The 72089-nt window shown below is 39.3% G+C and overlaps 2 protein-coding genes and 2 long non-coding RNA genes across 7 annotated transcripts; 2 read left to right on the forward strand and 2 right to left on the reverse strand.

Annotated features, from left to right (window-relative positions):
* The first annotated feature begins 19870 nt into the window (after positions 1-19870).
* On the forward strand, positions 19871-23581 carry mc2r (melanocortin 2 receptor). Of its 3 annotated transcripts, none has more exons than XM_026184356.2 (3): positions 20137-20585; positions 21506-21893; positions 22578-23581. In XM_026184356.2, the coding sequence occupies exons 2-3, from the start codon at positions 21541-21543 to the stop codon at positions 23131-23133; spliced, it is 909 nt and encodes a 302-aa protein (XP_026040141.1). In that variant the 5' UTR covers positions 20137-20585; positions 21506-21540; the 3' UTR covers positions 23134-23581. The 3 variants fall into 3 exon arrangements, with proteins under 3 accessions (XP_080163888.1, XP_026040141.1, XP_080163889.1); XM_080307763.1 differs by having other exon boundaries at positions 20137-20486; XM_080307762.1 differs by having other exon boundaries at positions 19871-21893.
* LOC113031870 (melanocortin receptor 5-like) lies at positions 23579-39371 on the reverse strand. Its single transcript, XM_026184355.2, has 4 exons — positions 39173-39371; positions 38962-39068; positions 34285-34473; positions 23579-29251 (listed from the first exon to the last, which is right to left on the reverse strand). The coding sequence occupies exons 1-4, from the start codon at positions 39362-39364 to the stop codon at positions 28681-28683; spliced, it is 1059 nt and encodes a 352-aa protein (XP_026040140.1). The 5' UTR covers positions 39365-39371; the 3' UTR covers positions 23579-28680.
* Positions 39372-45376: 6005 nt separating this feature from the next.
* LOC145431740 (uncharacterized) lies at positions 45377-47175 on the forward strand. The gene is made up of 2 exons (XR_013912021.1): positions 45377-45787; positions 46581-47175. It is a non-coding gene; the product is annotated as an uncharacterized LOC145431740 (long non-coding RNA).
* On the reverse strand, positions 46863-49309 carry LOC145431739 (uncharacterized). 2 transcript variants are annotated; one of them, XR_013912019.1, is made up of 4 exons: positions 48880-49309; positions 48316-48494; positions 48013-48094; positions 46863-47484 (listed from the first exon to the last, which is right to left on the reverse strand). It is a non-coding gene; the product is annotated as an uncharacterized LOC145431739 (long non-coding RNA). The 2 variants fall into 2 exon arrangements; XR_013912020.1 differs by having other exon boundaries at positions 48316-48456; positions 48880-49302.
* Positions 49310-72089: the final 22780 nt, after the last annotated feature.

Below are 72089 nucleotides of genomic sequence, written 5' to 3' on the forward strand. Positions count from 1 at the left end.
TCAATGTCCATGTGAGTAGAGTTTAGGTAGCTGCTCTAGATAACAGTGGAGGAGACATCTGCTATAATGAAAATTATTTCTCACTGCTGTTTAATCTGTTGTGAATTAAATGTGATTAAGAAATAATCTGACAAAAGAGGGTTTTCAGGAAATACTGTTAAATGTTCAGTTTCTCTGCCATATGTTAGAACAAGATCCAGAGTGTGATTAATGTGGTGGGTGGGCTCTTTTACATTTGGAGAGAAGCAAATTGAGTCTAGTAACAGACTAAATGCAGTGTTAAGGCTGTCATTTTCAGCATTACCCACTCTAATTATTTTATCTGAAATGAGACCTAAATCACATAAAATGCCTGAAAATCAGATATAACACCAGACATAGACTTTATTGCTGGGAATTATAATACGTTACACTCAACCCATAAATTATAGCTTAATTCTAATGCTCAAGAGAGGGTGCTTTGTCTGTAAGCTTTTTTTTCCTTTCGTGTAGAAACAACATGGAAGACGAGGACTCATATTTTAATGCTTAGATTTCAAAGCTGTTTTGATACATTTTGATAGACAAGAAAGAACAAAGGAACTAATCAGATAAGGTATGACACAATTCAAAGCACACTTCAGTTATTAAAGTTTAAAATATTAACAGGCACTTATGACAGACAAAATACAAACAGTAAATTTTAGAGCAGGCCTTTTCATTAATTTCATTGTTTTGAAGTGGAAAGTGCTGACTTGGAACAATAATGGTAGCATGATGGAAATGTCTGAGCCAAGATCTGGATCAAACCTGTCTGAATATTTTCTCATTTATCAGATGCCTATAAGACTGTGATAACTGGACTCATGCAGCAGTATTCAACAGAGTATGTGCCATTGATGGCATCATTATAGACATTAGTGGTTGCCACATTAAGATTCAAAGCCCCCCCTCCATTCAAGGGGAGAGGACTCTTTCAGCAGAAAGTCCTCTCACTCAGTACTAGTACAAGGCTCATTTGATTACCAGGGGAAGTTTATCTGTATTCATACTGACTCTTCAGGGAAGGTCCATGATTATTGAAAGCTGAGGGCATTGCCATTCCTTGAAAACTGAAGAGAGTCCACAGGTCAGTACAAGGTCCTCTGAGAGATGACCCCTTCATTGTCATGTGTAGGTAAGATGAAAAACTGACAATTGACAGCCAGCAGCTGAATGCTAAAACCCACCTTGAAAAATGTCACTTAAGCAGGCATTGGGATGTCTGAAGGATTAGGTGGTTGGATAAGGAATGCGGACAATATTACTTTACTGGGTATATTATCTATTTTTAATATCAATACACAGTAAGGATTGTTTAGGATTCCTAACATTTCTATTTTAAATACCAATGACTGTTCAAAAGATGGGTTTCATTTCCTCTCACTGTGCAAAAGCGAAGCCAGAATTTCCTGCTTATGGGGGCTAAAACCTTGAATTTTCAATATTGGTAACATTCTATTATAATGGATTGACACCTGGTGGCACCTTTTAGGTCTTCCTTCTAAAAAAGCTACATTCAGGGCCCTTTTAGTTTTGCTAATAAACAAATGATTCAGAGACTGCTTGGGAGAAAGTGCTGTGGTTACATTAAACTAAAATCAAGCTCTTTGGCATTAACTTGACCCGCTGCTGAGCAGAACCCAAAGATCACCATCTCCACAAAGCCACCTTCTTTCAGCCAAAACACCAAAAGCTGGTTTTGGTTTGATCCTCCAGCATGAAAATGACCCAAAACATACCATCAGGGTAACAAACAAATGGTTAAAGAAGAAGCATATTAGCATCATGGGGTGTCCAATCCAGTCTCCAATTCCCAGTCCTGTAGGAAATCTGTGGAGGGAGCTAAAGCTTTGAGTTGCCAAGTTGCAGCCAAGAAACCTAAATGATTTAAAGAGTTTCTGTAAAGAGAAGTGGGACAAAACTCCTCCAGAGATGTGTGCAAATGTGTTGAGCAGCTACAAGAAAGTCTTATTGCTGTGTTTGCCAATAAGGATTTCCACCAAGTACTAAGTCCTGTTTATATAAGTGAAGTGGTTATTTCACTCAGTGACGTGCAAATCGATTTATTTCCATTAAAATGAAACAACCTTGAAAAAAAGGCAATTTCTTTGTAAGTGAGCAAACTTACAAACAGATTTACAAAATTTACACATTTTTCCTCCACTGTATATCTAAGCGGTTCCTGCCATGATTCTGGGTCTTTGACCCAGTGTTTTGTGTTTGTGGACTTTTGAATCTTGGTTAATTAGTATTGTTGTGTTCTTAGAATGACTTATGTTTCCTAGTTTATTTTCTTGCACTTGTGAGTTTTCGGATTATTGTGATGATCTCTTCTGGTTCCGGTTTAGTTCCCTTTAGTGTTTCCTTTTCCCCGTGTTTTATCCTCAGTGTCTCTTGTATGTCAGTCTTGCTGTCATGTCCCATCTGTCATAGGGGGTGTCAAAAATCATGGGCTGCATCCTCCTTACGTCACAGCGACGCAACAAAGGCTGTCCAAATTCGTAGACTCCTCCGAATGCAGCCGACAAATGCCTCCTCCTTTACCCGAATTTGAAGGATGGGTCGGGTGTATCCTTTGTGGCCCACCATATCCCAGAATTCATAGTGCACCCCAGCCAGTTCCAGTTTCCAACAATGGCTGCCGCTATTAAGTTTTAATATTACTCTTATTATTCTTTCTGGGTCAGAAAATAAACTTTTAAGATATTTTCAGGTTAGAATGTAGCTGCGTAAACTTCAAATATCTGCTCGGTTTATTAAGACATCACATATTTGCAAAAGTGCTCTGAAGTTTTTGGAGACGTCTGTGACCCACCAGCTTGATGGTGGGTCACACCCACCTGGGAGCTGGGAGCTCGAGGGTCACTAGAGCCGGCGAGAACGTCAAACTCCCGGCGCATCATTTTCAGATCACCGCGGTCTTTCTCTACTCAGGTTAAACGTGATATAAAAGTCACTTAAATAACCTAAAAATGTTATTGTTTGGCTTTTTTCAGTGTTTTATTTGTTCGTGAGTAAATCAGTTTGGCTGAGATTAAAGTTATTAGATTAGATTAGATAAAATCAAACTTTATTAATCCCTCGGGTGGGTTCCTCCTTGGTTTTCACACAACTGAATAAACGTCACACAGACAAACTGATTAAACAGAATTGTGAGATCTTCGAGAATTTACACCAGTGTCCTGTTATATTTTAGATTGCAAGGACCAGACGGCCGGGTTTATTAAACTCCACCGAGACAGCGGAGATGCAAGTTTGAAGGCTAGACCGTCCAATTTCACAGCTGTTTACTACCTGACCTTCTGAGGACCCGGCCCATGTAGACCTCGAAGGATGGGTCCTCAGGAGGATGCAGCCTATGAATTTGGACACCCCTATAGTCTTCTTTTCTGTCCTGCCTTCAGTGTCCTCTTATTCTCCCAAGCCCGTCTTGTCTCTCCCCCTCGCTGTCTTGCTCCCTCTCCCTTAGTGTCTCTCGCTCTCCCTCTCTGTGTCTTAGTCATGCCTCCTGTATCTGTTTCCCATGCTTGTTTATCCCCATCTTAGTGTCAAACTCATGTGTCTTTGTTTGAGTCTCGGCGTGTGTCCCACTTCCTGTTTTATTTTGACAGTCCCTGATCTCATGTGCATATATTTTCTCTGTTTTCCTCTGCGCTTTGTTTAAGTGTCTGTTTGCCTACCCTTGTGTTTCCATGTTCCTAGTGGTCCAGGTTTTGGTTTTCATGATTAGTTCCTTGGTTGTTTTGGTTTTCTTATCCGTTCTGTTTTGACAACGGCTCTCCTTTTGTTAAAATTTGTTCTTGCCTACTTTGTCTGCATTTGGGTCCTCATTATCGACTCCACATGATCTGCTGCCTGCAGATCCTGGCAGGTTCCCTCCAATAATCTCACTCATTTCACATTAGGAGTGAAATTTCGTTGTACTTCTTGTGATCAATTTTCACTTTCATAAAACTGTTTAATATTTTACCCACTTATGTAAACAATTTCAGGGTGAAATATTTCATGGAACTGTCAAAATAGTTTGACTGTCTGTTACGTCTCACCTTTGCTAACTTCAGTCACTTACCTAGACCGCTCTACTGTCATTGTACTTGTACTTAACTGACGAGTAAAATGGCCTCTTAAGGTACAGCTTACACGAGAAACTCTGCTCCAGTTTTGGTGAGTGACATTATAGTATTTTCTGTTACTTGGCACTAATCCCAGATAGCAAGTCTACATTGAAAAAATGTTGACTTTTCATCTGAATCATCATTGCGGTTGAGAATGAAATCTCCATGCTACGTAAATGCTGGACCAACTTAAAAATACTGATGAAATAACATTGTTATAATTTATTGATCATCTGTTTATAGTTCACTAGGTGAAAACGGTGAGTTTATTTATAGTTGACCAGTTCAGTTCAAGTCAAGGTAAATATCCTACGCAAGACATTTGTAGACAACATCATAAGTGGGATGACAATAACAGTACGGTGTACAGGGAGGCCATAACAGCCTGTAAGGTTAGACAGCATGCCATTACATTGGGAATAACCTTAGAACCCAAGGAGAAGGCAAAAAACAGTTTTAATACAAAGTAGTGGTGCAACGGATCACGGTTGATCCGTAATCCGAACCGATCTCACTCCATGGTTCGGTACGCACGTGATCCGAAGATTTGAAAAAGAAGAAAAAAGTATCTGTATGATGCACGTGGTCAGTCTGTCAAGCGATAGCTATGGTCAGCGCTAGCGGTCCAAGTGGAGGAGCAGAGGAGTTTGCAGTATTTAAGCAGCCCTTTGCTGCCCAATCCGACCGGGCTAAAGCTATTACAGAAGCTACTGGGGAGTTTAGCTACAGACAGGAGGCCGTATTCCGTTGTGCAAAACAAGGGGTTTAAACCAGTCAACGCGTTAGTTGACGCATTGACGCCGTGCAGCCCCATGCACGGGGCGATCCGCGGTAACTAGTTAACGGACATTTGCCGCGTTAATGCAGTTATGGCATTAACGTCATTTTAACAAGAGTTACGCTGGCAGCACTAGTTTAAACTATGATGAACATGCTAGAGCCACGCTATGATATCCCGTCGCGCGTCCACTTCAGTGACAAGATCGTTCCAAGCATGTATGAGCAGGAGAAGTTCAAAGTTATGGCTGAACTGTCCCAGGCATCTTCTGTTGCCCTAACTACACATGGGTGGACCTCCAGGGCAACGGAAAGCTACGTGACTGTGACCGCTCATTATATCACAGCGGAGTGGTAGATAGAAAGCGCTGTACTGCCCTATATTGCATCTTAATTTGTTTTTATATAATTGCGTGGAATGAGTCTTGAGTTGAATGTTTTTTAATAGGCAAAAAATACTTAAATAAGTAAATGGCGAGTTAAATTTTTGTCTTCTTTTTTTTCTGCTGTTTCGAAAATTGATCCGATCCGAGACGAAAAAAACTTGATCCGATCCGAACCGTGAGACTTTTGATCCGTTGCTTCACTAATAGAAAGCATATATAACGATAAATGAGAGAAAATGTAACCTTAGAGTGTATTTTTGCTCCCTGCCTGTTGCCCAGTGAATTTATTGTGATCTCATGTATAGTCCAGGAACCAGATTAATGTTAACTGAAGGCGTAAAAGTAGTAAAAACTTGATGGAGTTGAGCCATATTTTCATCCCCAGTCAGCTCACACACACACACACACACACACACACACACACACACACACACACACACACACACACACACACACACACACACACACACACACACACACACCACAGGTCACAGGTATTTACTGTTCTTACTGTATTCTGTAACCATGGCAGATATATAAATGATTCTATGTTGTAGTTCTTATTTGTCAAACAGCATTCGGAAAGTCACTCGTCATGCTGTTGTTGTTGACCTCTTTTCCAAGGCAACACTTCTCATAAAGGCAGCCTGGTTGTGTGCACCTTGATTTATTTCAGATTTCCATAACTATGGTAGCTTAGTAGTGGTGTCCACTGATACTAGACCACTGATGTCACTAACATCTGCAGAGGTCTGGCTAAACACAGACTTAAACCAGTTTGTTCCAGTTAGCAGGCAAGCTAAGCTAAGGCAAGCCAGTTTTATCTGTAGACAGTATTTAAAACATGGAAATAGCAACTGTAACGTCACCCACTGGTCAGTTTTAAAGCCCTGAGCTAAACATTAGCACCATCACCATTTTGGTGAGTTAAGGTGGAAAATCATGGAAAATCAAGGAATACAACACTCTCATTAGATAACAACTTCTAATGAATTGTCTCTTCAAATAAGAATTTTTGGTGTCATATATATGGTGTCATTGGGCATTTCATTTATGGAGAGGTTTGTTCGATTACCGAATTTTTTTTTTCTTCTTCTTTTGGCGATTGCCACAGCAGATCATCTGCCTCCAACTCATCCTACCCCTGGTATCCTCCTCTGTCACATCAATCCTCTGCATGTCCTCCTTCACTTCATCCATGAACCTCCTCTGAGGCCTTGCTTTTCATCCTGTCTGGCAGCTTTATATACAACCTTTGTCCAGTATATCAGCTATCCCTTCTCTGTGCATGTCCATATCATTTCAGCCCTGCCTTTCTCAATTTGTTTCCAGGCCTTTCAACCTGAGCTGTCCCTCTCATGTTATGACAAATTGACTCCTATTCTGGCGACTTTCAATTAAATTTATTTTAATGTTATATTTTAACCTCTGCCTCCTGTCTTTTTTTTTTTCAAAAGCACTGAACTCAAATACATCACAATAGATCTCACTACCATCATGCAAACATTTCCTTTCACTATCCTTCATCGCAAATGATCCCTGACACTCATTTACACCAGTGTTGAGTTTAATGCATTCTAAGGTAATCTGTAATCACTGTAATCACATTACATTTTTCTGTTACGTGTTAATGTAACCTGTTAATGTAACCTGTTACTGTAACGTGTTACTGTACTAAATACAGCAATTGCATTACAGTTACAATTATCTTATTACATTAGTTACAAAAGTTCTTCAGTTATCATTGCAACAGGTGGATAGAAAGGCTGAAAAAAAACCGCACACTTTTTTCTTCCTTCACACTTGCTTCAATCAGCTGAGTTAAGTTTTAATGCAGGAAGATGAAAATGATGGAGCAGTCATAGCTTTATAGGAGTGAAGATGTTGACATTAGTTTTATTTTTATTGCTCAAAAGCATGATGGTGAACGGCAAACTGCAACCAGAACAGAAACTGTTTTGTTGCTAACACAACACCGGGTCTTTGGTAAGTGGACTGGTTCTTATATAGCACGTTTCTACGTGCTATACAGCGCTTTATACAACTAATTCATTCACCCAATCACACCAGCACTTCCTCTAAGCTCTTAGTGCTCTAACTATCATTCATACACATTCACACTCCGACATATGCATCGGAGAGCAACATGGGGTTAGTATCTTGCCCATCTTGGATCTTTGGCATACAGACTGGAACAACCTAGGATCAAACCACCGACCTTCTGGTTAGTGAAATCCATGTCACAGCATTTTATGAGTGAAGTACACCATATATCTTTGTTATTGAAATAAAATCAAAAGATTAAAACTGAGGCTATTTTTGTTTTGTCCCACGTTGAGAACAAAATGAACTGCCACTCAATTTCAGAATAACCTGCCCATCTGTGGTCTCCCACATAGTCCACTCAGACATGCAGTGAGCTGAGATATACATGCTTTTTCTCTTTTTTTGCATTTAACATTGATATATCATACATACACTCAATTCTGTAGGTTATAATGAAAACTGTAGACTGTGCACATGCAGGAATTCAAGGTGAGGGAAGCGATGGAGCACCCTAACCAGGCCTCACGAATGAAGATCCTGAGGGTGACTCACCAAAGCCCACACTATGTCACCTTCTGATCCTGTCTGCCTCAGAGCTCACACTTTATGAGTGTCACTTTATATCTGGCATTATCTCTCTCTGTCTGGCTCCACTTTTTCCCCCGTTGCTCTATCTTTCAGCCTGTCTATAGAATCACCCAAATTCAATTCAATTCAATTTTATTTATATAGCGCCAAATCACAACAAAAGTCGCCTCAAGGCGCTTCATAGATACAGAGAAAAACCCAACAATCATATGACCCCCTATGAGCAGCACTTTGGTGACAGTGGGAAGGAAAAACTCCCTTTTAACAGGAAGAAACCTCCGGCAGAACCAGGCTCAGGGAGGGGCGAGGCCATCTGCTGCGACCGGTTGGGGTGAGAGAAGGAAGACAGGATAAAAGACGTGCTGTGGAAGAGAGACAGAGGTTAATAACAGATATGATTGAATGCAGAGAGGTCTATTAACACATAGTGAGTGAGAAAGGTGACTGGAAAGGAAAAACTCAATGCATCATGGAAATCCCCCGGCAGCCTATGTCTATCGCAGCATAACTAAGGGAGGATTCAGGGTCACCTGGTCCAGCCCTAACTATATGCTTTAGCAAAAAGGAAAGTTTTAAGCCTAATCTTGAAAGTAGAGATAGTGTCTGTCTCCCGAATCCAAACTGGAAGCTGGTTCCACAGAAGAGGGGCCTGAAAACTGAAGGCTCTGCCTCCCATTCTACTTTTAAATACTCTAGGAACAACAAGTAGGCCTGCAGAGCGAGAGCGGAGCGCTCTAATAGGGTGATATGGTACTACAAGGTCATTAAGATAAGATGGGGCCTGATTATTTAAGACCTTGTATGTGAGGAGCAGGATTTTGAATTCAATTCTGGATTTAACAGGAAGCCAATGAAGGGGACGGATTCTGGACTTGAGGTTTTGCTAGCACTGATGTACCGTAATGGTTTTCTCTAATTGTCAGAAGGTCAGCAATCTGTTATCAAAAAGACTCTGATAGGGGGCAAAGGCTTGGGTTTGATTACTTTTCAGAAGAAGAAATCCTTGCACTCCGTTCGATGACCCAATATGTCATGACTCATTGGCATTCATTATGGGAATTCTTAAAGCTTAAACGTTAGTCTTCCATCCAATATCAACTCTTTTGCTTTATTGCAGATGCAAAACATTTTAATTATAGAGCAAAAATCACAGTATTACATAGAAGAGAAGGCCATTTCTCTGCTTGATAGTAATAGTCTTTAATTATAGCAGGCAAAGGTGGAGTGGAAAATGTTTCTTCCACCTGCCAAATTTCTGATCTCTCTTGATTGCAGCAGTTATCTGACCTTTCACAGCAATCAGCCACCATATTACGAACTAACAGGTGAGGTGAACAGCATTCATGATCTCTTTGTAATGCACCATCCTGCAAAACCTAGCATTTATTGAGATATTAGTTGAAATGTACCACACACATAACCACCAGTGCAGACCAGCAAATTATCTGGACTGGGCCTTGGACACACATGTATTATTGACCGAAAGAAATACAATTTCGGTGCCCTGCAAAAGTCTTCTTAAAATAATGAACCACCAAAGGCAGGACCCTGGGAGTGAGAGCAGGGGCGGAAAGAAAAAAAGGTCATACCCAAGGAAGGAGAATTCACAAGAGAAAACAAAAAAAACCCACTGACTTCGGTTCTCACACAGACAGTCATTTCCTTGTCTTACACACTGATCTTATAAGGTTCTTAATTTGTAGGTGTCTGCACCCTGTATATACACTCAGTGGATGCTTTATCGAGTAGACTCGCTTTTGCCTTCTCAACTGCCTTAATTCTTTGCTGTACAGATTCATCAGGGTGCTGGAAATATTCCCCAGAGATTTTGGACCACATTGCATAAAGCATCATGCATCTATGCTGCACGTGCATGATGTGAATCCCCCACTGGTGCGCTATCCTGGAAGCAAGAAATGACTACACTATGGTTATAAAGGGATACTTATTGTCAGCAAGAAGTTACCCCTTAGAGGTTTATCAATGCTCAGTTGGCTCAAAGTGTGCCAAGAAAAAATCTCTCATAGCAGCACACCACCAGAAGCCTGAACCACTGATACACGGCAGGATAAATCCATGCGTTCATGCTGTTTATTCCCAATTCTGATCCTACCATCTGATCGTTACAGCAGAAATCAAGCCTCATCCTAAAATGCAAATTTTGTCAAACCTTTATTGTCCAATTTTGAATTAAGAATGAATAAAGAGCAGTACTTGCTGTGGTCTTCTGCTGCTTTCCCCATCTACTTCAAGATTTAGCATGTTGTGCTTTAAAGATGCTCTTCTGCATACATTAGTTGTAATGAGTGATTATTTGAGTTATTGCTGCCTTATGTACATTGCATGTAGTTGAATGAGTGTACCTAACAAAGTGGGAAAGTGATTAACTGACCGAATTACAAGAAATTACAAAATAAACTGGAAAAATCTTGAAATAAACAAAATCTAGCAGTGTGATGATTTTGCATTTATCAGAACATAAACATTAGGTTAGAGTAGAATTACTTGAATTTTGATTCTGCTAACATTACTGCTACTACTGTTATTATAGTTTAGGTAGATTTATTACATTTGCCAGACTAATTTTGCTGCATAAAAAGTCGCCATCCTCACTAGATCCCTTTTAGTCATCTTAGTGACAACTGACGGTGGTGTGCTTGTTGTCTAGACATGCAAATGATTGCAGCTGCAATAATAGTTTAATTAAGAAAAAATGTAAAAGTGTTGCCATTCTTTAAAACTGTTACGTCTAGGAAAGGAATGAACAAAAACTGAAATTTCAGTGAAACACTGATGGAGAGCCATTTCTAATATATACTCTTCAACCTCAGATTGTTTGAATCCCACTTTTAGGCTACCAATAGAAAAATAAAGTATTTTTTTCCTGAGAGACAAAGAGAGAAGCGGAGGAGAGCGAGGGCAGTATACCAGCTGCCCTTATACTGCTCTCACAAATAGAGATGCTGACGCAAAAGAAAAACAAAATAACATGCAGCACACGCAGAACAGCCTTGGTGAGGAAGCCTTTCAAGGGTGCAATAACAGTGGCCACTATCTATTGCACAACGTCCTCTTGAACACGGGTTCATTTGGTGGCTTTTATAAAGATGCTCTACAAAGGCAATGACCAAAAAAAAGATCATCTAAAAGGCTGGCCGTGGACTGAGAAACAAGTAAGGCTTTTATTTGATATTTCGCTTGATTGAAAGTTCTACATTTTACACTCTGACCAAGGACTCAGCAAGACTACTCAAGTTAAATCTTCATCTATGTCTTGTCTTCAGATGAAGAATAAAGAAGTGCATTACCTTAAGTGCATGCTCACTCAGCTGTAAGTAGCAGAAATAACTTTTTTCTGAGTTATTGGAACCTGCAAAATTCTTTGTTCAGGTTAATATATCTAAAGTGGCAGCAGACCTGAAAGAAGGAAACAAGCCTATCACAAATATATTTTGGTGAAAGACATTTTAGCCTAAAGTATAAGCAAAAACTCCAGCTAATATCTGGACAACTGTGAAATGAAAGCACAGCAGGCAGAGGTGGATAGGGCTGGCATTATGTGGAGATATAACTAAAGCTCTACCCATTACCATTGTTGCTCCCACTTTGTGCCCTTCTGGCTGATTCATAGGGCTTTGATCATCTTTCAATGGAAAGCCTCTTTTGACGGTCGAATTTTCCATCATCACAACACACTTGAGCAACTGTTCTAATAGGAATTGCGATCATTTTTAGAGGAAAAAGCAGAAAATTCAACAAACCCCTTTTATACTTCAGCTCACTTACGAAAACTTTACAAAATCTGCAAAAAAACCGAACATCGCTATCCTGTCTGTGGCGTCACTGGTCTTTGTGCCATGCAAACTATGCGCACGCCTTTTCCAGCTAATGACGCTAAATGATCCAATCAAACCAGCTGCAGTACCCTAAAGATGTCATTAAAGTCTTGCTGCTTTAGCTGTGGGGGTTTTGTGTGGCTTGATATGCAGAGTGGGAGGATAAATCATATAGTCAGGCCCTGTAAAGCTAGCTGTTTGATCTTTGGCACAGGAAAAAAGATCCTGTGCAGAAACTAGTGATGTAGTGCATTGGAATAAATCCACAAATGTGTAAGACACAAGAATGCTTGTGCAGATAAGAGGTCTGGGACATTAGGAAGGGATGGAGACAAAAGATAATGAGTGGCTTTGTTTTGATTGAGAGTTTTATGTCATGCTTGTGCCTAAACAGCAGCTTAATGCATTATAAAGCACGAAAACACAGATACCAGTCTTGAAGCCCAGCCTGGTAGGATCATAGTAGACTTGAGTTGATTCAATTGACTAAAATATAAAGTGTGAAAGTTTATTGTGTTTCTTCGGCAAGAGTTGCTCCACACGGTATATAAAGCATCTTATTTTCCTTGACGTCAAATGTGAAAAGTGTCCATATGTCTGCTCTTCTCTTCGTCCCAGGCATTTTCATGAAACATGGAACATGGGAGCGAGCTGTACCGTTTCCTGGGGGCAGATCAAATGTGCATTTCTAACCTTAATGCAAAAAGAGATCACTTCTAAACTTGTCCCACTTTTCTACACAATCATCTTGTTTTTATCCGTTGACAAAAGTGACAATGCATTTCATCGTCGTTTTTGTCCTTGTGCATTAGTTTTGTTTTTGTCAGAAAAAAGAAGGTTATTGATGAAGTATCGGTCACTGAAATTAACCCTGCACTGTGCTGCTGGTGTACAAGACATATCCTGAAGGAAACCTGTCACAATGTGGTAACTGCTTTTTGTTTAAACAAATTAATAAGCAATATTTTACCCAATTTCTTTTCATATTTAACCAAACACAGTTTCTATATTCATAAAATCTAATGATTTATATTGTAGGTCATAAAAATATAAAATCCATTATCTCAATTGTTTTTAGAATACTTGTCTGTATTTTGGGGTTGGATGTCTTCCATCCATCCTCCTCCTCCTCATAATCAGGACAGGAGAATTGTCTGACCAATCAAGCACAAAAATAACATAGTTAGCAAACCATCTGATAGTGGTTGGTGCTGTGGGCGGGTGCTAAGTTCTGCTGGAAAAGTGAGCAGACGGAAACATGAAGTGGTCTAATTTGGTCTTGATTTTGGACTTAATAAAAGGATAGATACAGCACCCCAAATCATCACAGACTGTAGAAACTTCACAGTGGACGTAAAACACATTGGGTTGTGCGCCTCTCCTCTTTTCCTCAAAACTCCAGGTCTTTACTTTCCAGATGAAATGCAAAGTTTACTTTCATCTGAAAAGAGGACTTTAAATCTCTGAGATACAATTATTTAGTCCATTTAGGAAACTGACGACAAGTTTGGTTTAGGAGTTGTTTGCTATAAGAAATACCAAATTGTATTCCCAATTCCTGAAGATATCTGTGCATGGTGCCTCTAATGCATTCACACCAGCTCTTGAGTTAACTTTTGCTGCCAGTGGTCTCAGGATTGTGGTCACCCTCGCTCCTTGTCCATCTTTTCCTATCACACTTTTCCCTTCTAATTAACTTTCCATTAATGGACTTGGATACAGTACTCTGTGAAGAGCCATCTTTTTCAGCAGTGACCTTCTGTGGCTTACACTCTTTGTGGCAGGTAAACTGTCAAAGTTACCAGTGACTGTGACTGCGATTGCTGAACTAGACTACACCATTAGATGGTACCTTTGTTGGTACGTTGGGTGGCACTACTGAAATTGTCTTCAACTGTGGTCAAACAAGAGATTATACAAACAAAATTGTACTTAGTTTACCCCAATGCATATCTCAAATAACACTAATGTTGCTGAATCAACCATGTATATTTTCCCTTGCCATTTTGAATATGTCTCAGTACACAAAATCATTAAAGAAAGTATTTTCTAGTTTTGCACAGAAGACACCTATAGCTCAAACTTTACACCCATTAAAAACAACAAGTCCTTTGAATTAATCCACCATGTATAGCAGTGACCTGACTTTGGGAAAGGGGCAGGGTAAACCCTGGACAGGTCACCAGTCTGTAGCAGGGCTTACACATGGAAACAGACAACCATTTACACTCACATTCACACCTATACGCAATTCAGAATTACCAATTAACCCCACTGAACAAGTAACTCTTGATTTTTCAGGTCAGAATACAGAGATAATATTTTTACATCAAGGCCATACTTCTGTACAAAGTAATTTGCCAATGTCAAGTGCCTTATACCAGAGGAATCATGAGCACCCTTTATTAATGCTTAACCCTCTCAAGGCAGGCGTTGCAGATTTGCAACAAGTAAAAGCTAACAACCTGATTACCCCACATACATATTTTATGAGGTTTTTTTTACTCAGAAGTACCACTGCAGGTATTCTTTTGTGCATTAGCAACAAAAACATAATTTGAGTCTGAGAGGGTTAACTCCAGGCATGGCATAAGTGACACAGGAAATCAGCAGGGAGATCTCTCCATAGTGTTAAATCAATTTCATGTTGCTATTTAATCAATAACTGCCCCCTGCACATTGCCCTCCAAGGCTTGTCTGACCTTAAGTTTAATGGCATCTGAATATTGACCATGTGCCAAAGATACACATAGTTGTGCATCTGTGTCTTCTGAGCACATTACATTGATTTAGATTTATTTCAGTGAGACTCACTTTAACCTTAACCATAACCGTTACTTGCAATAACATTAGGATAACCTTCAAACAGATCTTCACCTTTAAATTTAATAATTAACCTTTTGTCCCACATGACTCTCTAACTCTGTAACCATTGATTCCTGTAACACTAATTCATAGTTCCAATTGTTATTAACAGTTAGTAATAACTGGACATCACACTCAGACACACATACAAATATAAAATACTATGATATCATTCCTTAAACTATTTAGAGCAGCAGCTAAAGTAACTTTAACTACTTTAAACAAATGCAAAATAAAACTGAGGTAACATCCTGTCTGAAGCATACAGGACACACTCTGACAAGTTGGCAGTTAAACATTGTTTTTTTTATTTTATTTCCGTTGTTGTTGTTTTTTAAAATTAATATCCACTTAAGAACGCTTAACAAATAATCCATCGATGACAATTTGGCAACATGGCAGTCGGCCACATCTGCTGGCAGTTGACATAACAAGGATGGAGCTATGCCAACAGCGCGTCTCCAAAAACATTTTAAACTTATTTTAGCCACCTAACATAAACTGTGAAATTCTAATAATAACAGGAGAAAAACGGAGTGCCTTTTTTAAATGGCGAGAACTAATCGGGAATGGGTGAGTCACCACTTTGGTCAAGGCTGAAACAGCTTGGACAAATATCTCTGTGCATCAGCCAGCTAAAGCTCAAACCAGTGACTCAGCCAATATGTGGAGCCCACAGTAATAATACTAAAGTGTTTTCTCATGAGAGTGAGAAAGCTCATACACTGATGAAGCGTAATACTAGGACTGTATATAACCGTGATTACTTTGATCAACCGGGAGACCGTGACTACCTGCCATGAATCATTTAAGTGACAAAAAGGTTTTGTTGCACTGTCATGTAAACAGAACACGGCTTTCACATCCTTACATCTGTAGAAATCTTAGCTTCAAAATATTCACCTAGCTTCCTTATTCACCTAAATTCAGCATCTCTCTTAGAAGGAAAACAAAAGAATATTTAAAAAATGCATCAAAGTTTAACACAAGATTCAATAATCGCTACAGATTCTTCTTTTCACTGCAATTATTGTGCCTGCATTTGAATAAAACGTGTAGCAAAGTACTGGACAGCGGTAAGATAACTTTGTTTTCCCTCTGTGGGATTTTGTACACAGCATGGATAGTATCATTGTAGCAAAATATGAAATAATCTTTCACCCAGTAGGACGATCATTTTCCTGGAGCCTTTGTTACTCACTGAGTCCAGTGAACAGATTTCGTTGACCAAATGGAATTTGCTTGTGTTCAGTGTGAGCTGGTTGGCTGTGGAGACTGTTCAGACTCACTTTTGTTGATGTTACAGACTCAACTCGCTTGTTACATTTCTTCTCGGTTAACATCACATGTGGCAAATCTGATGATCTGCAAGGGACAAGAGCTTCATCTTCTGCTGTGCCAAGATGTTAGAATTTTGTTGTATATCTGTCTTTAAATACAGTTGTGACTGGGGCATGCAGGCCTGTGATCAGGCACTGATTTAGGGAGCACTGGCAAAGCACACATTTTATGTATTGTGATCACGTTCACTGGAAGCCAAAATCATGACTGAGGCTGAATTTAATGAATTGTGCAGCCCTACTTAATAACATGTGGACTGTTATGAAACTTTACTCAAATACTGCTACAGACAGCAGGATTGCCTCTAGTAGGTTTTGTGGGCTTTTAGCATGTCCATCAAATAAATTAAGTGTAAAAATGAAGCTTATGACACTGAATAAATATAAAGTAATGACAAAGTGCTAATTTGCAATTATTAGAATCCTTATGCACGAAACAAAGACTATGAGCATGACAATTATCAGTGTTGCCATTGTGTTATTAGCTCTGATGCAGTCTCTAAGTAGACTTTTTAAGCAATGCAAGGGTTAGTTTTGAAGTTTGCTCAAGAGTGGAGCATAGAATGGGATTGATAGATGAATTGGTGTGTAGATGCTGTACTGGTCTGTTGTGGTGAACGGAGAGCTGTCTGTAAAAGCAAACCTCTCAATTTACCAAACCATCTATATTACGGGATTGTGACCGAAAGATTGAGGCATGCCTTGGTGTCCACATAGATGAGCTGGAGGAAGTGTTTAGGAAGAGGGTGGTCTGGGCTTCTCTCTTTACCCTGGTGCCACCACAAGCTAGAGCCAAACAAGTGGCAGAAAAATGCATGAATAGATGGAATTCACTAGTGGTGCAACGGATCAAAAATCTCACGGTTTGGATCGGATCACGGTTTTAAGTCACGGATCGGATCAATTTTTGGATCAGCAAAAAAAGAAAAAAGACAAAAATTGAACATTTACTTATTTACTTATTGAAGTATTTTTTGCCTGTTAAAAACATTCAACTCAAGACTCATTCCACGCAATTATTAAAAAAAAAGTTATGATACAATATAGGGCAGTGTAGGGCTTTGTATCTACCACTCAATTCAATTTTATTTATAAAGCGCCAAATCACAACAACAGTCGCCTCAAGGCGCTTTATATTGTAAGGTAGACCCTACAATAATACACACCGCTCATTATATCGCACTCCTCTGTGATATAATGAGCTGTCACAGTCACGTAGCTTTCCGTTGCCCTGGAGCTCCACCCATTTGTAGTAGTTAGGGCAACAGAAGATGCCTGGGACAGTTCAGCCATAACTTAAATCTTTTCCTGCTCATACATGCTTGGAACGATCTTGCCTCTAAAGTGGACGCGCGACGGGATATCATAGCGTGGCTCAAGCACGTTCATCATAGTTTAAACCCCTTGTTTTGCACAACGGAATACGGCCTCCCGTCTGCAGCTAAACTCCCCAGTAGCTTCTGTAATAGCTTTAGCCCGGTCGGATTGGGCAGCAAAGGGCTGCTTAAATACCGCAAACTCCTCTGCTCCTCCACTTGGGCCGCTAGCACTGGCCATAACTATCGCTTGACAGACTGACCACGCGCACCATACACATACTTTTTTTTCTTCTTTTTCGAATTTTCGTATCACGTGCGTACCGAACCGTGGAGTGGGATCGGTTCGGATTACCGATCAACCGTGATCCGTTGCACCACTAGAATTCACCCAAATGAATGTCAGCAAATGCTCATTAACATTTACTAAAATGCTCCAAGCCAACTCTTGACACCATTTCAAAGCTTAGTTGGCTGGATGTTGTAAAAAGTGTTAACCTAAAGCAGAAGTTTGCATACAGGTCAACAGCCAAGATGAAATAGTTTTGCATGGAAACATATGAGAACTTACATTTAGAATTTCAGTAGTATAATGGCTGAAGCAAGCAGTGAACGTTTGTTATTTTTTCATTTACTTGGGGAAGTTTTCCAAGTGACTTCTCGCTTCTGGCATCAACTGCTGGCAGGACTGACTCACCGAGAAACTGGGTTTCCCTGGAGCAGGATTTAACTGGGAAGTACACCTAAGGCAAGTTTGGGGAGGACAAACAGCTCCCGCTGAACATTCACTGCTCAGTATGAATACAGACCATGAAAGCATGACTTTACAATACTTTTCATAACACGTCCTACAGGGATACCTGCCTTGTGGCGTCCAAATGTTTGTAGTGACATTTGTTAGCTTGCACTTCCTAAAAAATTGGAAATGACTTGTAAGACAGGTCTGCTTTACCCAGCTGATCATGTGTTGCTGCAGCAGTAACAAATGACAGGTTCAGGCATTGAAGAATCGTGCAAAGCCACAGTGGATATTCCAGTGCCATGGACCCTTGGTTGGTCTCAGATAGATAGCTTTAGCTGATGTAGCTGATATTATAATAATAATTTGTGACTGACTATAAATCATATTAGCTTCATATTAGCTTTAAGACAGCACTGATTTGTGTTCATGGACATTCATTTTATTTTGTTTGCTACCAGACAGCCTGGGGGCAGTTGTAAAGTACTCATGAAAGTACATTCATCCTATCTTTATTGATACAAATTGTTTGTTTGTAGTGGGATTAACACTTGACCAGTTTGGCCCCGATTGCTCAGTAGGAAGCAGCTAGACCCAGAACAAGCTAGGTGTTAAAGTCAAAGTTCAAAATGATGTCACAATGAGAATTCTGACACCATTCCTCAGTAGCTCCGATGTGCTGCATTACAACTTGAATTCTTTCTATTATAGAAAATCTTTCATTTCAGAATAAAATACATAGCTTAAAATGAGATAAAAGTGACATTTTATTTATTATTACATTAGGACACATTGACCTGCAGCAAATGTTAGGCTTTTCCTCAAGACCATCCATCCATTCGCTTCTTTATCCTTTTCAGGGTCGCGGGGGGCGCTGGAGCCTATCCCAGCTGTCATAGGGCGAGAGGCGGGGTACACCCTGGACAGGTCGACAGTCTGTCACAGGGCCAACACACAGGGACAGACAACCATTCACACCTAGTGGCAATTTGGATTAATCAATTAACCTATCCCCACAAGCTGCATGTCTTTGGACGGTGGGAGGAAGCCGGAGTACCCAGAGGGAACCCACACAAACACGGGGAGAACATGCAAACTCCACACAGAAAGACCCCGGCCTGATGTTGGAATTGAACTCAGGACCTTCTTGCTGTGCGGCAACAGTGCTAACCACCGTGCCACCGTGCTTCCTCGAGACCAATCAGTTGTTAATTTGAGAACGGGCTGTAATTTAAGAGTAGATATAATTTCTTTTCTTGGCTTGGCAGCATGCCTAGTTAGCATGTTGACATGTAGCTCAAACAGTCAGCTGATTATGATACTGCTGGAAGCAGCTGGCATGTATTTAGAAAAATATAGTCATCTTCAAATGTGTGCACTATCAAAAACACTTGCTTCACTGGTATACACAGCACAGTTTACCATGTCAGACATTGACATATAAGGCAGGCTTGTCCTTATATTATCAGAATATATACCATATAATTTGTTTTTCAAAGTTAAGCAAGTGTTTGTTACCTAAGCTTAATAAAATGATAACTGAAAGATAAAAATTAAAAGAAAGCGAATAGTGGCAAATGTGGCAATTTGGAAACATGACATGAGTTTGCCGTGGAAATGCCAATAGTCTCATTGAAAGGCTATTTAAAAACTATTATGCTTATATGGTAAAATAAACTAGAAAACATGCTTTAACTGGATTTAATGTGGCATCTTTGCGAGGACTGAAGCTGCTCTGAGAATGTCATAATAAAAAGGGATCAGAGGCTTTTGGATATAATTATTATAATAATCTTCAGACTGCAGCCTGACAGGAATTCTGAGTCACAGCCAAGATCACAGAGTGCTTTCTTTATATAAAAGGACAGTGTTCAATTACAAAGGTGGGACTAAATGCATTCGAATGGAATGGCAGAATACACAGACATCGGGCGAGCTTTAAATTAAAGGTCACACAACTCGTCACAGACAAAGCACAAGATAAATGTTGTACGCTATATGATTCACACAGAATTGAACAGTCAAACAATGCACGTAGAATCTCTAACAGAAGAAGAATTTTAATAACATGCTTGTTTTTTACAGGTGAAAGCATCACGTAAACATCTGCACCAGACTCAAAGACAAGAAGACCACCAAACACAGCACTGCAATCACACGTAAACCAGTTTGGAAATAACATCTGTGAGCTCTGAACAAACAGAATGAAAAAATCGATTGGCTGCCCCTCATGTGAACAGCAGAGAGGCTGATGTGGCCACAGCTGACTGAGGTGTACCGGAGCCAGCACTCCTCGATTTAAACCTGGACATATATGAGAAAGACACTTTGTTCCACGGGAGCTGCAGCGAGCTGCCTGTTTTCAGCGGCCCTGTGCGTGTTTTCTTAAACGTGACCTTCGCTCTTGCGATTACCCAGTGGAGGACAGCTGAAAACAACCCACGGCCTCCACCTGAGGTCAGACTCTTGCTGTAACACGTGGAGTAATTTTTGTTTCTTGGTCTTTTATATTTTTATTTTTTTGTTTCACTCAACAAAAATCAATTATGTTTTAAGGTAACAATAGATGAACTTTTGTAATTATTTTGAAACTCAGAACCACTTTGCTTCTATCGTTTCTCATCTAGCATTAATGTTTCTTTACTGCAAACAAGCTGCATACTACTATTTTACTTTCTCACTAAAACATGATATATTGTCTAAGCTTAGCTTAAAAGGAAAACCTCAAATCTGACCTAACATGGTTATATTTCTTTTGTGAAAACTACTGCAACTAGTTATTATTCCAATTTTTAAAATGTATTTTTAATCTTTATAGCACTTCTACAAACCCAGTTACAAAGTCTTTCACCTCTTGGATAAATAGGTTATAGGTCAAAGCTTGTGACAGTCCTGATCTAGTTAACCATAAACTAATGTTCATTCTTTGTAATAGCAACACAAAAGAAAGCCTGTTAAAAACAACATTAATATTATGTCATTATGTAGCATGTGACATTATTATTTTATTTTTTATATATGTAAACCTGCTGCCTGTATTTTTGTAGTTTAGCTCCATTGTTTTGTTTGGCAGCTGTCCATAAATTTAGTCAGTAAGTCTCTTACCATTAATTTGTGTTTTAAATTCAAATTTGTATCTATAAAAACAATTGTTACTTTTTGTTGACTTTTTTTAGGTTTTCAGCAAATATTTTTGTCGTGATTTCATGAAATTATTGATGACAAGAAAGTTGAAGGATATTGCAAAGTGTGTAAATCTAAATTTTGAGACCTTTATAGGACTCATTAAGTCACAGGTATCAGTTTAAACTTGATCTCTATGTTAAAAACAGGTCAGCAGGTAAAATGTTTTTGTAAATGTAAGAATGAAGGCAGTTTAAAATGTCATATTTAAACCAATTCGTGAAACAATATTATTAAACTTAATAAACTTTCAATGCAAAATAGCCCCAAAGTAAACATCTGCCTTTAATCAGCATTTAATCCTGGACGACCACTGTCTTGACCAACAATGAACAGCTCTATATTGAACCAATCGCACTGTCCTGAGGTGGTGGTTCCCAACCCCGTCTTCTTCACCATCGGAGCGGTGAGCTTTGCAGAGAACTTCCTTGTTGTGGTAGCTGTCATACGGAACAGAAACCTCCACTCGCCAATGTACTGCTTCATCTGCAGCCTGGCAGCCTTCCACGCCATCGCCAGCCTGACCAAAACCTTGGAAAACCTCATGATTGTGTTTGCTGATGTGGGACACTTGAATAAGAAAGGCTCTTCTGAGACCACGCTGGACGATGCAATCGACTCCCTGCTGTGCATGTCTTTCTTGGGGTCCTTTTTCAGTATCCTGGCCATTGCCGTGGACCGGTATGTATGGAGCTCTTGGATATGGAAACATAAATATTTTATCTTAAAATGGTTTATTTTATAGTGTGGAGAATGGTTTTCATGGCGAGATGAAAATATTCCACTCTAGGCTACTCATCCCCCAAAATCTCATTTTTTTTTGTTGTTATGCCTTAGAAAATCTCATTTTCTAAGGCATAACAATGCTTAGGGCTATTTGAAAACCCTTTTAAAGAAAGAACTGACTGTTACTTACAAGAACCCACAACCATGTTATATTTGCCACACAACGAATGATTTATTCTATTTGCTGCTAATCTAGATGTTCTAAATGGTTTCTCTATGGATCTGTGGCCCCGTAATGATTTATCCTCTGCTGATATTTATATAAGGAGAATTTAAAAAGCTTTCCACTGGGCTCTGACTCTTTGATGTACAGTTAAAGGCTTACTGCAGTGGCTTCCATCATGTCTACCCAAAAATCATGAATACTTTATTACTGCAATGATACTGTTTCTCCACGTTTTAGGCAGCTATCCAAATTTTAAAATCAGTCAAAGAAAAAGAGAATGCAACATATGCACATTTATTTATAGGTTTGTTTTTTTTAAAAGGGAACTCTGCTTACTTTCACTTATTTTTCAGTTATACCTTGACAGCCTGTGATAAGTTATGAGATAATGAAATGATTTGTTTCTCTTCCAGTTACATCACCATCTTCCATGCACTCCGATACCACAACATCATGACAATGCAGCGCACTGGGGCCATCTTGGGCATCATCTGGACTGTGTGCGGGGGCTTGGGCGTGCTGATGATATTGTTCTTTGACTTCAAGCTCATCATGATCTGCTTCGTCATATTGTTTTTCATCTCCTTGGTGATTATCTGCTCCCTGTATGTCTTCATGTTCATGCTGGCGCGCATCCATGCCAGAAAGATTGCAGCGTTACCGGTTGGTGGCAGGAACAATCATCACCAGCAGCGGTGGGGGAGCAACATGAGAGGGGCCCAGACCGTCACCATCCTGTTTGGGACGCTGGTGGTTTGCTGGTCGCCATTTTTTTTCCACCTTGTCATCATCATGGTGTGCCCCATGAACCCCTACTGCGAGTGTTACCGATCGCTGTTCCAGCTGCATGTGGCGCTGCTGACGAGCCACGCCCTCTTCGATCCGGCCATATATGCCTTCCGCATCGCCGAGCTCAGGCACACCTTGAGGAAGATGCTGCTTTGTTCTGACTGGAAGCTCTGCTCGTAGAGACACCTGCTTGCTTATTTTATTTTAGTCTGTTTATCCAGTCAAATGTTAGCTTTTCATCAAAGTGTCCTTCGCTCAGTTGAATATTCAAATTTTAGCGTGAACTGTGAACTTGGTTGCCGCTAAGCAGCTGTTTCTCCAAAGGGAATTCTTTAGAGACATTCTAACATCCCGTGTATTTGAGTAGGCACTGTGGCACTGACTACTGTCCGTCAATCTCCTCTCTGTTTTGCTTGAATCCACTGTCTCCTCCTTTCTCCCAACACTTGGATGTTACCTACTTTCAGAAGTGTCAATGCATTCATGTTTGAAATGAACCTCCTGTGCTAACATCCCAACGCATCCATTTTAGAGAGCCTGTTACCAATGAACATGCATTTTTTTTCTCAAACCTGAGTGACACGATGTCCACATTTACAAATGTGAAAATAAATTGACAACGCTCTCATTTCACTATCTGCTTTTATTCAGACACAATAAAAAATAAGTCATCTTAAGCCAACAAAACATCACTTATTTGAACTGAAGCTCACGTTTACATTTCTTCATGCCATCACCGAACATGAAACATGATCCCACAGCTGTTTGCATTGTGTCACTGCACATATACACAGAACTAAGCATACAACGAGCAATCAAAACACAAGCTAAACCTTGATCCAGGAACATATAATGTTCAGTGTTCTTGCTGCTGCCTTTTGTGGGAACGAAAACAGAGCACTTCACAATAATCAGCAACAATGAATCATTCTGCAAAACTGCACAAATGCTGCACTGGAAGTGGATGTACACTTAGCAAAATATTTGTTTTCTTTACTAATTAAACTTACAATGGAGACAAAACAATGTACAGTTTTACATCAATATTCAAAGCACTTTTCATTGTGTTATACTTTTTTGATCTTACATTTTCAAAGTACTTGCAATAAACATTAAAGGAAATAACAGTAAGGCAATTACAAGACTGAACGAAGAAAAACATCCTCTTAGCGCTGTTGTTTTCTCTTAAAACAACTCTTATATTACTTTCCATCCACAAACCAAAATGCATCAGCCTGAAAACATGAACAATATAAACAACTTTCTGTTTTTGCAATAAATACTGATACGTAACAGCAAATAACTCGTTTCTTTTAGTATCTACCGCACAGCAACATTCTGTATGAAAGAGCAGTTTCAGCAGATGGCTGCATTTCCGGTAAAAATCTGTCAAGCTTCTCAGTTTGGAGGTAGACACCACCAACACACACTTACAGAAGGTATAGTGAAGCTATTTGTACATTCATTTTTACATTTCAAGCAGCTTTACATAGCTTTATACATGCCCAGTAGAGTGGCATTGAGAAGTGATCACTGGGGGTCACAGTGACTCAACAGAGCAGTGACTTTACATTCAGATCATAGCAGAAATTGCTGTGCTACCGGGCGGATTTGAGACGTTTGCTTGTTAAGTGTAGCACTAATGCAGCACAGGGCGAACAGCAGCAGGCAGAAAACTGGCTGATGACAAGTGATGTCATTCAAAAGTTCAGCTTAGCAGGGCAGACAACTTCTCCAGTGTACAGATAACAAGCAAGGTGTTTGCAGTGAGGCCATTTACAAATAATGTGCAACTGGTGGGTTTGGTTGCATTGGGTGTAAACACATAATCCTCCAAAGGAACACTGAGTCCATTAGGTGTATGAGAAAAAAAAGAATCAGCTCAATATGCAATTCCTGTTTGTCGAAGAGTGCTCATATACCTCCTTTAGAACATGTGCATGCAATCTGAGCGGCATTAGTTCAAAATATGTTTTCCTCCTAAAATGACAAACTATTATAAAAAACCTGAAGATGTGCTAAAACCTATAAGAATCAGAATTGGTCAGATAGTCACCGCTCTGTAACCACCTGAATTTTGGAGGTAGATAACCTCTCAAATCTGTCAGTATTCTTGCATTAGAGCAGTGCACTGGCCTTTTTGGGGCTTTCATGGTGTGTTAGGCAACATTTTACCTCCATCACACTGCCATCATTGCACACTAGTATTATGAAATCACTTTTACAGCTGCAGGTGGTGCTTCTGTTTAGCCGTATGTGCCTTCTGCATCACTAGACCTTTGTTTTAAAAATGTCTTTATAAATCGACTATATTTATTTAGCTTTTATTTATTCTAAATATGAAAACAGTTGTTTTCTAATGGCACTGATTTACATTCATTCGCTGGCACTTTTTAAGTCAACCCAAATGTTAGACCTGTACTACCACTGATCAGGGTCTTTACTATGAAATGAGTTAGGCATACTCAAGATATCTAATTGTTATCTGGTTTCACAAAGCCTCCCGTCAGCAGTCATGTTAAGTGGCTATGCCAGTTGTCATCAGCTCAGTAAGTCAACCCAGAATCCCCCAATTCTAGATGTAAGAATTCCATATAAAAGGAGCGGTAACATGGATCATTCTAGTGCTGCCTGTTTGTCTTCTATTACAACCTGTTTTCTTAAGAATGAAGAAATTAAAAACACAATACAGGCTAAAAGGAACAAATGATTAATACATTAATAAAGTAAATTACTTGTATTCTTACTAGTAAATGATTTGTGAGCAAGTAAAGAACAAAGTCAACAATTGAAAGGATTTACTGCTTTAATCAGCTTCTTTTGAAGATTTTGCCACGACACAAAAGGCTATAGATAAATTAAATTGCTTTGCAGTCACCAGGAAAAAAAGTTAGAAAGTTTTCCTCTCAAACCACATCCCGCTTTGTAGTTAAGGGCCTATGCTATCTCTTGAATCTTAAAAGCAAATGCTTCCCTTTCTTCCTTCAGTTTTTCCAGCTTGGCGTCAGAAGCAGACTAAAGATTTCTCAAGACAAAATTTCTAATCGACAAAATGACGCTATTTGACATTAAAGCCGTTCCATATAATGGCAGCTGGCTCATTTGACCATTACCCTCTCCAGCAACAGCTTCATTCAGGCAGAAAAATCCAGGAGTAAAAGAAGAATTACAGACATGCTAGTAAGAAAACCAATAAACTGGATCTTCCATGCTAAAGTCAGTTGTTTCTGTGAAATCAATACATAGGGCTACTTTGATGGCTGCATGGTCCTACAGGATCTAATGAAAAAACATTTAGTTTTTGTTCATAAAGTCACAAAGTAAAAAAGAACTGTTAAGCTTTGAAAAATAGAAATTTTCTTTCTGTGGTAAAAAGTAATCTATGTGATCTATGACGTATTTGTTTGACCTTGTCATTACTTACCTACAGTGCAACGTATTCAATATGTTCACGTTAAGGCTTGTTTTCTTCTTGTTATTTTCAATGTAAATATATGGCTGCGTCACCATTTTTCAAGCCTATAATCCTTAAAACCATGTGATGTTGATGGAAAAGCCCTTGATCACCTAAGCAGCCATCCAGGCTGTGCAGATCCATAAAAAGACCATAAGAGGGTCTGATTTTAACCATAAGAGATCTTACATTTATAAATTATGCTGAAACTGGTGGGAAATGAGAGGATTTGACTTTCTTGAAATATAAAATAAGCTGCCAGTTTTCCGCTTCATTTCATAACCTTTGACCAATTTTCTGGAAACCTCCACTTTCCTCTGTTTAATACACCTAAATTATTTCTTTTATGTTTTTACATATGCTGACAGCCTTGTGCATCTTCCTATTCTTTAATGTACTCTGGCATTACAATTCAATTTTATTTATAGAGCACCAATTCATAACAAAGGCCATCTCAAGGCACTCAATATTGTAAGCTAAAGATCCTACAATGTTTGAAAGACACGCCAACGATCACACGGCCCTCTATGAGCAAGCAATTAATGACAATGGAAGAAAAAACTCCCATTTGACAGGAAGAACCCTCCAGCAGAACCAGGCTCATCTACAATGATTGATTGGGGGTTAGGAGAATGAGAAGAGAACAGAGCGAGACAGGACAAAAGCAAAACTATAGCAGAGACAGCCAGAGTTTAATAATGGTTAATGATTAAATTCAGTAGTGGTGCACAAGAAGCGCTCTGTGCATCATAGGAACTTTGTAGTGTGGCTGCCTGTGAGGATCATTAATCTCCATTAAATACTCAACATTGATTTCTTGCAAGTGGTGAAACCATCCAGACTATCCAGGTGGCACCAAGGGGAACTGCCGTTTTTGCCATCTTAAAATTGTCTTTGTTTTTGTTCTAAGTTTGCCTTTGTTAACAGGACATGTACACACCAAAGAAAATAAGTGAAACTGTAGATTCCAGTACCTAATAGACAAACAGAGTATAGGCAACTGCAGCTACAAAGAGCATTTTACAGGGTTAGTTCAGCCAACATGAAATCCTTTATTACATGAATGATGTCTGAGAAATCACTTTCACTTTAGTAATGTTTTAATTGATGTCTGGTTTTAGATTTAACTGGACAACCATTGCTGGCCCTGATGGAACACCCAGTGAATGACAGAGAGTCTTCTATGCAGAGGACGTGCTACTCTTTTTCTCTGACCCTCCTGAAATTCAAAATAATTATTTAGCATCTCAAACAGATTTGGTAGAGGACTCTGTGAAAGATGTGGAAAAGATTTTTGATTATTATATTCAAAATCTGAATAAATATAAGTGTTGTTTCACTTGCGCTTGTTTTGTGTGTGACTCTGCATTCAATATTGGAAAATATTCAGTTCATAACTGACAGTGAACTAAAACATAATTCACTGCCCTGATATGCTCATGCTGTTCTAGGTAGACTGTTACATTTTCACAATTTAAAGCTTAAGGGTCTTTAAAAAAAAACTAGATACTACTTACTAACCGAAGCACTACTCTCCATAACTGGGAAACAGACTTTGATGTGTAAAATTGCTGTTTTAATTTGTAGTCACAGCTTGAAAGAAAAGCGAGAAAAAAAAAAACTAAACAAAACTCACTAACATATGGATGTGGATAATTCTTACCACACCTTCCCCAACTTTTGCTGACTTCATTGCCTTTGTTAATTTATGCATGTGAGGTTAATGTTCAAGGAAGTACATCCAGCCGTCTAAATTAACAAAGGGTACATTCGGGTACATTTGGCAGCAGTTCTGTAATTTAAAGCCAGTATATGAGCACTCTTGCAGCACTGAAAGAAAAATATCCTGTCTATCCATTTGGCTACTGCATCAGACATATTCTGGGAACAGAGAATAAAAATCTTGCCAATTAAAAAAGAAAGGCCAAAGGAAAAAAGATAAAAGAAATGTCAGGGAGAATGAAAAGCAGGCCACAAACAGTTTTGTGTGACGCACGTTAATATGAATCATGGGCTTGGACTTTAGATGATCCTAACTAAGCCTTAAAATAATGCATCTAGTAAACTTTTTGTGTACATGGTGGACGCATTAGGAGATAACTCAATGTTCCAGTCTCCTTTCCAGCTTATACTTTTCAATAGTTGCTTGTGTGACGGTACACTGTACTGTCTGAAAAGTGCAGTGAACCAGTCCTTGGGTAGTAGTATTTCTATTCCAGCGTCATATTCGGTCAGTTCACTTTACCCATCCTTTCACTGGTCTTTTCTATTTCTCAGTACTTACCAGTCAAAGCACAGATGTTCGTGCAGACGTTTCTCAGACTGTAACAGCAGATGATCTCCTTAAACGTCTTCCTCATCTCCTGACTCCTGAAGGCATAGATCAGTGGGTCAATCACTGAGTTGCACATGATGAGGATGAGGTACATGTTGAAGTGGGACATGAAGCACACGCAGTAGAGATTCCGTGGGCAAGAGATCATCAGGATGAGGTGGAGAAAGAAAGGAGCCCAGCAGACGATAAAGATCCCCAGAAGGATGGTCAGTGTGATAGCCCCCTTCATGCTGGTGCGCTGATGGATGGAGTTGTAGCCGGGCAGGGCAGCAATGCGCTTCACGTGCGAGCGAGCGAGCATGAACATGTGACTATAGAGGGAGGCCATGATGAGCAGCATGGCAAAAAACATAGAGATCAGGCAGATGATCACAGGAGTGGAGTCTGAGTAGATAATGAAGACAATTCCGCAGCCAGTGCAGAAGGTCCAGATTCCCCCGATGATACAGCCAGCTCTCCTCACCGTCATGATGTTGTGGTACCTCAGTGCATAGAAGATGGTGACGTACCTGTGGATAATAACATAGTATCCACCTCAGTAACCTCTAATTTTATGTCAACATTTATTGCTCACTGATGAATTACAAAATCGTTTCAAGTCAGAAAACTTGACATTTAAACATAACGGGGACTGTGTGTGTGCTGAATACAATAACTCACAGAGAGGGAACCAGACTACAGGTCACATGAAGTGAGACATTTATTCTTGAGACATTCAATATTCAATGAGGATAACGTTAGGCAACCTTGGGTTGTTGATCACGCATAACGTACATTTATACATAAAAGGTGCAATTTTGTTATTTGGTGGCTCTGTTGTAACCTCTGGTATGAATGTAATTTATATGTCTTTGAGACAATCTCGTAAATATTAAATGTCACTGAGAAACCAAATTAATATCATATTGTCAAGTTTCCTGATTCTTGCACACCATGTATTTATACCTGATTCATATACTGAATCAGAGTCAGCCTAATATGGACCCGAGTCCACCTCTTTCAAACAGCCTCTGGGGATGGTACAGTATCATCCAGTATGATGATCTATGCAATGTTTGCAGTTTTATACATGCTCCAGTACATGAAGGAATAGCAAGCATGGAAAAGGGAACAAAAGGAATGCCAATATGTTAGAAAGAGTAAGATTTAACTCAGTTAAATGTATATGGATCAAATATCAACATGTCTGACAAACATTTAAAAAAGAACAGTTTTTCCAGTTATTCTACATTCATTATTAAGCAGACAATTGATTAAATGGTAATCAATGGTAACAAAGACACACTTTTAAAATAGTGATCACATGCTAAATGTAGCTGTGAATGGTTGTGTGCAATCAGGACGAACTAATAAAGAACAGGCACTGAATAGTTTGAAGGCCTTATTGCAATTCTTCCAATTATTGTCATTTGTTAGGTTCTAGAACTAAGAAGTTACAAAATTACTGTTTAGAGCGGCATACTGGTGCTCCGTAAACCTGCGTGGGTTCTTTGGCTTCCACCCACAGTCCAAAGACTTGCATGGTAGGTTAACCCACCGAATTAGGAGATTTGAGGCAGACCTTTTTGAAATAGAATGGTCAAAATGAAAGCACAAGATCAAGAAAGTGTGCCATCGGTGCTTATGAAATATTCATCTCTTAATAATACAGCTTTGCTGTTAAATATTCAGGCTCCAAGTTGAGCTCAAGCTCAGATGAAATTAAAAGATCCATTTTTTTCAATGTGAAAAGCCCATAAAAAGACACGAATGGTGAAGATGAAAAAAACCTGCACATTTCAAGGGTTTAAAATCTACTTCACAAGCATACAAAAAAGGAAAAGAATGAAAAGGGAAATCAGAGAAAGATGGACATTTTCTGAGTTTTCTGTCTTGCCAGATAATTTATTGCAAAGTAAAAAGTAGAAAAAACTAAAATTTTCTGCCTGTCTTAACATTTGCACAGATGCATTAGAGTAAGCAGCGATCCCCATGATGAATGAACCAAATTTGTTGTGTGTATCAGAGAAAGAAGGTGGAAATTAAGACATAAAATGTCAATTTAAAACAAAAAATTAAACTGCATCAAGGCTGGTTTACTCATCTGCTTAAAATTTAATTCATTCACACAGTGAGACAACAAAAACACTTTGATCTGTTCAGCACTGACAACTAAGATTTAGTGCAAGCAGTATTTTTCTCTCCTCTTTACCCCACACTGTTCCAAAAAATAGTAATGTCAAATGATTTTACTGTGTATTTTACAGATGTGTACTGTTTTTCTAGAATATCATTACATTTACATAAGTAGACTGTGATCTGACAAGTCAAATGTAAAATAACATAACATCACTGTAAATGTAATAAAACACAATTTACTTGTTTGTTAAATATATTTTGTTGTACATATGCATATTTAGATCGTAAAAATACGTCCAGGAATGTCTCCCATCATGCCTTGGGACATGTTCTTGTTCTATTGTTTATGGTTACGTTACTTTTAACTGTTATCTTGAATGTTGTGTTTACGCCGTGGTGTAGCGTCACTGACAGTTGTTGTTTTGTAGAGAGAGTGCTGTACCATGAGTGACTTCTGCAGGGCCGGCCCGTGGCATAGGCCGTATAGGCAAATGCTAAGGGCGCCGTCCATCAGGGGGCGCCACGCCAGTGCCACAAATGTTGAAAAAAAAAAAAAGTTGGTACTATTATTTCTAAATACAAAAAATAATCCCACGTTAATTAAAATGCAAAGTAAAGCTTATTTAATAGAAATATTATTTGTTACAACATTACGCCCCCCCTCCCCGCACGGTGCGCCCCCTCCCTTCCCGTATCATGGTTCCTTTTGGACGTCGCCACATCAAAAAATCAACACAAGATGTCAAAACGGTCAAAACTGTTTTAACGTCAGTTAATATTGTGGAGGGGGCTAAATTGTTATGGAAAATAATAATGTAACGTTAGGTAATTACAGTACTCCCACCTTTCCCACCATTCCTCATTTGTATTCATCTTTTAAGCAGGTGTTTTTTGTTTACATTGTTATTGCCTTCTGGTTAGCTAATGTTTACCCTGCAGGTAATAGTCACTTTTCCACCCCTGTATATATTATAGTTGTAAGCCTAGTTATTAAAGTGCACATCATTAGTGTTAATTAAGCAATATCACATGAGAGGGAATGCTGTTTTTTAATATGAGCACTGCTGTGATTCGGTCAAAGATAATCATAACATAACATTCTCATATGATATTATACTGTTACTTTGCATTCTGCTATTCAGCATTTCACTGTAATGATGACAATAAATTGAATCTAATCTAATTTGCATATCAGTTAACATCATACATATATCTCTTTGGTTTTTCATTTATATTATATCATTTCATTTTATTCCTGGAATCATCTGTTTTTATTATTAGACTCAGTGGTGTCACATACTCCTCTCTTCAGATGCACTGTTGAAGTTTCTAAATCCCACCCCTGGGCCATCTACCACATCTACCGCTGCTGCCTCCACTTCAGCAGCACAACCCACCAGTGATGCAGCATCAGCAGCACAACCCAGCCATGATGCAGCAGCATCAAGCGGTCTTCCTGTTGCCTCCACCTCAGCAGCACAACCCACCAGTTTTGCAGCAGCATCAAGCGGTGTTCCTGTTGCCTTATTTATATTATATTTTTAATTTATTTTATCCAACTTGTTGACACGTTTTATTGTGTTTATGTATGTAAAAGTTTATTGTATTTCATATATTCATTTTTTATTTTTTGTATTCATTTATTTATTCATATATTTTTTTATCTTGTTAATTATTCTGATTGTGAATTTGCTTTCTTTAAGTAAAAAAAAAAGGTCAAAGACAAAGCTATTCGGTTTCTTGTGAGTACATACACTGCACTGCAGATGTAGGGGGGCGCCACCTAAAATCTTGCCTAGGGCGCCAGATTGGTTAGGGCCGGGCCTGGACTTCTGTTGTGCTGTTGTTGAACCTTGAGGCATATTGTAGCACCGAAAGTGTTTTAATAAAGAGCTCCTACCAGCTTGGGGTTAAATAACAAGCTCAATCTCTCTCTGTGAGCTTCTTTGTTAAGATTTCTCTGCATGCCACAATGTAAAACATTGCACGGACACGCTGTGCTAATTATATATTTTGAAAAAGAAATGTAGAGGTAGGAATTGCAATTAATATAAATAACATGACGCTAAGCATCGGCCAATGAATGTGAACTAACAACAAGGTCGCGGGTAACGCTGCGACCAGAGGAAAAAAACCCTAATATGAAGGTATTTTACTGCATTTCACGGTAATGTTCTGTTCTTCTAGAATATCATTAAAGTTACGTAAATAGACTTTGACTTCACATTTTGAATGTAAATTAATGTTAAATCACTGTAATGTAATACAACATAATTGTCATGATTATCAAATGTATCTGTCTGTACATATGCATATTTAGATTGTTAAAATACATTCACAAATGTATCATGATCTCACAAATATCTGTCTGTTATTTGAAAGATTGAACTGTTGAATTCAAATGTAATGCTATGGAAAAGTATATAACATGATCCCTATAAGCTTGTGTTACATCACATAAGTATTATTATCGCTGCTAGTTAGGCCGTTCGTGGCTCAAAAGTTGGCAGTTCTCCTTGTGAGCAGAAGATTGCCGGTTCGCGCCCCGGCTCGGACGCTCTCCGCCGTTGTGTCCGTGGTCAGGACTCTTCACCTACTAGTGATGGCCAAAGGGGCCGATGGTGCGATATGGCAGCCTCGTCTCTGTCCCAGGGCATGCAATCAATTATTACGTAAACCAACTGTTAATTGTATATTTCTGTACATTTACGTATTATGATTCATATTTCCACATTCAGTGACCTTGTTTATAGGTAATTTCATCGTTTGATCGCGTAAAAATGTTCCTAATTTAATGTCTAAAAGCACTTGGAAAAGGCAGAATCCCATGTCAAATTAGCTCAACAAACTCTATTTTCATTACTGAAAATAACCGTATTTTTATGGGACAGTTATTTTCTGTTATTTTACGGTCGTATTTTTGGCGCCCCAGCTGCCGGAATATTACCGTTGTTTTAGGATGTTTTTTTTAACAGTGCATATGTGTATTTGTACAGGTATATAATGACTTTAATATATTCCCTTTGGGTTTTTTTTCTTTTCTTTTCTTTCTTTCTTTCTTTTTTGTTTGCTTTGTTATGTTTCATGCTTTTCTTGATAATGAATAAAAACTGTTTAAAGAGAGAGAGAAAAAAGGAAATGTCAGAGGGAACACATGACAGGAATTAACTGAACGAGTGCCAAATAAGCACTGCCTCAATTTTCCTTAAAATTAATCATAAAATTACAGGGTCCTTTTTTGTTGTTATAAATTGTAACACGTCAGTTATGTTCAAGAACATTATTAGGAAACTGGGGGCTGTGGTGTTGGGCTGATGGATGAGGATTCATTGTGACTAGAGCCTTCAATTAAAATATATATATATATATATATATATAAATATATATAAAATATATTTGTGCTTATACTCCCTTCCATCATTACCTGTCCACAGCAATGGCCAGCAGGCTACACATGGATGCAACGACAGAGATGCAGATCATGGAGTCCACCATGTTGTCCATCTGCCTGATAAAGTGATCCTCCACCACCAGCTGCCTGTTGTTGAGAAGATAAATGATGATGGTCTCCCAGGCGTTGGACACACTCACCAGCATGTCTGCTACTGCCAAACTGCAAAAAACCAAAATACTTTATACAACCTTTATTCTGCAAACAGATGTTCAAATAAATGTTTCTATATGCACTTCCTTCTGTGTATTCAGGAGCTGACAGAATAGCTGCATTCGCTCTCCTGTTGCGTAAACACTTTCTTCTCACAGTCATACTGGGAAAACCAATTAATTGATTTAATGCCTGAGTACAGTCTTTCACATTCTCCGGAGGTGCAGTTGAGGCAATGCTTTGACAGTCACATGCACTCACAGCCTTTGCACAAGCAACAAAGCCAGCAAAGATGGTGGAAAAATGGATCCTATCTCCCCAGTTAAAAGTGGTCACAAAAAAAACCCTGCACTGCAGGCAGACAGACAGACGCTTGATGCTGTTTCCAAACACTGTTTCTAAATAATACTAATATTTTAAGAGCTTCTTAAAAATAAACAACACGTCTATGCTATTTATGTATATTTACATGTAAAATTTGATGTTTTTCCACAGCAAAAATGGTTAAAACAGTGATCCTATAACTGCTGGTGGCTGATGGTCAGAGTATACATATATAGTGTGCATAGTGTGAACAGAGGCAGGGGCGGATCTAGGCAAATTTTCTTTGGGTGGCATGGAAATCAAATGGGGTGGCAAAATCAAAGCAATTTATTTTTTACACATATGCATGTGTTACATTCTGTAATATGTATTATATACAGTTAAAATACATCAAAAGCAGTAAGTATACAGATGTTTCATATAAACACGTACTCTATAATTTTCTTTTTCTTTAGCCCACATAATTAAACATTTCAGTTACATAAAACATGTGAATTTTGATTTTATGTACTAGCCTGTATGATGAATAACTTTGTAGCCCAATAAGCATAAAATCAATAAAGCTACACAACATGAGGTGATTCATTTACAAACACAAGTCTAACTAAAGTTTCACAATCTTTTTTAATTAGAAATAATCAAATTGCTTAAATTTACACAAAATGCCACAAATGAACCCATTTTTTCACAAATTTTTCATGTTTTATTTGGTTAACGCTCTGGGGTCCAGGGAATAATTGGCCATTTCGGACTATTTTTTTATTTTATTTTTGTGATTCACCTTTAAATTTATTTATTTATTTTTGCCTTGCCTTGTTCTTTTCAGCACAATCTCATCTGTCTGAATTTACAGTTATTTTTTCCTTCACTGTACTAACACAATTGAACTGAAATCACACACAAACATATGAGCCAAGTAAGGAAAAGGTTCTTTCACTGTAAAAACCACAAACATGTTTACAGCTCTCTAGATACACCACTCAGAACCTGATTAGTCCCAATTTTAACTCTGAATTGTTTGCCCTGGACTAAATTTAGAGTCAGGAAAAGTCTAGTTTTAGTTGACACATTATTTCAGAGGTGTCGCAGAGCAAGGTTAACAATCTGGCTGTTGTTAGTTTTCTAGATTTTCCACAGCTTTCCACGTTTGGACTCCATGCCTTGACTTGACAAATGATTCGTATAATGAGTAAAAGCTTCTTGGCCAGAAGAGGTGATATTTAAAACATGTAGCTTAAGATGTATTTCTATGCTTTGGTGCCATTTTGGTGTTTTGGTGTTCAAATGAGAATTCATGAAACTACAATAATATGTTCTCCAGGACATCTAGTTGAACCTTGTTGGCAAAGCAATTTGTTCAAGTGCCAAAGAAAATGACAGCCAAGTCTCACAGAAATAATAATGAGCACAAGCTCTTAACACCACGTTGAGTGGAGGTGGCATGTAATATGTTAAGATTACAGCCCACAGGAAGCAACAGGCTCTCCTCTATTGTCTTGGTTACCAAGGCAGCATATTATATCACAATAAACATCGTGGACTGACTCACCAAATACTCACAACTTACCTATAGAGAGAAGGAAAACAACACATTAAGTAGGAATGTATTTCTTTTTCCCCCCATGAATCGAATGGATTTTCAAATAAAAGATAACAAGTGTTATCGTGCAGTAACTCGCTGTACCTCAGTGTTACGCCGTGGCAGTCATTCAGAACCACATGAACAGAAGCACTATACAGCTCGCCAGAAATTCAAAGACTTAGTTGAATGTCTGCTGTGTCTCTGCACAGCTGAAACACGTTTGCTTTTGTCTTAGTAAGAGGATTAAGTCTTTCAAATCAGAAGACAGACCCAAACAAAGTCACAAGAAATTGGTGCTGATGTGAAAACAGACATCCAAGTATTTTTCTGATTTATACAGTAGGGTCATTAAAAGTGTGACTTGATTTTGATGTGGCAGCTGCCCCAAATATGTCATGATTTTTGAGTCCACAGATCTCTATTGGTTGGAGACAAATTTAAAGAAAGAAGGTTAATCATAAGTTGTTTAAATCATCGTTACCTAATGATTAGTCTAAGGAGGCCACAAGATTATAAAATCAAAAAGCCTCTTTTGTAACTCCCTGCTACAAATGGTTTTATTTAACCATTTATAATCAGGATAAAAGATTTATGTCATTTTCAAGAGTTCACATGTTTCCTCTGGCAACACATGCTGCATGACATTTTTCTAAGTGGAAAGAATGATTAGATTTCACATTGGATTATATTGGAAATCTGCTTCTGCCAAGCTCAGGATGACCAATTATCTTCAACTGTTCTTCGGCTTTTATAAATAAACCAACTTTTCCACTTCAGGCAAAAGAAAAATATTTTTTGCACAACTGAGCTTTTTAATCAGTTACATAAAGGAGAAGGTTTGGAAATTGAAACTCATTATTTCTTTGAATTCTGGCAAAAAATCCTGTTGTGTAATCACATAGAAGCATACTCTAGACTGTCACCTTGAAGTCACACTTCTACAAAACAAAAGTTCGCTCTACCTGAGCCTGTAAGCCATCTACTGTAAATTGCTTTTTATGGTTACTTGTATTATTTTCCTTTCTTACTTACTTGCTTGTTTGCTTGCTGGCATGCTTCCTTGTGTTCTCCTTGCTTTCAATTTAAAAGAGACCAGTAGGATAGCTCGCTTGGCATCTCCTGCCAGGCAGTTCCACAGCTGAGGGGCCTAGTAGGCAAAGGCCCGGTAACCTTTCATGACCTTTCCAGAACCTTTATTCATGAACCTTTAACAGAGCACTGCCAGAGGAACTCAGGAGCCAGACTATTCTCAATAAAAACTACTGTTAGCCAGTGAAGGGCAACAGGGAGGGATTGGTATGTTGTGGTTGCTTCTCTTTCTGTGGTTTTAAAGCTAGGCAACATCAGCTGTAGCCTCTGGAGCAGAGTAAAGTGCATTACAATATTCAATTCTATAGACGATAAAAGCATTGATGACCTTTTTAGAACAGAAAGGATTAATCTAATCCTGGATAGCTGTCTCGGTTGTACAAAGCAGGACTGAACCACTTTAATCATTTGTGTCACAAAAGATAAATCAGGATCTTTCTAAACATAATTGATAACGGTTCATGTCTATTAATTACATCAACATAGGCTACTCCGAAAGTTATCGGTTCAGTGTCTGGCAGATACCTAAAATCCATCCACACAGGGGGTTATTCACATTGCATTGAAGCTGACAGTTGTTTGCTAGGGAATATTCCAGGATCGTTGTTGTGATTTCATTATTAGTTATTATTAATAGTACTGTTATTATTTTTCCACAGTATGTCTTTAGACCCATCTTCCTCAACCCCAACTGGTGGCAACGGATGGCTGCCCCTGCATGGTTCTGTCAGAGATATAATGTATTCCTTCTCATCTGAGGCTTTCTGGGTGTTATTGTAGGGTCTTTACCTTAGAAGTTGAAGTAACTTGTTATGATTTTACACTACATAAATAAAACTGAACTGAATTGAATTGACTGAACTGCTGAATTGCTTTCCTAGGTCATCCTCAAACGTATTTGCTATCAGGTCATAGGTCAGTCAGGATGGTCTAATGGAACGTATCCTGCACTCTCACTGATAGTTGCTTCAATCACTTGCATCTAAGTTGAGAAATGTTTATCTCATTGTTTTGTTTGTTTGTTTGTTTTTGCTTTTTTGAAGTTGTTACATTTTATTGTCTTTCTGTGGTCTCTGGTCGCCGCATTCCTCCAAAATGCTTCCTGTGTGGATGCAGCGTTGTTATGGTCGTTTGAGAAGGGCTTGAAAATAACAATGTGAACTCAAATGATATGGGCCTTGAGGGGAGGCATGCATTGTTATCCAATTATAATGGTTACATTAGGGTGTATTCTAATCCTAAATGTATCCATTTACACTAATATGTTGACAAGAGTGAACAAGGTTTCACTTGGGACCTATATTGCATTTTGCCCCTGGGAAAGGCTGTATTACACCAAGACAGAGAGTAAGCACTGAAGGATAGAAGCATATTTTAATAAACTGCTGCTTAACAAAATCTTTTACACATGGTAAGCTCACTTTATTAAAACGGTTTTGGGTGGTCCTCGTACATTATTATGTTATTTTCCCCTTTATGTCTTAAACCACTGAGGAGTTTACCTGCAGACAAAGAAGTACATGGGGGAATGTAGGTTCTTGTTCTTCACTATGGCTGTGATGACTAAAATGTTCTCCAGCAGTGAGATGATACCCAGGATCAGAAAGACCTTAGGAGAGGAGATCAAAATACAGACCAGTGAAGAGACAGTCGGGGTAGTGGTAGCCAAGAAGAAATCACGAGATAAATAAATGAATCCAAAGTGCTACAGACCTCGATAGCGATGTGGACCTGCTCGCATGCTGCAGGTTTGGAGGTGCTAGCCTTCTCTGATAGTGGAGGGATCAGGGTGTAGTTTTGATGATAATAGGAGTAGCCCCAGGTAGAGTTACCCAGCAGCACCTCCTCTTGGTAGGAGGATTCATCAGACACATTCATCTCTGCTGTGGGTCGGGTCTGGATCATCGCAACTCTTACCTGGAGGCCATTTTTCAAGCAGGCTGAAAGAAGAAACAAGAAGAAGAACGTGAGACTGTGTCATGCTTTCACGTAAGCTTTGTAATATTGAGATCATGCTTAATATTATGCCAGCTTCAATTACACATGCTGCAAACAAACATGATTCACCCCAAGCACCTTGTTTATTTAACAACATACAAATAGTATTCGGTTCCTTGCAAATGTAACTCCTGTGTGTGGTCCTAGTTTGGCCTCCATTAACATCCTTTTCTAATGCTTGGTGCTGATCAGATAATAAAAAGTGGTTTTAGTACTGCCTGCTTCAGCAAAAAAATGGTGCTAGGAAAGTTCCATAAAACCAAGACAGCAACCACTCTGAGTAAGTGTTTACATTTTGTATTGCACTGCAAATAGAAGTACATTAAACACAAACTAAAACCAGATGACTGCTTTAGGCTTGATTTATCCTGCATGTCTTTTATCCTGTTTTCCTTCTCTCACCCCAACCGGTCGCAGCAGATGGCCCCGCCCCTCCCTGAGCCTGGTTCTGCCGGAGGTTTCTTCCTGTTAAAAGGGAGTTTTTCCTTCCCACTGTTGCCAAAGTGCTTGTTCATAGGGGGTCATATGATTGTTGGGTTTTTCTCTGTATCTATGAAGCGCCTTGAGGCGACTTTTGTTGTGATTTGGCGCTATATAAATAAAATTGAATTGAATTGAATTGAATTTAGTTTTGATTTGGAGAACAGGAAGCAGCCTCACATATATAAAAAAAAAAGAAAAAAAGAAACCCTCACTTAATTTGTGTAATCTGACATGTCGTAGCTTTACAGGTTATGTGGTGGACTGATTCTTGGCCGGGTCTTGTGTGTTAAACTGGTAAACTGACAAGATACAGCGAGTGCACAATAATCTGCTACTTTGCTAGCTACTGGTTTGCAGATTTTCCTGCCTTTGGGTAAAACTGGGCAAGCTAGTGGTTTCACTGTGTTCCTATCCTTTATGCTAAGGTAACCCATCCCTGCTAATAACGTCGTACTTTATTTAATTTACAAACATTTTCACAAGACAAATTGAACACATTTAACACAGAGACAAGCAATGTGTAAAATATTGCAATCCTTTTCAAGCCAGTTTACAATAATGCCACGCTGAAAGCAGCAGATACATGTGAGTGTAGGTGAACGTAGTCATTGGCTGCTCTGAATTAAGTTGGATGTGTTATATGATAAGCTGGCTGCTGACATTTTGAAGGAAAATCACTTAATTACAATGACGTAAAACAGCCACAATCACTAAAGGATGGCTTTGAAAATAGTTCCTGACTTTCAGCTTGAGCTAAAATTTATTTACAACAAATTTCATTGCCATTTGTTTTGAACGTTTCTCTTTCCTAATAAATTAAACTGGTGCAGTGACCTGACATCACACTCTCAAGTTAGAGGGCACATAAGAAAGCTTCACTGTTAAGAGTCACTAATATAACGAATCAGATGAAAAAAAACAAACTGTTAAATCCTTCATGCAGCTAAGTGATTCCTCTGTTTCTTAACACATGACCTCATAACTGGACCCTGCGGTTATGTCAAATGATGTGCTTTTGGTTACTTATAAATTTGCACACATTGTTAGTACGTCTAAATACCGAATGGGAACTGAGGAAAGCACCGATATCAAAATAAAACTGTTCAAGTGAAGTGAAGCGGTAAACTAAATTCAGCATTACGTCCACTCTGTCTCATTTCAGCAGAATGCCATTATCTAAATCCTATTCCAAAGTGGCGCAATGAGCTTAGCAGGTACAGCAATTAACCACTATTGCAGCGCTAAATGAAAAAGCTACACTGAGAATCATTAAGACATTTTAATTATATCCATGTACTTTATCTGCAGGGAAAAAATAATTAATTATGTCAGCACAATTCAATTTTTCCAGCACCAATTAACACAACGGTTATCTTAAGCAATTCAAATATAAGACACAGCCATTTAAAATCAAAAGTATAATTTATGCTCACACATTACATTTAACCTTTTGAAGTGCTTACATCACTTAAATCCACAACAACTAGAGCAACTTTAGATATATTGGCAGGTGAAGTCATTACCATCAATCATCTTGTTGTTATGCACTTCCTGGCTGGGTTCTCATGTGGATGTCACATTGACACACACTGACCACCTGTCTGTAAAATTGTTACAGATAGATGGATGGATGGATGGCATTACCTTGGCCTCCAGTAACGCTGTGAGGAACCTTGGAGTCATTTTTGACCAGGATATGTCCTTCAACGCACATATTAAACAAATATGTAAGACTGCTTTCTTCCATTTGCGCAACATCTCTAAAATTAGAAATATCCTGTCTCAGAGTGACGCTGAAAAACTGGTTCATGCATTTATTACTTCCAGGCTGGACGACTGTAATTCATTATTATCAGGATGTCCAAAAAACTCACTGAAAAGCCTTCAGCTAATCCAAAATGCTGCAGCAAGAGTCCTGACAGGGACTAGAAAGAGAGAGCAGATTTCTCCTGTTTTGGCTTCCCTTCATTGGCTTCCTGTTAAATCCAGAATTGAATTCAAAATCCTGCTCCTCACATACAAGGTCTTAAATAATCAGGCCCCATCTTATCTTAATGACCTTGTAGTACCATATCACCCTATTAGAGCACTTCGCTCTCGCACTGCAGGCCTACTTGTTGTTCCTAGAGTATTTAAAAGTAGAATTGGAGGGAGAGCCTTCAGTTTTCAGGCCCCTCTTCTGTGGAACCAGCTTCCAGTTTGGATTCAGGAGACAGACACTATCTCTACTTTTAAGATTAGGCTTAAAACTTTCCTTTTTGCTAAAGCATATAGTTAGGGCTGGACCAGGTGACCCTGAATCCTCCCTTAGTTATGCTGCAATAGACGTAGGCTGCCGGGGGATTCCCATGATGCATTGAGTTTTTCCTTTCCAGTCACCTTTCTCACTCACAATGTATTAACAGACCTCTCTGCATTGAATCATATCTGTTATTAACCTCTGTCTCTCTTCCACAGCATGTCTTTTATCCTGTCTTCCTTCTCTCACCCCAACCGGTCGCAGCAGATGGCCGCCCCTCCCTGAGCCTGGTTCTGCCGGAGGTTTCTTCCTGTTAAAAGGGAGTTTTTCCTTTCCACTGTCGCCAAAGTGCTTGCTCATAGGGGGTCATATGATTGTTGGGTTTTTCTCTGTATCTACGAAGCGCCTTGAGGCGACTTTTGTTGTGATTTGGCGCTATATAAATAAAATTGAATTGAATTGAATAGAGCAACCTTCACCCAGCAGGCAGCAGACCTACCCAGCAGGAATATGGTGCAGTGCAGAAGTCCTGAGCCACCTCTCATTTCACATGCAAACGTATGTGGCGTTATATAAGGCAAAAACAGAGTTTGCACACTTTTGACAAGCATCAAAGTCAATATTTGGCATGACTTCCTCAATTCCCCAACATAGGGTGAACTCTTAGGCAAACTTTCATGTTGTTTCTAGGATTTTTAGGATCCCCAACACCACCGGCTGAAACCCCAAACCATCACAGAGCCTCCACCATGTTTTAAAGATGTCTGTAGACACTCGCGCCTCTCTCTTGAAGTCCTCTCCTTCCTTACAGACAAAATTCCACTGAGACCCTTTCTGATGAGTCTTAGACAAACAGATCCTGTGTCAGATACAGTTTATCTACTGCAGATAGTCACTTTGTCCTTTTTCCTCCACGTTTACAGTTTTCTCTGTTTTTGTTAAGTACACACTGTTGTTTTCCGATTTTTGGGAATCATATTGTTGGTGCAAAACTACTCTGGACTTGACTGGACTAAAAATAAGTGAAAAAGAAGCCAATGCTCAAAGAAAGACCTTCATAAAACCTGGAGAACAGTTGCTCAAATCCGAGAATTATGAGAAAGTCTATTCAGGGACAGAGGACCACAGAAAGATCAAGCTGTTGACCCTGGCCTGCAGTCTAATTGGGCTGCCAAAAGATGTGCTGGAATAATACTGATCCATGGACCTCCAATCTCCCTGTCATATGGATATGCTGCCAACAAGTGCTGCCAGAAACCACAAAGGTCCTGTGACCTGTACCCTTGTGGCTCAAAGCTGTTTGGCAACATAAAATGGATCTAAACAATATGAGGCAGGTGGCTATGTATTTGAATATTTTCTATGATGTGTGTCTTCTCACACTGGTTTAAGGATTTGGCACATATAAATACTTTTAAATATCTCTCACAACATTTACCAGATATATGGAAACTGATGACTCTTTAACCAGCTTTGACTATTTCTGTTTCTAATGCTCAAAGAATGAAGATTAATTATTTCAGCTCGCAAAGGAGATGAAAGTGTTTTCTGAAAACTAGAAACTGATGCTTTGCAAAAAAATAAATAAAAAAATCATTAGCAAGCTTGTGAAAGATCCGTTGTCTATTTGCTGGCTCTTATGAAAAACTGAAATTTTATTTCAAATATTTTTCTGTTTGAGACAGAGCTAGACATGAACACAGAGCACAGCAGAGAATTCAATCACATTTGTGCTTGGATTACTAAACAGTCCTCAGGTACAGCCCCTGGGCACAGGGCCAGGCCTCAAAGGAGTCAGAGGGCTGCTTAAATACAGAGTATTTTTAAAAAGACACTTTTTTAGGTACACCTTGCTTGTACCGGTTTGGAAGCCTTTTGCATATCAGAACTGTGTTAATTATGCATAAATTGAACAAGGGTTATGCAGCTGCTGCACATCCTTGAAGCAAATCTCCCAATTCACAACATCCCAAAGGTGCTCTGTTGCATCTGGTGACTGTGGAGTTTGAGTAATGTGAACTCACTGTCATCTTCAAGAAAACAGTTTGAGGTGATTTAAGCTCTGTGACATGGTGCATCATCCTGCTGGAAACAGCCTTCAGAAGATGGGTACAACAGTCAGGTGGGCTGTGGCATTTAAACGATGCTTAGTGCGTACTGAGGGGCCCAAAGTATGCCAACAATCACCACCAGCAGCAGCCTGAACCACTGATATGAGACAGAATGGATCCATTCTTCAAGTTGTTTATGCCAGATTCTGACTCTAGCATCTAAATGTCACAGTAGAAATCGAGATTCATCAAACCAGGCAACATTTTTCCAATCTTCCATTCCAATTTTGTTGGGCCCATATGAATTGTACCCTCAGTTTCCTGTTCTTAGCTAATAGGAGTGCTAACAGTCAGCTACTGGCACCAATATGCTTCCTGGTTTGGCATGTTGTCCGTTATGTGATGCTCTTCTTCATACCATGGTTGTAAGAAGTGCGTATTTGAGTTACTGTTTCTTTCCTGTCAGCTCAGTTTGTAAATTCCTTTTGAGAATTGCCATTCACTGTGAACCCTAGAGATGGATGTCCAGGAAAATCTCAGCAGGTACCTGCAACCATGGCACATTTAATTTCACAGTAAATCTTTATTCTGATGCTCATTTTGAACTTCAGCAGTTCATCTTGAAGATATATACAGTTGCTCCGATGTGGTTTTGGTTTTATGTTTGAATTAACAAACAGTTCAATACGTGTACCTAACTATGGAACTCCAAAGTGTTCAAAATTAAATAAATAAATAGGTCAAGATGAAATAAATAACTATGTGAATAAATAAGACACAGATATGTAATGTGAGAATGCTATTGTGAAATAATGGAACACATTTTGAAAAAAATGCTCATTATTGTGAAATATATTGCATTCTGCTATATAAATTTACTTATTGTGAAATATTATTTCATGGTCATTCTTTTTCACAATAACAGAGATTATTCCTGAGGCATTTTATTTATTTCCAGCCGTTTTTAGTCCAAAATGACCTTTTTTCAAAGTCAGTCTTTATTTCAAAATCCCGTTTTTCCCGATGGTCTATTTATTTCATAATGCGACGTTTCAGCAGAATGACTTTGTCTGTCAATCAATGTAAGTGGGCTGGACCTTTGCACCTATTGGCTTATCGTTTACCATCGACTAGTTTTCCTGGATACCGCCTCCGCGGACGGCTACTGCAGCTAGCAACAGCGTGCTAGGTCAAAAGTCACGGAGGATGGCGGACTGGTGTGAACTTCAGCCAGTTCTGCTCATTTAAGCAAATCAGATAGAGAGGGATCATTTACCTGTAGATACTGTTTTGAGTCGTTTAGATGTTTCTGAAATGCTTGGGATGATAATTGCTCTTCAAGATGTTCGCATCGATGACAGCATTGTCAAAGGTTTAAGATCAATTCAGCACCGTGTTCGTTTGGAATACGCCGAGGAAGAACAGTCTTCAAATGTTGGCCGTCCACGTCTAGAAATCCCGTTTAGTGCTGTCCGGGATAACCATCGGGGTAATTGCCGATACATTTTCTGTGTCTCCGAGCACAATTAGGAGGAAAATGACGGAGGATGGTCTAAGGTAAGTTTATGCTGTAATTGAGCACCTGTGTGATTCTGTACACAGCATTGTTTAGGTGTTGACCTTAATTATGACGTTTGACAATGAATTATTATCGCTTACTTTTTTTTGTTACTGTCTAAACTAAGTGGGGCAGCTACGGCTAAAGCTATCGGCGCCATCTCGGCGTTGAGACACGTTTAGCAGTGTTAGCTGTTAGTGTGTTAACTCGGAGACTGGGGTCAGTGGAGCCTGTAGGAACCTTTTACACAGAGAGTAGACCCACCAGCTTTCCACAGTCTACTTACTTATCACATCTTGTTAGACAACAGGGTCATTAGTGCTTTAAATAGTACATAGTTGAATGTTTCATTGCTGTTTGCAGTTGATTGTTCTCTGATAATGCATAACAAGGTTGATGTTAAATAGCGAGTTTATTGAAATGGTTTTGTCTATTTCAGCAGCATTATAGATATACTTTCTCTGGTGTCTTCGGTAAAGCTAAAACAAGAATACATTTACATCCTTGGTTCTTTCAGCATTAATTGGAAAACTTTGAGATTTGCTGTGCGCCTCCCAAGCCATTCTCTTTTATCCCACCTGTCAGGTATAGATGGCAATACTTTAAACAAAGTTAAATTTGTTATACCTGAAGAGAACCAATCCTGACCTAGAATGGGTGAATGAATAATTAGTTGGTAGCCAATGCCTAAGCAACTCACATAGGCCCTGGCAGACTCAATAAGTCCATCTAGGAACAGCTGCAGGAAACACCTCTTCAGTTTAGATTTAAAACATGTGCATGCTCTTTCAGGTTGATGAGGATTATGGTGTGGACTGGACAGGACAACATAATCGCTGCCCATCAAATGAGATCACCATTCCTGAGATTCAGCTCCCAGATGCACTGAATGAACAAGACCCTGCTGTGCTACCAATACTTCAAAATCACTTGTAGAAAGACATTATTACATTTAATCAGTTTCTATGTCAGGAGGATTTTTTTTTAATTTCTACAGCTTTGTAGCTAATACTGACTCAAAACAGCATAACCAATTTCATTTTCAACAAAACAGTGAGTGGCTATAAAACAGGATTTGTTTTATACAGCTGTCACTTTAATGATATTCATTTCTTGGTTGGATATACAGTACATGTCAACTCTGAGCAGATTTAATACAATGAACACAGTACAGTAGTGTAACATCTTAATTCAAATAATTTTTTCTAGAAATTTTTTTTGTATCAGTAGCGAGTATAAACAAAACATATTGTGTAATTTATAATGTACAGTGAACAACTGATTTTGATATCTGAACTCTTCATCAGTTTATATTAAAAAAGCCATAAATGCACACCTGTAGTGTGTATTTTTCACTGTCAAGTGTATTAAAAAGAACTAGAACTCACTAGATTGTCCGTTTCTTTGAACACCAAGTACAGTAATGTGATGCAAGAAAGAAGAAATGGTCTAATTTTACCATGTGGTTATGGAATCAATCGTAAACCAGACCAAAACCTGAGTCAGTAGAGTTGAAACACACCTGAATGTCCATTAGAAATGACTCATAGGTACAGTAGTGTGCAGGAAGACGTAGTACTTCAAAACCGGTGGAAGACTTTGGAAGATTGCTGTTGACCACTTCCACAGTCATTTCTCGGCAAGACTTCCCATCCTGTCCAAAACTTGATGAGGGCTTTTTGTTGTGCACAAGATGCTGCAACAGAAGATTGTTTTAAACTATAATGACATCCTATATTCATTATTTTGAATCTTTTATGGAGAAATACCATAAAAGATGACCACTTACATACAGGGCACCAGACATTTTTGCCCCACTCAAATTGCTGTTGTAGCTTTTATAGATATTTTTATGTTAACAAAGCTAAAAGTAGTCTACATACAATTCTAGTGCAACTGATAATGCCACCACTCTTATGTATTGCATGGAGCAAATAACAAAACAAAATTATACTATAGCGTAGAGCTGGGCGATAGAACGATAACGATATGTATTGCGAAATAACTTTTTCTCATTAGAAAAATTAAACTATTGCGATAGACCTCACCGCTCGTCCTTTTTATAAAAAAATAAAAATAAATATCGTGATATGAAAAAATCTCATATCGCCCAGCTCTACTATAGTGTACTTTGTTAATGACCCAAGATCACTGGACTGTATGTAATTTACCAAAGTATAATCAGAGACAACCAATGGCAAAATACCTATCGCAGCAGACTTACCATTTTCAATGAAGGACCGAAGGTAACCTGCCACTCTGCATTTATCCTCGAGAGCATTCCTCTTCTTCCTCATCTTCATCTTCTGTGGCAGGCCACAGTCATTTTATAGCTTTACTTATCTTGTAGTCTTAAGAGCATCAGCAACATTAGGTGTATTTTTATTAAATGTAACCCAGCTGTTCAACTAACCCACGCATACAAAACAGTATATTGGTGTTTTGTGTCAACAATTAATGTTCATCCTTCATAAATTAACCAAATAGCTTTACTATTCAGATGTTAAAAGATGTGACCTGACCTTACCTCACAACAGGGAGCAGTCTCTGATTCCCTTGGTAAGAAAGGAGGAATGATGTCTGATCTTTCTGTCAGAAGCGGCCATACCATGGTTTCCTTAAGCCCTTTCCTCAGCTGCTTGACTTGACGACTTGTTTGTGTTATGACCTACAACGGTGAGACCAAACCAAAACTGAAGTTGGAGTCTGTAAAGTGACACACACTTTAAATGTTAAATATTTAAAGAACATCCACTGTACTAGTAAAAGCATTTTCAAATTATACCCACTTACAAAATCACTACGTTGAACTAAAATTGCTTTCTTTTCTTTCACATAGATTACTTGTCTTCCATATTAGCACAGAAGATAAGCCACTTTAAAACAGTCATGAATAACTATTACCTACAACAATGTAAATAGTAATACAGACATTAACCCAGAAGACAATTATTTTCTCTTACCTAATTTATAGAATTCTTTGCTATGATAAAAAACAGTATTAAAAAAAATCTGTGACTAAACTGATTAAAAAGCTCATTTTTGCCAGACAGACAGACTAACCAAGCAATAATAACATATCGTTACTTACCCTGAACAGCGTTTCGTGGAGTGGAGCTAGCTGTGATAGCGTTAGCATTTGCTAACGTTAACCCTGTGCGGTTGTGATGAGAACTTGGACCAGGGACCACTTCATCTCCAGTACACTGCTGCAATACGCAGACTGAGGTGAAGACGTTCAATCTAAGCGGTTAGCAAGTTCTCTGAGTAACTCAGAAACGGACTTGTTTCCTGCAGCCATGCCCTTCACAAGAATTGATACACCTGTAACGTTATTCGCGCCCAGTGTTTTGCATTTGTCGGTGCCTTAAGTTTATTTTGAGCTGCATACTGCCGCCAGCTGCATAGGAGATGCATTGCACCATTAAACCTAAATCGACAATTCATGTGCTATTACTTATGTCTGAGTAAAGGAGCAACCAATCACACAACTGGCTCCGCCCTGTCTTTCTTGATTGACAGACAAAGTCATTCTGCTGAAACGTCGCATTATGAAATAAATAGACCATCGGGAAAAACGGGATTTTGAAATAAAGACTGACTTTGAAAAAAGGTCATTTTGGACTAAAAACGGCTGGAAATAAATAAAATGCCTCAGGAATAATCTCTGTTATTGTGAAAAATAATGACCATGAAATAATATTTCACAATAATAAGAAAATTTATATAGCAGAATGTAATATGTTTCACAATAATGAGCATTGTTTTCAAAATGTGTTCCATTATTTCACAATATCATTCTCACATTACATATCTGTGTCTTATTTATTCACATAGTTATTTATTTCATCTTGACCTATTTATTTATTTAATTTTGAACACTTTGGAGTTCCATACCTAACAAATAGTTGGTGAATCTTTTAATGGCAACCTGAAAAATAAGGCAAAGACAGAAGTGTCAAAATCTGCAGTTCCTTGATTGGCCATTGGAGGCGGGCTCTAAATCCAAATGTCTAAAAAGGATCACAGTGTTCGAGGTTTGATTTAAAAACACATTCATTCAAGGCTTAAAATTAGGCATGCTGCTGCTTTGACTCATGTTGGGAAAACATGTGACCTGCTGGGCCTTACCTAGACTAACTCAAATCACTGAAATGAAGCGCTGCATCGTAATTGTGGTGCAGTGCTGATGACTTTTGTAGAATCTTAATGAATTATCTGATTAATGATATGGCTTGCTCTCAGTTATTTCATTAGTCTGCAACTAGCACTAGTTAGCAGTAATATATGAACTTTAACCAAACAGCTTAACAAGAAAGACACTGGAGACAAAGTCATGTACTCTGTACTTTCAGAATCCACATATAAACATGCTCCAGATAGCAGTCACGCCTGCTGCTGCAACCTGACAGGGGAAAACGAGGAGAATGGGCTGACCGAATAACGTCAGGACTTGCAGTTCAGTTTTTCAAGCAGTAATTCAAACGACAGCTATCTTAAGCTGATTATTGATGAGATGCAATCGCTGTGATGGAAAAATATAATTTATGTTGGAATTATTTAGAAAATGTCACAATAATCAATAAACTATCAGCCACAATGGGTTGACTGCAGAACACAAAGATAAAACTGACCTCAGTACCACAAAGCTTCTTTCAGGCATGACCCAAGTGAGTTTCATAAAATGTAAACATGTGTACAATATCCCACCTGTAACTTCTACAACTACAAAAACCTCAACGAAATACTTGAGAAAACTGCCTCAGCTCTCGATGACAGGTGTTTGAGATTCTGTTGATTATCTGCGTCACATCATTTCAGTAGTATTTTGTGTTGCAGCCGTGCTTGTTATGTTGAATTCAGATCTCAACATCGAAGCTCCCGGGAATCATTGCCATGTTCATAAAATCAAGACTTTGCCATGTGACATTTTCTATTTCATGGGGGAAAGAATTAAAAGAAGAAAATAAATGCGGCCATAAGTGAATATGTATGTGTCGGAAACAAGACTCATGGGCTATGGTTGTTAAAGTGTTATTAAGGAGCCCAGTGAAACATTTCAGATATCTTTAGTCTTTAGTACATCAACAGCAGTGGCCAGCATGAGTGAGACTTGATACTATGTTCTTTTGTTGTCAGCCCAGCTTCTGAAAAAGGAAGCTAATATGAAAATGTCAAAAACTCCATGTCCACTAGTACACACTTCTGGTGGTCTCCAAAAGTGAGCAGTCTCTACAGCCCCCCATGTTAAGGTCATAGCGTGACGTGGCCTACCTCATGCTTCGACTTCTTAGCAGCAGCCTAGAAACCTAAATGATTTGAGGAGAGGAAGAGAAGAGGAAGAGAAACATCTGACTAAAGTACTAAGTCGTGTTTTGCTGAGTACTGTGTTTTTTCCCAGATGTTTGGTTGATATTACGTCTCTCTATTAAAATGAGACTACCATGTTCAGTGCTTTGCTGATCTCATGTCGTGTCCCAGTCTTGGAAAGATCCACTGCTCCATCCAGAACCAAAAGGGCACATTTGATCAAATCTGGGGTCTTTTTCTGATAAACTTCTCTAACTTTTAATTTAAGGATGACTAACTGTGCTTATTCCACAGCACTCCGATGTGTGTCTGTGTTAATGAGAATGTGAAGCTCAGTGGTGTCGAAGCTAACTTCTGTGTGGTTTGTAAGGAAAGGGCTTGTTAGTATCAGTCGCCCCTCCTGGGTTGTTGTTTGTTTGTTTTCTTTTTTCTTTACATATGTTCTAACATGAGAAGTTCTGTTTTGTATTCAATGTAACAAGTTTTTTGTTTCCCTTTTCTTTTCTTTTTTTTCATAAACTGCATCCACAATCGCTCAATAAAAATATTTTGAGTAAAATGAGACTACCATGAACACTGAGACACTGTTGATTTCTTTCTAAGAGAATAAACTTACAAATTCAGCTGGGAATCAAATAAAAAAAATGTATTATGTAAAAAAAAAAAAATCCTTCACTGTATGAATGTTGCATGTTTATAGATGTTTATAGTTTTCTTTTACAAGAACTGGTATTTTTTATTTTTAAATCTGATTCACACAACAAATTTAACCTGCTGCCTGTTTTATAAAGTGTCCTTTTGAATGAAATCAATGACTGGAACCTATCGCCCTGTACTCTTTTTATTGTTAGAGGCAAGTTTTAGATCATTGTACATAATTTCCTTCAGGATTATTAAAGCATTCTCATTCTGATTTTAGTTTGGACTCGCTATAGGATGAGGCATCACCTCCATCATACAGAAATGCAGGTGCAGGTGTTATGACTACGTGCAAGGCCTCAGTACATCACTCCCCTGCAGTGATATTTTTAGATCACTTCATTTTCACATGGCTTCAGTGAGGTTGCTTTTTTAAATTCTCTTTCATAAAAGCAGAAAACAAAAACAAATAATCCTGTTTCCTGAATGTCTTCTCCTAGAAGTCGCATCACATTAGCAGAGGCACAGGAGAGGCCTCTCAGTATTTCATGAAAACCACAAACTTGAAAGTCTAAGAGCGAACAATTTGGGGTTTGCTGATGAGTCAGTGGCACAGGCGAGAGTGACTCATTAATAAGAGAAGAAAAAAAGAGAGAAAAACAAAAAGCCCAGAGGAGCTTTCATTTAACACCCACAAAAAAATTATCTTATGAAAATGTGTGCAGGTTGCTGGCACCTGTGCAGCCTGCATTAGAGTGTTTAGATATTATGTTTCCTGCTTATCTGAAGTGACTTGTGTTGCAGTCTGAGGATGCAATGTTTGAGGCAGACAGCAACGTGCAGATGTAAAGATGTAGAGCAGACCCGGCCCCACTTTACATTCATGGGAGCTGTGTGGAGAGGGTACACTCCATGAGGTTTCTGGGCGTGCAGATATCTGATGACCTCTCCTGGACTGCAAATACTACAGCGGTGGTTAAAAAGGCCCAGCAGCATCTCCACTTTCTGAGAGTGCTCAGGAGGAACAACCTGGAGGACAGGCTGCTGGTGACATTTTACAGAGCCACCATAGAGAGCATCCTAACGTACAGCATAACAACATGGTATGCAGGGTGCTCAGCTGCAGACAGGAAAGTGCTGCAGAGGGTCATCAACACAGCCCAGAAGATCACTGGCTGCTCTCTGCCCAGCCTGGAGGTCACTGCAAACTCTCGGTACCTCAGCAGAGCTGGCAATATCATCAAGGACCACTCTCACCCCAGCAACCAACTGTTTGAACTATTACCGTCAGGCCGACGGTACAGGTCACATAAAACCAGGACAAACAGATTCAGGGATAGCTTCTTTCCCAGAGCTATCACCGTAGTAAATAAGCACAAAAACAATTGAACCTATTCCATACTGTCACTGTCATTATATTATGCTGCTATTCATACTGTCATCATATTAATGCTGCTATCCTGTATATATTGTACATACTATTGTTTGAGTACTTACGATTGTTTTTTTTGTACTTTTTATATTTTACATTTATATTTATTATTGAAACTTGCACCAAGGAAGTGGCACTCCAATTTCGTTGTACTCTGTACAATGACAATAAAGGCTATTCTATTCTATTCTATTCTATTCTATTCTATGTAAGCCATTGTGCTGTGTAAACCACACTTTCAGGTATCATCAGTGCCCAATTCTGTACCTAAACACCCCGTGCTCTACTACAAGTCGATCCCTCACTGGCTCTCATTCATCATTTCTGGTGTTGACTCAAAATGTACAGTGGGGCAAAAAAGTATTTAGTCAGCCACCGATTGTGCAAGTTCCCCCACCTAAAATGATGACAGAGGTCAGTAATTTGCACCAGAGGTACACTTCAACTGTGAGAGACAGAATGTGAAAAAAAAAATCCATGAATCCACATGGTAGGATTTGTAAAGAATTTATTCGTAAACCAGGGTGGAAAATAAGTATTTGGTCAATAACAAAAATACAACTCAATACTTTGTAACATAACCTTTGTTGGCAATAACAGAGGTCAAACGTTTACTATAGGTCTTTACCAGGTTTGCACACACAGTAGCTGGTATTTTGGCCCATTCCTCCATGCAGATCTTCTCGAGAGCAGTGATGTTTTGGGGCTGTCGCCGAGCAACACGGACTTTCAACTCCCGCCACAGATTTTCTATGGGGTTGAGGTCTGGAGACTGGCTAGGCCACTCCAGGACTTTCAAATGCTTCTTACGGAGCCACTCCTTTGTTGCCCGGGCGGTGTGTTTTGGATCATTGTCATGTTGGAAGACCCAGCCTCGTTTCATCTTCAAAGTTCTCACTGATGGAAAGAGGTTTTGGCTCAAAATCTCACGATACATGGCCCCATTCATTCTGTCCTTAACACGGATCAGTCGTCCTGTCCCCTTGGCAGAAAAACAGCCCCATAGCATGATGTTTCCACCCCCATGCTTCACAGTAGGTATGGTGTTCTTGGGATGCAACTCAGTATTCTTCTTCCTCCAAACACGACGAGTTGAGTTTATACCAAAAAGTTCTACTTTGGTTTCATCTGACCACATGACATTCTCCCAATCCTCTGCTGTATCATCCATGTGCTCTCTGGCAAACTTCAGACGGGCCTGGACATGCACTGGCTTCAGCAGCGGAACACGTCTGGCACTGCGGGATTTGATTCCCTGCCGTTGTAGTGTGTTACTGATGGTGACCTTTGTTACTTTGGTCCCAGCTCTCTGCAGGTCATTCACCAGCTCCCCCCGTGTGGTTCTGGGATCTTTGCTCACCGTTCTCATGATCATTTTGACCCCACGGGATGAGATCTTGCGTGGAGCCCCAGATCGAGGGAGATTATCAGTGGTCTTGTATGTCTTCTATTTTCTGATGATTGCTCCCACAGTTGATTTTTTCACACCAAGCTGCTTGCCTATTGTAGATTCACTCTTCCCAGTCTGGTGCAGGTCTACAATACTTTTCCTGGTGTCCTTCGAAAGCTCTTTGGTCTTGGCCATGGCGGAGTTTGGAGTCTGACTGTTTGAGGCTGTGGACAGGTGTCTTTTATACAGATGATGAGTTCAAACAGGTGCCATTCATACAGGTAACGAGTGGGGGACAGAAAAGCTTCTTACAGAAGACGTTACAGGTCTGTGAGAGCCAGAGATTTTCCTTGTTTGAGGTGACCAAATACTTATTTTCCACCCTAATTTACGAATAAATTCTTTACAAATCCTACCATGTGGATTCATGGATTTTTTTTTCACATTCTGTCTCTCACAGTTGAAGTGAACCTCTGGTGCAAATTACTGACCTCTGTCATCATTTTAAGTGGGAACTTGTACAATCGGTGGCTGACTAAATACTTTTTTGCCCCACTGTTGCTGTCATTTCTCTGAGCGTGTGTTCACACACTTACAATACCCACATTCGCCTTCAGCTCCTCCGATCGTGGGCTCTCTGTCTTTGTCTCTGCCTCTTTGTTCTCCTCATTCGGGCTCTGTATTTCTCTCCTGGCCCATTTTGGTCCCAAACCAACACTCTGTGGTAATAGTGCCAGGGGGAGGTCGGTTATTGATTGATTGACAAAGAGTCCTTGGTGCCTTGATTGTGGCATCAAGAGAGACATCATGAAACGCCTTCGCTGACAGCTAATGATTGTCTGACTTCACAGCCTCACCAAGAATGCACACTATCATCAGTGTTTTGAGTTTTCAGTAATCAACTGATTAGGCAAAAAATTGCTTAATCATCTTTTCCAATGTAAAAGGATCATATAATCATGGAAAAACATACAAATTTCCAAATATACCTGATAACCAGAGCAAAAATCCATAAATAACCGCAAATGAATGAATATTACAGCTAACAGATTTATTATTATTGTGAACTGAATGCCAAAAGCGAAATACAAGAACAGCTACTAAACCCCTGTTGTATAGTTTGGTAAGAAAATTATTTCAGTATTCATCTGGGAGATAACATCAAAATACAAAACAACCGTCTTCAAGTGGCAGCTTATGTACTTTCAGGTACCTAACGTTATCCTTTCAAAGAGCAAGACAACAACAATTATACGCACTGGCACAAATGTAATTAAATCTAATCGCATGCATGCGGTAATGACAGACGCACAAACACCTGTGACTCTCCAACGTTTGCAGAGGTTGCTGGCATTTCATCTTCTCCCAAGACACACGGAGAGGAAAGGCGTGAAAAATATGGTTGAAGCAAAATAAATAAATAAATGTTACCCTGACTTATATGAAGAAATGACCAGAAAGATTATAGCAGTTTGTGCAGCAAACAAAGTCATAAATATCGGTGAGATCGACGAGTGCCATATTCACCTTAGCAACCAAGAAGATGGGGACACCATTTTCATCATTTGGCATATTCGTCAAAATGCATGCATTGTGCATGTAACCTTTAAAGATCCACCCATGCTGACTTTTAGAATAGAAAAAATTTAAGTGTCTGAGCATTCAAGGCAGCTAGATTCTTGTGAGCTTACCGTCACATCCATTTTTCCATATTTCAGTCACATTGGACCAATCAGTGTCCTCAAAGGAACGAATCAACAAGGCCTGTTGGTTCATTCCTGTAGGTGTGATTTAGGTGACATAAGAAAGATGGTTGCACCTAAATCATTCACTTGGCTGTCAGTGTGTGTGTATTTATTGATATTTTCAGTTTTTCTAACAATTTTTTCAAAAGTCCTTTAAAATAAAAATAATTATTCGTTTCTTTTTATCGGCCAAGTATATTTGGCTGTGAATACCTTTAGTACACACATTTTAATAACAAAAGCACAAGGATTCAGCTTTCAGAGCTCCTCATCCTGTAACTGTTTTTCTGTTAGGCGCTCTGTGTGTTCGTCTCAGCATCTGCGACGTAGTTCTTGTTTTTCCCTTTTCCAATTTCCAACAATTTGCCAGTTTTTCCTTTTAGAGGGAGTGTTTTGAAAGCTTTTGATTGATGATATTGTGTCAGAATTTTTGAGGTTAGTCTTGTCCAAGGTAAATGGTCAATCAGGTTCGGCTAATTGGGAGTCTCACTCGATACACTTCTGCTTAATGGAGAATTGCTTTTCATTGTTTTACTTTTTTAAAATTCTGATTAATTGTGATAATAAGTAAACACCTAAACAAACTCCAGGCCAGCAAATTCATTTCGCACATCAGTATCTAAGCAGCAGTGTTCCTATTATATTTCAATGCTTGGCCTTACATGAGACATCCCTGTTTGCTTGGTTTTTGTCCCCGCTGTCAATGCTCTAAAAATGTACTTTATGATCAAGAAAGCAAATGTTTAAAGTGGCTTATTAGCTTGATAGCTCTGACATGACACAGGACAAGCAAAAGCTCAGTGATTTGATCTTGGGAGGACACACAAATTCCTTTGAGGTTGTGTCAGGAAGGGCATCTGGCATAAAAATGTGCCTGTTCAAATATGTGGAGCTACCTGCTGTGGTGGCCTCGTGTGAATAAGGGAGCAGCCTGAAGAAAGATCATAAGTATGACTCATATGCCATGAAGCAGGAAACCACTGTCCATACCACACAAGCACAATTACAACATCACATAATGTTTTTTATAGATTTAGTTAATGAGCGTTTGGTGCACTTAAAGCTGTACAATGTGGATTTCATTTCATATGCATATATGCGCCGTGCGGGCTGAATTTTAACACACGCCTTGTTTTGTATTTGTCAGTGTTAAAGAAACAATCAGTAGAGGCGCATGTTTTTCCTCCACACTGTTTTATTGCTGCTTTTGCTCAATGCCTGTCTGGCCTTGCTCAAAAACACAATTATGAGCATGTGAGTAATACAAATGAAGCTTCATGTTTCCTTTAAGTAAAAATATCAAGAATATGTGCTTTTATTTTCTGTACCTTAATCATTATAAGGTACAGAGTCTTTTCCCTTATGGTATATGCAACATGTATATGAACGTGTCAAATTTCAGGCTGTCTGATTGCTATGTTGACTGAAAGGACCGTCAGGCAGAACACGGGGCTCAGACAGCTCACGGTGAAACAGAGCCCGAGATGCCGCCGGCGGTGGAGCTCCTCTCGCTCTGATCCCCGACTAATCGAGCAAAACACTGACAATCTCAATCTGCATCTGATCTCATGATGTGACCGTGTCCAATCGCAGTGGGGTGGATGATAGCAAATTCACTATGGTCAGGAGCCTCTTCAAAGGTTTCCATGGCTACATTATCACAAACATACTGTTAGTTTCTTTTTCTTTTTTCCCTCTCAGACAAATCCCCCAAAAATAACAGCACCATCACCATTCAAGTCATACCCTAACCCTGCCTGCCTTGTAACTGCTTCAAATCTTTTGCTAATTAACTACTTGTGAGCAGCAAAAGAAACACTTAAAAGATTATTTAAATTATGTGTCAAGATAGCTGACTAGAATATCTGTTATACCACATATCAATACTGTTATGACTTTGCATTGTGTCCTTGATACTACACAGTAGACTTTAGCAAAGACTCAACGTACATGAAACCTTTTTATCATGACTGATAGGATCACGCTCAGTCTTTTTGACAGGGGTGCGGCACGGTGAAATACAGAGACAGGCTGCTGAGGAAATTGCTGGGTTACCTCTTCCTCCAGCCTCCTTTTCTGGGCTCATTTCTGCCTTATTTTACATTTTCTTTTCCCAGTGCTTAAAAACCTGTCAGCATCGTGTAAACACTACTAATGGCCACGGCTGAAAAGGACAGTCACAGCATTAAATGAAAGGCATAAAATAATTATTTAATTCCATAAAGTACAGATGTTTCTGATCTTTAGAGAAATGTTTTTGAAAAATCCTTCAAGCACATGAAACTCTGGAAAATAAAAATTTCTATTTACCTTTACATATTTACAGCCAACAAGATGTCTATAAATTCTGTTCATTTGTATAATACAGTCCTCAGTTCTACTGAAAGAGGAACTTATCAGTAACATAATAGCTATATTTGTTGCTATATATTTAAATGAATATAGCAACACAAGAAATCTGGCAGTGACTACAAAAATAATTTCTACCGGTGACTGAAGCTGCACAGTAACTATATAGAGATATAGACTTTTATACCATTGGACTATATTTGCTTACAGCTGGGAAATGTTTTACAGACTATTTGGTTATGGCTAATAATTCCTAACAAACTAACGTACTTTATCACATTAATGCATGAATCCCCTCTATTGGCAGACAGCAGACCTGAGACTTCTAACGAAACCTTGACGTGAACGGCCCATCACAATCTTTGATGGATAAGTAATTTAAATAAATTAAATTCTGTAAATCATCAAACTGAATCACTCAGCCCTGCCTGAAAGGGCTATCTGTGTCTTCGTACAAGTAATAACCACGCGGCTATTTGCCAGCGTGTTCTGTCAAAGCCAGCGGAGGCTTTTGAGTCCCTAGTTACATGAGCTTCAACGCAGTTACTCGTCATAGATTCACAGATGCCAAAGAAACCCATGTAGAAGAGATGAACGGGGCATAATGCAAACCAAATAATAGTTGTGCACGGACGCGTGTTTTTGTTCCCCCAGCAGGAGATGTATTTATCAGAAGCTGCAGCTGGGTCAGTCAATGAAAAGGCAGCTCGTCGTCTCACACAGAGAGACGCTGCTTTACCCCTGTGGTGACTAAGCTCAGTGAGAAAATCATATTTCTTCCAGACAGTTATTACAGTGACAATTAGACCAAAGAAATCAGGACATCTCTTTCAAAATGAAGGTGGAAATCTGTCATGTTTTCTTAATTTTAATGAATCAGCTTTTACTGAGTGTTGCTTTTTTCTGCTCTAATTAAGTGACACACAAGGCTGACATAACACACACATAAACTGCCAGCAGCTGGGCAGCAGCATGCTGAAATGAAACTTCCTTACAGCTTTTCCTGGCAGCGAGTTATGTGACACTGTGATCAATGCATGGATGCAGGAACTTAAGCGTTGCAGCAACTGAACATCTGGCAGTGTGCCATTGGACTAAGCAGCATCTGGCTTTGTGTTTCCATAGGAAGTAGCTCCAGCAGCATAAAGAGAGACCTTATCTGACTCAGGCTCTAACACTGGTGTAAAATCAATGCTGCACATTTCATTTCCTGCACAAATCATAACAAAAGCAAAAGAAATCGATGCATATTACCACCCAGCTTCAGTTCCCACAGACAAAGTTAATGCAGGATAAAATTCCTGCCAGCTTCTTTCATGACTGAGTGCAGGTGTCGCTGCACAGCTTTGAGGCAGAAGCTTATGTGACAACTTTGCTGTACAGTGTGTTTACTGAGCTGCAGAGTTTAAAATCAGCAAAGTGTGTACTAGGGGGCTGCAGACTTGCTGATGACGTACAAGTTTAGAATATAATGCAGTGCGATTTATGGATTTGGATGAAGCTGCTGGTCAAGTCTGACAATAAAGAAATAAACAAATAAATCTTGTCCAAATATGACGTTTATCATGCTGCTGCAACATCTACACTGATTTTCAGTAGATTCACTTCACTTTGTAACACAGATTTCACACAAACATCATACAGATATCTGAGAGGATAACAATAATAATAATAATAAATTAGTGACAGTGATAAAATCATAGGTTCTGGTCATCCCGTAATATCATCTAATTATGTATCTGCGTTGGCTTTGATAAAAGAGATAATTAAAACACAGGATGCCTTTTGAGCTGTGCTGGAAATACATAAAAAGTGGGGAAGACAGAGATTCAAAAATGACTCACCTCTAGCGGTATCTGTGATTCAAATCTTTTCCACCTCAGATGGACTGGATGGTGCCTCTGTGGAGCATCAGATCGGTGGGTTTACGCAACGTGAGAGTGGAGATGCTGAGCTGTGAGAGAGAGGGAGCGAGCGAGAGAGAAAGAGAGAAGGAGAAGAAGAGAGAGAGAGGGGAAGGAAGAGAGAGCGAGGGAGAGAGAGGAGGGATAAGGAACTCCCTCTTTAGCTCTGACAGTGTTGACACGACACGCAGCCACTTTCAGCGATTTCCAGCCTGCTCTCGCTCACAGCGGGCTGGTGGCAGCAGCAGCCAGCAGCACTGAGCTTCCCACATGCTGATGAAGATCGTGTATGTGAGAAGCTCCATCTTTCAGTGCTTACTGTAGATGTGACTTGATGTAGGTCAGCAGTGCTGTGATAATGAAATGAAGTTGATATTTCAATGCAACTTCTGAATGATTTTTAGTGCTGTTGTTGGGTTACACTTCAAGTCAATGCAAGTGCATACTGTATCCTTCTGGGAGGGGGTTTAGAGTCCAAATCAGTGCACATACACCTCCTCTCTCCTGTAGGAACAGACCTGCACTGCAGCTATGTTACTGAAGCAAAAGAAGCAAACAAAATACTAAATGCATGTTTCTGTGGGCTTTTAGTTTGATCTGCGATTTGTCTAACTTGAGGTTCAATCTTTTAATCTACTGCATATATTGTACAAGTTGTTTTATACTTTAGGATTTTCCATTTTCTGTTAATTTATTGCTTTTCCACTTTAGATTGCAAAAATAGCTGAGAGAAGTGTTGCTACCCATGGAAATGCTTCAAGACATGAAGGCAGCGATAATTACATGGGTTTATATAGTGACGTGATTTGATTGGTACCTCCTACAGAAGCCGTTCTTGTTTGAAAACAAAGAAACTGATCTTCTTTTGAAACAGTACCTACAGATGGAAGCAAGCAGACCATATTTATTCATATGGGACTTTTCAAAAACAAGATCAACAAACTTTTTCAAAAGCCAGTACACAATGTACAAAACTAAAAACCAATACAGAATGTACACATTAAGAAAAGTAACAAAAGAAATAACATGGAGGAATTTTTTAAAAAAATAATTTTTTTGCAGTAAAAATATGCATTAAAGGACCTGAGATGGTCAGTCCAGTGGGGTACCTTTAGGACCACTGAGCTCGCCTGCAGCCCTAACCACAACGCTGATATGATTAAGTGGTTAAGGATTTGGATGTCTGTGGAATGTATTCAAGCTTCTCATGTGATGCCATGCACACATTGCTTGAAACTGCGGTCATGCTGTTTTAGGCACAGTGACTGGGGGTTGTCATCCATCCTGACACAAAATACAGATAAGCATCCAAAGTTTAGTAGACTTTCAGATCTTGTTCTTGTTTTTAATTTGAAGGGTTGTTGATAAAAAAAATGAAAGAGATCATGTGGCAAGAATTCAGGGTTCATAGTTCTGAGTATCAGGCCTTGACAGGCTTGGAACTGCATTTCATCCGGTGGCGTTGTAGATCCTGTTAAAAATCGATGGAATTATGAACACAGAAAAGTACCATCAGACTTTGATCCACCCTGTACATCTGCAAATCTTCTGATCCAATGTCAATAATTAATGGCAGTGTTTTCTCCTCTATTGATACAGTGGGGCAAAAAAGTATTTAGTCAGCCACCGATTGTGCAAGTTCCCCACTTAAAATGATGACAGAGGTCAGTAATTTGCACCAGAGGTACACTTCAACTGTGAGAGACAGAATGTGAAAAAAAAATCCATGAATTCACATGGTAGGATTTGTAAAGAATTTATTCGTAAATTAGGGTGGAAAATAAGTATTTGGTCACCTCAAACAAGGAAAATCTCTGGCTCTCACAGACCTGTAACGTCTTCTGTAAGAAGCTTTTCTGTCCCCCACTCGTTACCTGTATGAATGGCACCTGTTTGAACTCATCATCTGTATAAAAGACACCTGTCCACAGCCTCAAACAGTCAGACTCCAAACTCCGCCATGGCCAAGACCAAAGAGCTTTCGAAGGACACCAGGAAAAGTATTGTAGACCTGCACCAGACTGGGAAGAGTGAATCTACAATAGGCAAGCAGCTTGGTGTGAAAAAATCAACTGTGGGAGCAATCATCAGAAAATGGAAGACATACAAGACCACTGATAATCTCCCTCGATCTGGGGCTCCACGCAAGATCTCATCCCGTGGGGTCAAAATGATCATGAGAACGGTGAGCAAAGATCCCAGAACCACACGGGGGGGACCTGGTGAATGACCTGCAGAGAGCTGGGACCAAAGTAACAAAGGTCACCATCAGTAACACACTACAACGGCAGGGAATCAAATCCCGCAGTGCCAGACGTGTTCCGCTGCTGAAGCCAGTGCATGTCCAGGCCCGTCTGAAGTTTGCCAGAGAGCACATGGATGATACAGCAGAGGATTGGGAGAATGTCATGTGGTCAGATGAAACCAAAGTAGAACTTTTTGGTATAAACTCAACTCATCGTGTTTGGAGGAAGAAGAATACTGAGTTGCATCCCAAGAACACCATACCTACTGTGAAGCATGGGGGTGGAAACATCATGCTATGGGGCTGTTTTTCTGCCAAGGGGACAGGACGACTGATCCGTGTTAAGGACAGAATGAATAGGGCCATGTATCGTGAGATTTTGAGCCAAAACCTCCTTCCATCAGTGAGAACTTTGAAGATGAAACGAGGCTGGGTCTTCCAACATGACAATGATCCAAAACACACCGCCCGGGCAACAAAGGAGTGGCTCCGTAAGAAGCATTTGAAAGTCCTGGAGTGGCCTAGCCAGTCTCCAGACCTCAACCCCATAGAAAATCTGTGGCGGGAGTTGAAAGTCCGTGTTGCTCGGCGACAGCCCCAAAACATCACTGCTCTCGAGAAGATCTGCATGGAGGAATGGGCCAAAATACCAGCTACTGTGTGTGCAAACCTGGTAAAGACCTATAGTAAACGTTTGACCTCTGTTATTGCCAACAAAGGTTATGTTACAAAGTATTGAGTTGTATTTTTGTTATTGACCAAATACTTATTTTCCACCCTGGTTTACGAATAAATTCTTTACAAATCCTACCATGTGGATTCATGGATTTTTTTTTCACATTCTGTCTCTCACAGTTGAAGTGTACCTCTGGTGCAAATTACTGACCTCTGTCATCATTTTAGGTGGGGGAACTTGCACAATCGGTGGCTGACTAAATACTTTTTTGCCCCACTGTATGCTGTTAGTGATTACAATGAAATGGTTAGAGCTTAACTGATATTGAAGTTCAATCAAGAAATTAAATGTTGTGCTTTAAGTCATGACGATCAATATTTAGAACACAGCTTTTAATACAGTGAGGAATCCCTCCAACAGAAAAAGGCTTTACTCTTCAACCACTGGTCATTTCTAATCCAGAATAAATATGAAAACAAACTATGAGTTTATACTATGACTAAATCTGTACTGGTACACTTTATCGTCCTTAACCATCCTTCACACACACACACACACACACACACACACACACACACACACACACACACACACACACACACACACACACACACACACACACACACACACATCTCATTCACCCAATCACAAACACATTCATACAGCCTTTTTATCCATGCCTAAAGCGGCTTTTTGCTTGCAATCATAAGGAAATGTTGCCGATGTGCTGGTTTTCAGTCAGGCTTGATAACATAGTTTAAGTGTACAGGATTCTCTACAGTCGTGTTCTGAATGTGCAAAAGGTTTCAGAGACAGGCAGAAGTCTTGTTTAGTTTGTAGTCAATTATTTTGTTTTATGGCCATTATTTGTACAGTGTTCTCAAATAAATATTAAAAATTACTGTAGAGAAAAATCAATATCATTATCAACAAACACATTCTTTATGTAAGTTCAAGGTGTATATAAATTAAAATAAGTGAAAGAACAGGTGAAACATGCACATTTAAAGAAGTTATTTCCCCCAAAAAAGACAGAATAGATTGATATTAGACAGAACTGTCAACTCATTTCCTTTCAAACCTGGTCTCAGGCAAATGCAAAACAGAACAGTAAATCAAGCCAATACGTGCAGCAGGGATTACAGCAGGGAATAGCAAGAGTAGCTACTCAAGAGCAATACAGATTACCTGAGAGCCTGGCTGCATTAAAGTGCAGCACTTATTAATTAGTTATTTTATTTTTGTGTTTGAAAACAAGTTCACCATGAACTGATGTAGATCAGATACAAAAAGCCACAAAAATATCACAGAATACAGGATAATTGAAACGTCAATGAAGCGGCTTTCTACTGGGAAAATACACCAAAATGCAAAACCTCATCCCGTGGTTTAGTTTTTTGTACACGGTAATCAGGAAGAGGAAACAGACTGTCCTTGGCAATACCAATGTGGAGAAATGACAGTGCAATAAATAAAATCTCTGTTCTTTTTTGTCCCTTTGATGGTGGTGTACTGCATAAAAAATAAACAGCAGCCCATTGAGTCATTCGACATCCCAATTAAAGTATATGGTTTTGTAGAACAGACATCACCTTTGTCGGCTTGCATTGGTGACTAAATCTAAAATTCTGCCAATTTAAATAATGATTGATTGTATTTGTTTTTTGGGTTATTTTTTCCCTCCTTGCACATGTCCCAGCATGCATGCAGGTAAATATGAGTACAAAGAAGCAAGCATATCGATTCGAGGTCTATTCCAGGAAGGTCACATTTTTTTCTGTATATGATTATTTAACTTTGTTCACTTGTATTTACATTTCTATTTATTTTATTTTGCTTTTTTGCATGTTGTTTTTATCCGATTGTTCCTTATCAGATCCACTCCTGCATATGATGGGGACATTAGCATTTCCTTATGAATGACCTGCATGACACTGCTCAAATATTACAGAGCTAAAAATATGCTTTATCATGTGGCTGAATGCAGTTTCTTCGAACGCTGTATTCTGTAAATCAAGAAATATATTACAGACGTTTACAAAGCAGTGCAAACAGCCTCAGGTCTTCTGCCAGAGTATGGGGCTTTTTTTCCCCCTTCAACAAAAAGTCCCTTGAAGATGTATAACTGTGACCAAAAATACCAAGAAAAAGTCTCACTGAAGGATTATATGATGCAGAGACACATTTAGTGTTGTAAAAGCATGTGCTACATGATTTCTTTGACTGACTGAGCTTTTTCTTTGAAAACTATTTTAGTAAGTGCAGCAGATTGGCTGCTCTCACTGATTAGAAATTGTGCTTTCTGGTAATTAATGTTATTGAACTCCAGTCAAATTTTGCTTAACTTGTTCGAACACCACAAGTTACAACTCTAATGCACCTATAACAATAATGGATGACTGATCCGTCTTCTTCCCCCAATGTGTTGGCACTGAATCCTCTCCACTTCAACCAAATTCTGTTCAATTTGGATTAGCGGCTAATAGAAAACACCCTGACTGCAGTAATTATGGCATTTTCTATAAGATATTCTATAATTGATACATGTATATTTGTGCATACATGTATCACTCTGCTAAATCCATTAAATTGAAGATGTATTCGAGGGGGTTTCTAAGGTGGCTTCATTAACCATGTTTTAGCATTTCCATACTAATTTGGTTAAGGAGATATGCATGCAAAGCCTACCAATGAGCTGTTTACTTTTTAAACTATTAAGCTCCAAAGGAGCACTATAGGGCAATTTAATTATCTAACAGTGCAGAAGAGAGATGTTAATTTTTTCACTCTGTCTTTTCAAGTGGTGAGTCATCAAACTTTTTCTTCTCTTTGGATTTTGTTTCACAGCAACAAAGCAAATGTCAGCGCTTCTACCTTTTTCAGCATGAAAAACATCAAAACTGTGTTAATACTTGAAACGTGCTCGTGGACGGTCTTTAACACTGGCATGTCAGAAGCATCCTTTATGTAAACAACTTCCTCATCATCCACAATTAACCAGAGCTCCTTAAACATGACGGCTTTCATCGAACCATTCAGCATGTTGGGTTTAATCCATGAATACTTAGATACAAAAGCCTTTACCTTATGAAATACTGTGGATTCTACACTATTTAAATAAAAGAAGGTCACAAGCAAGCCAGAGAACCCCAGAGATTTACTCACTATCTCACCGAGCCTTTCCTGTGTGATCCTTCTAATCTACTTGCACTTCAACGTTTGAAATGGTAAAATTATTATTTTAAGTTTGATTTTTTCTGACTTTATTGCTTCTTACAAAGTGGACTCCATACTACTTGAAGGATACAGGAAACGCTGACTGGTCAAACTGTTCAACTCCACCACCCGGGGTTGTTCTGAGTGGAGTTTGCATGTTCTCCCCACGTGCACGGGTTCTCTTCAGGTACTGCAGCTCCCCAATCTGAAGACATGCAGTTAGTGGGGTTAGGTTAATTGGTGACTAAATTGCCCATAGGAGTGAATGCGAGTGAAAATGATTGTGTCTCTTTGTGTTAGTCCTGTAACCTTGGCGACCTGTCCAGGGCAAGCCCTATGATAGCTGGGATAGACTCCAGCCATCCTGTGACCCCGATAAGCACGAGTGGAAGAGAATAGATGTATGGATTTCTTATTGCTTTGTCTGAAATGCTAATGTAACACATAGGGGGGCTAAAGCAGTCACACCAGAATGTCCTGCTAAACAGAAAGATTCTTTAAAATACAAGGGGTAGCAAGCGAGTCAGATACCCAGGGCACAGAGATGAAGCAGGTCTGATCATAAACAGTTTATTACTAGGCCAGGGAGCACAAATAAAAACACCCTTAAAATGTACGTAATAAAATCTACTAAAACTAAATAAAAAAAAATTCTAAAACCCGTAAAACTACCATTTTCTACATTCACAAAAAAACCCTGCTATAATTATGCCACATGTTCATTATGGGTCCATCAGCAGGCCAGGAATTCCTTCCTTAGAGCAGAGTCCAGGCCAGCCTCGTCTTCGGCAGACAAGGAAGAGGCTCCCATCTTCTTGTCCTTCCACTGGCACATCACATCCCTGCCCAGCTTGCGTTCTGCACCCGAACCCATCATTCGACCACCGCCACAGCTCCCCTTGTGTCGGTGTCCTGTAAAATAACAAATAGGGGCCAGAACAATGGTCCCAGAAGCGGCCCTGGCTCATGGCCATGGCGACCCTCTCCCAACCCAGCTGCACCCAGTAAACAACAGTAGAGAGGTAAACCTCTACCTTGCTGCCAAGCACACGCGTTGTCTCCTACTGTTGCCGTTCCATGAGGTCAGGACTGGGTCGCCGTGTCACACTGGCCATTTAGCATTCACCGTCCAGTCACCTTACACAGCTGATAGGCCACCTCTGGACACACCCATGCCTCAGCAGGTGGTCCCTATCAGCTAATTTGTCCCATGTGTAGCCAGTCCACAGTGGATTAAAAACTATGTCACATAAAACACTAAAAACCATGCAATAGAAACAGAATAAAACCATGCAAATAAAACGACACTCATAAATAAACACTAAAAATCAGAGTAAAAACAATATACAAGATAAATACAAATTTCCACTGTGTGACACTAAGACAGTTTGAAATCTTGATCGTGTTTTGGATTTGGGTCCAGGTTTTGAAAATCACATCACTGCAGGAACTTAAAAACGTATTGAAAATTGAAACATCCCTATATTAAACCGGAGCTGAGGAACTAGTTAATCCTTTCATCTTAATGAAATCTTTATCAACTTAGACTACAGCAACGTCCTATTAGCTGTACTGTCAAAATATGGTGCTGGAGTCAGAGTTTGACTATGTCCAAGAAATCTAACATTTCACACCACTACTCAGGTTACTTCATAGGCCCATTTTTAGTATGCTATAAATCACTTAATGGTTTGGGCCCCGAGTACATCTCCCTCTCATTGGTTTATTGATTTTGTGACGTGCATTGATTTTATGTTTGCCCATGTTTTTATCTTCATATTCGTTTCTTTTTTTAATTTAGCAACACTGAGTTTATGTTGAGCAGTGTTGAGTGACACTGAACGTTAAAATAAGAAATGTTCCATTTACTTTACTTCCCTTTTTCTGGGCTGTGTTCCACTTTAGTTCACTTTATTCTGGTGGTAAAAGCGTCTATGGAGAAAACAAAGACAAATGCCTGGAATCACTCCTCTGCCACATTCTCACTGTGCTTTAGCTGATTTACTGGGCTTTGTAGCGCCGCTGCCTTTCTTCAGCTCCAGTACTCAGATGAAAGCATTGGATTTGTTGAAACAATGGCTGTTTGGAGCATGCTGAGCACAGAATTAACAGCAGATTAGGAGTTATCTTTTCAAGACTAATTTAACATGTCCCTTCTTTTCCACATTTTTCTTCAGAACCTCTCTGAGGAGCAAAAGTTGTATGTAAGTTGACGGAGGATTTTTCTATGTTTAAACGATATGTTTAGCAAATCGATTTTACTTACATTTCCTTTTTTGTACCAATGATCTGAAGAGACTGACATTACTGTTATGTGTACAAGGTAAGCTGAGTTTGGAAACATGACAACAACCCATAAATTAACAGCCTGCAACCTGATCCCAGGTGCCAGTAGGAGAAATATTTGGAAACTTTGCACAGAAAACATATAAGTCAAAGAATTCAGGGGAAACAGAGAAGTACAAAGAATATTGATGTATAGGCTTAGGCTTGAAGAAGAATAAATTAAAGTAATGAATAATTAATTTTCTTCACAATGCTTGTTTCCTGAAAGCTTCCTCTGTAAAGGCATCAATTAGGAGTTAAAGGTTCATTTGTCAGACTACAGTGGAAAGTGATAAAAAGAAAGCTGCTTTCATTAACTCCACAGCTCATCACATTCTCCACTCCCAGCTCGCCGCTCCTGTGGCCATGAACATTTTAAAAGTGAGCACCACGACTGGTTGGAGTGAAGGAAGGAAGACAGGATAAAAGACATGTAATGATTCAATGCAGAGAGGTTTATGAACACATAGAAATACTCAGTGCATCATGGGAATCCCCCGGCATCCCACACCTATTGCAGTGTAACTAAGGGAGGATTCAGGGTCCCCTAATCCAGCCCTAACTATATGCTTTAGCAAAAAGGAAGGTTTGAAGCCTAATCTTAAAAGTAGAGATACAGGGAGTGCAGAATTATTAGGCAAATGAGTATTTTGTCCACATCATCCTCTTCATGCATGTTGTCTTACTCCAAGCTGTATAGGCTCGAAAGCCTACTACCAATTAAGCATATTAGGTGATGTGCATCTCTGTGATGAGAAGGGGTGTGGTCTAATGACATCAACACCCTATATCAGGTGTGCATAATTATTAGGCAACGTCCTTTCCTTTGGCAAAATGGGTCAAAAGAAGGACTTGACAGGCTCAGAAAAATCAAAAATAGTGAGATATCTTGCAGAGGGATGCAGCAGTCTCAAAATTGCAAAGCTTCTGAAGCGTGATCATCGAACAATCAAGCGTTTCATTCAAAACAGTCAACAGGGTCGCAAGAAGCGTGTGGAAAAACCAAGGTGCAAAATAACTGCCCATGAACTGAGAAGAGTCAAGCGTGCAGCTGCCAAGATGCCACTTGCCACCAGTTTGGCCATATTTCAGAGCTGCAACATCACTGGAGTGCCCAAAAGCACAAGGTGTGCAATACTCAGAGACATGGCCAAGGTAAGAAAGGCTGAAAGACGACCACCACTGAACAAGACACACAAGCTGAAACGTCAAGACTGGGCCAAGAAATATCCCAAGACTGATTTTTCTAAGGTTTTATGGACTGATGAAATGAGAGTGAGTCTTGATGGGCCAGATGGATGGGCCCGTGGCTGGATTGGTAAAGGGCAGAGAGCTCCAGTCCGACTCAGACGCCAGCAAGGTGGAGGTGGAGTACTGGTTTGGGCTGGTATCATCAAAGATGAGCTTGTGGGGCCTTTTCGGGTTGAGGATGGAGTCAAGCTCAACTCCCAGTCCTACTGCCAGTTTCTGGAAGACACCTTCTTCAAGCAGTGGTACAGGAAGAAGTCTGCATCCTACAAGAAAAACACGATTTTCATGCAGGACAATGCTCCATCACACGCGTCCAAGTACTCCACAGCGTGGCTGGCAAGAAAGGGTATAAAAGAAGAAAAACTAATGACATGGCCTCCTTGTTCACCTGATCTGAACCCCATTGAGAACCTGTGGTCCATCATCAAATGTGAGATTTACAAGGAGGGAAAACAGTACACCTCTCTGAACAGTGTCTGGGAGGCTGTGGTTGCTGCTGCACGCAATGTTGATGGTGAACAGATCAAAACACTGACAGAATCCATGGATGGCAGGCTTTTGAGTGTCCTTGCAAAGAAAGGTGGCTATATTGGTCGCTGATTTGTTTTTGTTTTGTTTTTGAATGTCAGAAATGTATATTTGTGAATGTGGAGATGTTATATTGGTTTCACTGGTAAAAATAAATAATTGAAATGGGTATATATTTGTTTTTTGTTAAGTTGCCTAATAATTATGCACAGTAATAGTCACCTGCACACACAGATATCCCCCTAAAATAGCTAAAACTAAAAACAAACTAAAAACTTCCAAGATAGAGCTGGGTGTCATCTGCATAGCAGTGAAAATGTATGCTATGTCTTCTAATGATGCTGCCTAAGGGAAGCATGTATAATGTAAACAGAATTGGTCCTAGCACTGAACCCTGTGGAACTCCATAATTAACCTTAGTGTGTGAAGAGGACTCTCCACCCATATGGAAAAGATGTATATAAATCTTATAAAGTTTGTATCTGTCTTGTGTGAAACTTGTGTGAAAAGCATACAAGAGTGAAAACAGATATAAGATCCCTAGAAAAATTATATAAATGAAACTTGTATGTTTTGGATACTTACTAAAACAATATATGAAAGTGGCCACTTTCATGAGTAACTCATATAAGCCTTATATGATCAGTGTTGGGGAGTAACGGAATACATGTACCGCCGTTACGTATTTAGAATACAAAATATGAGTAACTGTATTCCGTTACAGTTACCGTTTAAAAAGGTGGTATTCAGAATACAGTTACTTTGTTGAAATAAATGGATTACACTGCGGTACTTTCCTGTTTCATTTTGTCGCGGGTCAGGACTGTTTGGGTTTTGTTTGACAGCTACGTTCTGTCGTTCCAGGCGGCAGCGTTACGGTTGCCATGGTTACAGGGCGACGCTCTCTCTCTCTTTCTGCGACTGTGTGTTTCCTGGGTGAGAGAGCGCCTTTTCGTTGTTGTTGTTGTTGTGCTAAGCTAACAGGCAGAATGCTACAAGCATAGCTCTAAAGAATGTAGCATCATGGCCAGTGTAGTAGTAGTCCGTGCTGCAGGGAGAATGGACTGCCATACACGTTATGTGTCTGTGAGCGCGAGGGGGGAGAAAAAGGAGAGTGGAAAGGTACGAGTTGTCGTCGAGGAAAAACGGGAGCTGGAAGCATGTAAATATAATAATAACCACTGCAGCTATTAAGACTCGACTGTACACCGTGTTCGTGTTTTCCTCCGAAAACAATAAGTTCCGTTGGAGCAGTCTTTCAACGCCTCTCTCTGTCTCTCGCAAGAAAAAT

Source organism: Astatotilapia calliptera, chromosome 11, assembly GCF_964374335.1.
Source record: "Astatotilapia calliptera chromosome 11, fAstCal68.1, whole genome shotgun sequence".
NCBI lineage: Eukaryota > Metazoa > Chordata > Actinopteri > Cichliformes > Cichlidae > Astatotilapia > Astatotilapia calliptera.

Bases quoted from the DNA above. Each gene is read 5' to 3' on its own strand.
- mc2r (XM_080307762.1), top strand. From the start codon at position 21,541: ATGAACAGCTCTATATTGAACCAATCGCACTGTCCTGAGGTGGTGGTT. The intron at 21,894-22,577 runs GTATGTATGGAG...TTTCTCTTCCAG, and splicing joins CTGGCCATTGCCGTGGACCG to TTACATCACCATCTTCCATG.
- LOC113031870 (XM_026184355.2), bottom strand. From the start codon at position 39,364: ATGATCCAGACCCGACCCACAGCAGAGATGAATGTGTCTGATGAATCC. The intron at 39,069-39,172 runs GTCTGTAGCACT...TCCTCTCCTAAG, and splicing joins AGGTCCACATCGCTATCGAG to GTCTTTCTGATCCTGGGTAT. The intron at 29,252-34,284 runs GTAATGATGGAA...TATTATCCACAG, and splicing joins CTGGCCATTGCTGTGGACAG to GTACGTCACCATCTTCTATG.